Genomic DNA, 72,089 nt, shown 5'->3' with positions numbered 1-72,089 from the left:
CATTCTGGTACTCGGCACAGGAGAGTGGCTAAGTGCCAAGTGTAATGGCACTGACAAAACATAAAAAAATAAAATAAACCATTAAACAAAAATTCCGCTGGGCGCAGATGATCGCGCCCTGTCTGTCGAGACGATGCGAGCGCCATCTAATAACTCTGCTCAACCAATATATAGGGACGCTCAGAGCTTATCGCCTATCCTCGCTGGAAAACTCTTGCGTAAAGATAAAATAATGTAGCTGCCTTAGTTTAATTCTGGTGACTTAGTGGCAGCAGTATCAGCTTGAGAAGTGGAGCTCGGCCAACGTTTATTGCTTCGCACGGTGGCGGTGCGACACAGTATCTTGTATCTTAAGATACACGATACATTCTTCAATGTATCGGAAATACAGATACAGATACTTGTTTCCGCGAGACGTATCGCGATACATATACAAGATACACAAAGAGTATCTAAGATAGTATCGAAGATACATGTAGCTTCGATACTGCCCAGCACTGGTCAAGACTCTCTGACGAATTTCTTAAGCTTACCTACTCGTTCAACTTGGTTCAAACTGTTAATAATAATATTATTATTATGTGGGCTTTAACGTCTCCAAACCAAAATATGATTATGAGAGACGCCGTAGTGGAGGGCTCTGGAAATTTCGACCACCTGGGATTCTTTAACGTGCACCTAACTCTAAGTACACGGGCCTCAAACATTTTTGCCTCCATCGAAAATGCAGCCGCCGCGGCCGGGATTCAATCCCGCGACCTTCGGGTCAGCAGTCGAGCGCCATAACCACTAGAACATCGTGGCGGGGCTGGTTCAAACTGTTCACCTACCCTATTGTTGTCCAGGCCCTCAGACTCCCGATTGAGCTAAGTGAACGCAAGGTTATCACATTCCTTCTATCTATACTCATATATTTTTTATTGCGATAGCAGTTATATGAACAGCCTGGGCTGACTTTTGCAGTCCCCGTCGCCGCCGCCGTCATGCACCATATATATATATATATATATATATATATATATATATATATTATATATATATTATATATATATATATATATATATATATATATATATATATATATATATATATATATATATATATATATATATATATATAGATATATATATATATACAATAGCCACAAAGAAATACTTCAGAAAAACTTGCCGACGCGCGGAATCGAACGGGCGACCTCTCGCTTTACAGCGCGCGTCGTTAAACGGTTAGGCCACAACGGCACCATCGTTCAGCCTGCTAACGGCAAGGTATTTATATACGCCATTTACTTCAGCATGCTTTCTTAATCACCACATAGATGGAGCAATGTGCGCGCGTGGCGCGCTTTAAAGATCGTCGCCCCGCTCTTGGGAACGCCGTTGCTCTTCGACCTACAGGGCGTGCTCGCCTTCGTGTTCTTATCTTGAGGAAAGAAGGGGCGGCCGGGGGGGTGGAGCGGGGGGTTGTATGTCTTGTGCTTTCCCCTCGATGTCCGCGCTGAAGTCACAGAGCGTACGAAGGTCACTGCGTTCGCTGCAGCGGCTGCGTTTGCGAAAGGAGCACGCTGTTCAAACAGAAATAAGTAGGTGTGACAGTTAGTTCGCGCTCGTCCTGTGTGTACCTGTTCGTTCGTTTCGTGCGTCCTGCTTTATGTTTGAGCAGTGCGCTTCAAGTGTCCAGCTGTGAGGCGTGATAGTTCGCGCTCATCCTGTGTGCGTTCGTTTCGTGCGTCCTTTGGGCTCGAGCGCCGCGCTGGCCATTTTGAGCTTCTTTCCGTTCTTCGCGTTACATTCCAATTTATTTCTATCGCATTCATTGCTTCGCCGTTGTGGTGAAACTGTGACTTTTTTTGTTTAACCTTCCGGTATTCATTTGCGTTCGCGTCCTGCAACCAACCGCGTGTAATAGTTCTTACACTTTCATAAGTTTCTTTATCTTATTGTTCAACGCTATGTAATGTATATCTGCTTCAATGTTACTCTTTAAGCACTGCATTTGTGTCATCACATGTCCTTATGATATTTTTTTGCTGCCCCCCTTATGTATTGCCTTGTTTAAGGCCTTTAAGGGTTTAATAAATGATAATGATGACGAAGAATGTCATTTCGGTAAAGATGGCGTTTGACTGGATTCTGACAAGGTGACTGGTGTGACACGCTTCACTTGCCGCTTTATCCGCGACTTCGCTCCGTCGCATCACCGCTGCACAAGTTGCTGACAACGGGCACAGGTTTTACTCGGATGAATGACTGCCAAATTGTTTTTGACACCTTGAAGGTGGCGCTGACACCTGACCCCGCCCTCTGTCATTTCTATGAGCGTGCCCCTACTTGCCTGCACACCGACGCTAGCTGCCATGGCATCAGTTCCGCCCTCCAAGCTCGCATGATAGAAATGGTCGACAGAGAGTCGTCGTCTACGCCAGGCACGCCCTCACGAATGCTGAAGAAAACTACCCTATCACAGAACAGGAACGCCCGGCTGTAATTTGGCCCGTACAAGAACTCCGCCCAAATCATTACAGATCCCATTTTACCTAAATACAAACCACGACGCATTATGTTGGCTGTCATCACTAAAGAAATTGTTGGGACGCCTCAGCCTTTGGGTGCTTCGACTGGAAGAGTACGTATTTGACGTTCTTTCCAAATCTAAAAAAACCAAGATGCCAATTCCCTCTCTCGTTGCCCTCTTTCAGTAAAATTTTCTTCTCCGAGCAAGCCGCTTCGTTGCTCGTCTCATCATGACGAGGCTACGCGCCCGCTTACATCATCATAACTAGCAGTTGCTGGCACGCTGTCTTCCAATTGCTACACTCAGCTGGTCTCCTGTCAACAGCATGATCAATACTGCCATCTCGTAGTTCAATGCTTTTACGGAAAGCCTCCGCAACTTAATGCAAGGTCCACCGACAACTCAGGCAATCCAAGCTTCAAAATAACGTGCTCCACCGACACATTTACAATGATGACGGACATTTGGGTTCCCGTTCTTCCACGTTCGCTTCGTAGGCATGTCGACGACGGCCTATCTGCTGGTCACTGGGGATTCCGGCAGACATGCAGCCGCATTAGGAGCCGTTTCTTCTGGCCTGGCCTCTCTAGTCCTGTTGCAAAGTACGTCTCTTCTTGCGCATTACATCAATGGCGCAAGCGGCCGACTCGACCTCCTGCTGACTTGATACAATCCATCCCATGTCCCGAAGAACCTTTTACCATTGTTGGAATGGACCTAGTCGGACCTCTTCCCATAACGTCCGCAGGATATCGATGGATCGTCATAGCGATTGACCTCCTCACGCGGTACACAGAGACCACTCCTCTACGCTCTCGTTCTGCATCTGTCGTGGCAACCTTCTTGGACGCTACGTAATTATTGAACAAACATCCCCCATAAACAATCACGTCGCCCCCGTTGAACTTTCTCGGGCCTGTCGCTGTCGTGGTTCAAAAATAGTCCACGTTTTGCACCTGAAACGGTTCCTTCGACGTCTTTCCCCAGTCTAAGGTACGGCAAGGCTGGCCGCTTCGATACGCGGGGGCATTAGTGTGAGCATTATATATACGTTTCACCTTCTCACCTGTAAATACTAATGACTCAATGACTCCCGGTTGGGCCTGAGTAGCGGGGCTCAGGGACCAGAGAACATAGAGAAGAGGCTTAAGCGGTCTCTCTCGCTCTCTCTCTCTTTATATATATATATATATATATATATATATATATATATATATATATAATATATATATATATATATATATATATATATATATATATATATATGATGGTATTTGTGGTAATTAGGATACAGATGTGCTCCGGCAGGGACCGAACATGCGACCTTCGAATAACGCGCCCGATGCTCTACCACTGAGCTAAGGCGGCGGTCATCATCCCGTCCACTTTATGGGGTGTATATGTGCCCTTATACCTGGGAGTGTTAGTCAGCGCCTATCGCAGCCATGGCGGCGAGTGTGGAACACTTTTTTCTCCCTGTTGGCGTCACTTGGGAAGTTATCTTTTCGCGAGCTCGAAGCTGACCAGTAATCCCTCGCATACTACCTGAAGGCATCAAGTCTGCCAGAACGAGACCGACCTACCGGCGGCATGTTATCTTATCGTCCACTTTACTTTCTTCACATTTACATCCTTATTCCTACAAATAACATCCCCTATACTTTCCCTGTCATTACTGTCTAATGTTTTGTTTAACAGACAAAAACGATCCCTTAAGACTCATCTTCCTTCCCATACATATATATATATATATATCTATACATACATATATGTGTCTGTGTGCGTGTGTGTGTGTTTATATATGTAGTTGCACTGTCTGAAGTCAGTGGTTCTGTGCTCTTCACGAGGCGCACCAGCAGAAGCAGGCATGAAGCAGAATCAGGTGTAATTGCGATAGCAATTATATGGGCACTCTCGGCGGGTTTATATATATATATATATATATATATATATATATATATATATATATATATATATATATATATATATATATATATATATATATATATATATATATATATATATTACCCACAAACAAAAACAATTCAGACAATGTATTTTCCGTGGCACGCAACCGGGAATTTGTCCATGCCTCCCCTTCGCGCAGCGCGCCGCGTTAAACGACTTTGCCACGGAGCATACGTCCTTCAGCATACTAACGGCGAGTTATTTATATAGACCAGTTAGTGCTGGCTGTACGCAGTGCTCGGAGGCGCTTCAGCATGTTCTCTTTAACATCTGCAAGATCGCGCGAAGGGCGTGCTTTGAAGGTTGTCGCCCCTCCCGTTTTTCGCCGTAATTGCCACGCGCGCGCGCCTCCTTCCTGTACCGCCTCTACTTTGCCCTACAGGGCGGGATCGCCCTTGCTCGCGCACTTATCTCGATAGGGACGGGGCAGTGGCGGGGGCGGTTTGTGCGCAGTCTTGTGCTTTCACGGCAAAGTTTGCGTTGAAGTAACACAACGCACGACGGTCACTTCGCTCGCTGTAGCTGCCACGTTCGCGAAAGGAGTGATCTGCTCTGCTAGCTAGACGAGCCATTAGTAGGGGCTAGTTGGTTGTGCATAGTCGACACTTGCAGCGCGCGCGTTGCTCAAACACAAAGAAATAAGAACTGAGACAGTTACTAGCTCGCGTTGATACTGTGTACAGCTCTGCGTTCTTTTCGTGCGTCCTTCGTGTTTGAGCAGCGCATTGCAAGCGTCGAGTTGTGACATCTCTTAGGTGGCACTAGTCCTGTGTATGTTATTTTAGTGCGTCATTTGTGCTTGAGCAGCGCGCTGCAAGTTTCGAGCTGCTTGCCGTTCTTGTGACATTCTACATTGTTGCTATCGCATCCATTGCTTCGCACTTGCGGCAGAACTGTGACTATTTTGTTGATTTTTCTTTTTTTCCGTCTCGCTCACAAATATCTTCGTGGGCGAAAGGGGTGCATACGAAGCAAGTTTGGCGGTATTTGAACAGAAACCTTGACGAACGTACGAGCCCTCATGAAAGTGTTGGCAAATAAATATTTCTTCCTTCGCTGAAGACAACGCCTACGTTGTGCCATAGCCCATTTATTGGGAGCAGGACTGTTGCATATATCGTTGCTTTCATGTGGAGAGGTAAGCAGTAAACAACTGACAGTCACTGTGAAATATTCACAATGAAATGACAAATCCTATTTAATAGTCAATGCTACTGAAATCCGCATGCACCTAGCTAGCCTAAGCATTATATCGAGTATTGCTTATCATTGCAAAGCATTTTGTATGTCCACCTAAAGAAAAGAAGTTTCCTTTCGTGTAGCAATTTACAGATATGTGAACTCTTTCATTAGGTTGGAAATGCCTCAACGTACTGTTTTTATTGCGAACGTTCACTATGACAGGTGTATAAAAAGTAGAGGACGCTTGAGCTTCGCTTTCAAGTGTAGAACGCAATAGCATAATCGGGCCACGTGCGCATAGCCTTCTCAATCGCTAGCCTATCTTCAGTTTCTGGAGAATAGCTCAACCGCGCCGCAAGGAAACGAACGTCTGTGCACGTAACACTGGCCGTTTCAAACTGTTCTAGAATGCCTGCTGCAAGTACAGTTGCGAAGTGACCACTACGCCACAATTGCTCTTTTTACGAATCAGGAAAGGGCCCACTACGCGCCCGTAAGCCAACATGATAACCCACGTAGCTGCTCACTTTGTTGATCTTTTTGCTGCTGAGGATGACGATGGAATATGCCCGAGCGCTTTTTAATGGGTGGGCCTTTAGAACACCCATTCACTGCGCAATTCACATGTTTTAACGCTTGGCGCGATTCTACGCTTCTGCCACGCCATATCGCATACGTTAAGGAGACTCCTTCCGCGACAGACATTAGTATAGCGTTTTTTTTTTTCTGCGGAAGTTTCAAGCAGTGGCGCGGCTTCGTGGATGAACACCTGCTTGCCACGCAGGTGGCCTGGGTATGATTCTCACTAAAGCAGAAATTTTGTTATTGAATTTTATTTGCATCATTGTCGATTTTTCGGTCATGACATGAGCATTTTTCGCTCACCACCAGCGACGCCTACGCCTAGACCGCAATGTTTGCGAAATGAGCGCTGTAACGCTGTCGCGTTAAAATGGAAACGCTAGTCAGTTTATGTACTGTAGTTATCCTTTAAGGGCTCTATTATATGCAATTTTGAGATCACTGGTCCATAAATAACAGAAAACAATGACGTCTGAATTGATTTTCTACATTTTGGTCTAATTATAGAACACTAACAGACACGCGCACTGCATTTCGAACAACTGGTGTTTCGGCATGACTATCACAACGCCAACGCCGGCTGTAAATACTAGCTTCGTATGAAAATTAAAAGAACCTGAGGCCTCACGCTCCCCGTGTTTACTACCCTACGCATCCATGCTGCAGAAATGAACACATGCTACCTACGTGAATGCGCTGTATCCACGGCGCCACAAAAAAGAATAACATAGGTGACCCCTCTGTCATAGGAATCGGTGTCACACGAAAGTGAAACGTGTCTTCACAGAAGTTGTGCTTATTGTGTAGCGATATATGAGAGGTTGTACAATGTGTATTCGTGTTTTGCAGCTATAGCACTGTATGACGTGGATGCCCCCATGTTCACGCCTAGTGGCATGTCTCGATCGCGACGACTAACGCCCATGATCATGATTAAACCGTTCTGGTAGCTGAAGTGAACATATATTTGGACACAGCGAATCGTGAATCCCGCGTAAGGATGACATCAGCAAGCTCATAATCAACACTGGTGCCCGATATCCACTTCTTGAAAACGTCGTCAATTGAGAAGAGAAACGGCACGGTGTGCGCTTTCTAGTAGTGGGTAACCGACGCCTGTGCTTATGCATACACTACCACACTGCGCTTCAGCAACACGGGTGGCAGGGATTCGTAGCTTCAGCCGGAAACGCGCGCATCCCGCTGGCCTCTGTCTCGCTGCACCAAGGCACGACATTCGCCCGTCGAAATGATGTGCTTTCCAGAATGATGTAATGCAGCAGTTTTCTTAGTCGGTGCTCTCGCAATCGAAGCAGTCGCAGGCGGAGAAATCCCGTTGGTGCATGTGGAAGCTACACTGCTCAGGTGAGCCGGCGCACGCTAACACGAAGCGAAAGGCAACGAACGTAACTGCGTCTATGGGTGCCTCGGCGACACCAGCGCGGCTAGTGTCCCTCGCTAGTATCGAGGACGCTTTAACCATGGCCACCGATATCGCGCGCAATCTCGGAAAAAGCGCTAGTAAGTGTCGATCGTGACGAATTACTCCTTTTCACCTCTGACAGACGCCGGCACCGCCCCGCTTCGCCCCGCCTACTAACACCGCCAACAGAGAGCACCGTGCGAGATAGAATGTGTGAAAGATATAAGGCGCGTTCGTGAAGTGTCCTGCACCTCCCAAGGTATCTTAGTCGGTTGATCGTCGGGTGCTTAGCGTCGCGGCCGCAAGGTTGTGGGTTCGATTCTAAGCGGCGATTTTTTTCTTGTTTTTTGCTTTCTCACCCGCCCCATCCTACTGAAAATCCTTTGTTGGTGGATGCTGGAATTGTTGGTGGATATGGTGGAAACAATAGTGGATGTGGTGGCAAGAATGGTGGATGTGGTAGCAGCTGTGTTGGTCATAATGGCTGATGATGGTGAGAGTGGAAAAATGGTGGGAGGTGGTGGTGGTCGTGGTGGTGGTGGTGGCGAGCTTCTTTTGGTGTTAAGTGGAAAATGCTGGCTGATGGTGGCGATGCAAGACATGTTGTGGTGGATGGGCTGGGATGGAAGCATGGCTAATGATGGTGGCATGATGGAAGTGCGCGTGACATTGTGTGAAATCACTGTCATTTCTAATGTTTTCCTGATGAATGTACAGAATAATATGTTTGCAGTTCAGTGAAGTTAACCCCGATCATTACACTTTCTAGCACGCTTTTTTTGTATTCGTATGGCGTTGATAATCGCCTCAAGTTTTGTGGAGCACAGCAGCCGTGAATGTTTGACATCCGTGATGTGTTGCTGTACTGTGACGTTTACAAGTCTAAATGTGTCAATGTGAACAGCGACAGTAATTGTGTTACATCGCCGGGCAGTTGTCGAGAATTAAATGAGCTCTGGCTGCGCAATCGGCCCATCGAGCGGGTAGACTAAAAAACAGCCGCCGCTTGATACCGCCACGCTAGAAACGCAACTCTAATTCTTGCACACTCACGTGCCTCAGCGGCACTTTAATGTAACAGCGAAAATTCATGCCAAGCTAAAATGCACAACCGTTCACCTTCGGCCTGCGTCGAGATAAGCCCCATGAAGTATGACTTATACCATCACATTCTACCACCATGATTTCTACCAAAGGCTAGGCGTAGCGTACCGACTGAGTCCGTCTACGTGTCATCGGCATTTCTGCGTTTCAGAATACACGATTCCGATGAGTACGAATGACTTTACTTCACAGGTGTGGTATCGGCTAACCTAAATGAAGCATTTTTATTGCGTAACGTTTCCGCACAAGAAGCAATAAGCATTGGTGCGAGGCGCTTCCAGCAAACAAGTCCGGTCACCAACCGCCGCCGATCGCACTCGCCGACACTACTCTGACTCGTATACGAGAACATAGACTTTACCATTCGTATGCCTTACTGAATCAATGTGATGGCTTATTTTTGCACCCACCGCACTCGTTTTCGGTCCAGCTGTTATGTAGTTGTAGCTAATCATACAGCGTCAGATCAGTGATCTGGCACGGTCGCGCTGTGTGTTGAGTGGAAAGACATCACAATACTCAGTGAATTATACGCGCGTATTTGTCGAATGAGATTAGTGTCGACATAAAGCCTCTGCATATGTCGCCATTTGGAAAGAGCGAGAAACGGCTAATAAACTTGGCAGTGACAGCCAGTAAACTACACTTGCTCTCGGTCCACTTGATATTTTGGGAGTTACGCTGTGAATTATAAAAGAACGTTAGCGCTGTTGCCATTGTCGACGTGCCATTGGTTCCCGGCAGCAGTTTGTTTGCGTTTAATAAATATGCAAAATTCACCAGGAGGTGAAGATCGCGTCGGTCTCGAGTATGAGACATACAAAGCTAAAGCCAACTGTGTATTAGTGTGTTGACTAGTCATTCTACAGAAAGCAACATATATGTCATCGTGGCGTAGCTGTAGAGGATCAGGACCCGAAGGTGGCCCGTTGTACTCCTAATGGCGGAAGTTTTCGTTTTTTTTGTCATACGGCTTTCTTTTTTTGTGTACTAGTGTTTGCTACATCGCCCTCTATACAAATATTTATGTGTGACAGTTAAGCACGATGATCTTAATGCTGTATAGATGTTTTACGCTCCGATATTCTCCAGCATCCATCAGACGCCTGCATCCAGCATACACCATATGCCACCATCTTCCAGCACCATGATCCACTATAATGATGCATGGTGGAATCCACCATTTCACATGGTCAATAAATTTTTAATAGGGCGTTCGTCCTATCAGTAAGGGATGTACTTTCGTGTTTAAAAAATGTAGCAAAAATGTAACACCCTTCCTGTAGGCTTCGTTAGGGTCTCATGATCCACTATGATGATGCATGGTAGAATCCACCATTTCACATGGTGCATGAATTTTGAATCGGACATTCGCGTCCATTTTATCAACGTCATATCAGTAAGCTATGTACTTTCGTGTTAAAAAATGGAGCAAAAATGTAACAACCTTCCTTTAGGCTTCGTTAGTGTCTCGTGAAGCGGACTAACTCTTCCGTTAGCACGCCTATTCTAATCGATGACCGGTGATCGATGCTTTGAATCGTCGATATTTTCATGTTGAAATTGCTTCTCGTGCACCTAGCACCTCCTTTTAGTTAGTCCGGCCACTGAACATTCAGAATGAGTTTGAATTTGCCCGTTTTGGCAACATAGTGATTATTGACAGACCTTTGCGCGAACCAATGTGCTTGTGTTGCTGGGAAAAATGCGCTTGGCTGACGAACTTGAGAGAAATGCGTGCCGCTTTTGGTTATGCTTCATTAACGTCAAAGTTCTGTAGTCAAAAGAACTTTTGCAAGTCAAACATCAAATTATGGTGTCAGCTTCGCAATCTGATAGTGTTGACGGTAATAATGCCTAAAATTTATGCCAGCTATTCACTAGCGAGTTGTTGTTTGTAGTCGAGGAAGAACTATTTTACCGAAAAATTATTTCCGAAGGTCCGCCGCATGTAGGACGTGCGGACGTGGCCTTTTCAGCCAGTTTCCAGCTGCTTCGCTTTCGCTTCTGCTGTTATATCAGACACAAGGCCGCATCCCGTGTCACTAGTCGCTCTTATGGCGTCGTCGTCACGCGCGCATGGGTGCGCACCGGTGCGGCGATAAACGCCCGCCGCTCGAAACTATCTTGCAGCCACACTCGAATTTAGCAACGACGGTCTTTGAGTCCGAAGATGACAACACATCAGCGTCAAACTCTGATGGCGACGATATTTTGCGTCAGCGTGGGACATCAGCAGCCGTTCAGGGGTTGGTTTCGTTTACGTCCTCAAGTGGTCTCCTCCGGCGCGTGCGTAGCTGCTGACCTTTGTGCACAATCTTAGAGCTACTCTGGTTACCTGCTAGGTCCGCACGTCACTGGGGCGCGATGTGCTGGCGCCGGCTGCAAACCTTCTCCTCACGACACGAAGGCCACCTGGGCAGATCTCGGTCCCGCACTACAGAGCGGCGCGAAACGTTTTACAACTGCGCGTAATGTTCTTTTATAATGGTGCCTGTAAAAATACAAATAAATATGTTTTTTTTTTGGGGGGGGGTTAACGTCTCAAAACCACGATATGATTATGAGAGACGCCGTAGTGGAGGGCTCCGGAAATTTCGACCACCTGGGGTTCTTTAACGTGCACCTAAATCTAAGTACACGGGCCTCAAACATTTTCGCCTCCCTCGAAAATGCAGCCGCCGCGGCAAATAAATATGCTTAGATGCATGCTTTGGAACGCCAACCTATGCGGAGAGAGGTGGCTCATGTAATGAGGTGACACCAGACGAACTCGTGACGTTCATTGCACATCTGACTTATATAGGTGTTGTGCACATCACGGACATTCATCAGGCTATTATCGTAAAAAAAAAAATTACGCGAAAATCGAAATTATCCGAAATTATGCGAATTATGCGAAAAAATATGCGAAATTATATGAAAACTAGAATATGCTTCACCGCATTGCACGAGTAGTGAAGCAGCACCTCTGTTAAGATTTTTTTGTACATTTTATTAGAAACATTGTACAGAGCGTTTATTATTCTTTATACTATTCCTAGGTCATGTATCTTCAAACTGTCTATTCTTATTTTTTTTTGTTCTGAGTGTTTTTGCATATATAGTGTTTTTATTGCTCTGTTTATGAGCTGGCAACAAAAAGTTACACACAATCAAATTTTTACACATTCCACAATAGTTTTGTTGCTTTATAACCTAGATTTTTTTGGAAAGACCATTTGAATATGCATAATTTGGTCTGCTTCAATGCAAGCGCGAGTACATTTTAAACTGGCAAAAACTTTGTTCCCGAGACATATGAAATATAACCACTTTCTCGCGGTAACGAAAGAGATCAAAGCCCTTTGAGGACGAGATGCAAGCTCGGCAGGGTATAGTGTACAAAACAGGAAAATTTAAACTTTGCGAAGCTTTGACACGAAACGCGCCTTTCAGTGGCCGTGGGATGAGCGTGCCAAGGGAAAGAGTTTATTTTTTTTTATTTCTTCATTTTTGCAAACAATACAATACATGGTGCTTGTGGCAAAATGTGACGTTAAAAAAACGTCACCTGACTAGGCCTCTAGCACCATACACGCATTCATTGCACAGAGTAATGGCATGATTGTCGTACATAATAGTGCCACACGCGCTTCTTTTGTTAATTTATGTAACTAGTCTGTTGCACGCGTAGCCGCTGCCTTGCGCAAGGCGGACCCTGTTGTCTGGGAACCTCCCAGGTTATTTTGGAAGCTTCTGATAGGATTAAGCGCGCAAACACGAACTATTGAACTTATTCTGGAGCTCACGCGCCCACCAGCAATAGGGCTCGAATGGTCGATGCCGCATATATAAATGCTGACACGCCTTATCGCAGGTCTGATTATCGGCGGCCGACGCTCAGCTCGCCGCTATCAATGTCAGTGCACAGTGTGTACTCACGTAAGTTGACTTTCCGTTTCCCGGCCACACGTTCGGCCAAACAAAGAGTTAAGTCTAACCCGCCCTCTGCTCCCTTCGTCGACGTCACGATCCTGTGGCATCTTGTCGAGGTGCTGTTTGTTCATCTTCAGGACGCCCCCGTCAAGCCGTGAACCTAGCCCACGTTGCGAATAAGACATGTACAGTGCTCGTCAAATGAAACCCGAAAAAAATTGCACCATTTCCCGCTAACGGGGACCATGAGGCGATGCGAAGCCGGAGCACTTGCACGATCGCGTTCCGTTGGCGTTCGTTGGGCATGCTACCGACCTCGCGTCGTGCAACGCGAAGAGGAACGCTACGCGCGTCTTGTCTTCTCTCTAGCCTGGCCGTTAATTCTCACAGGGCGAGCGGGGAACGCGGTCGACAGGCGCGCGAGACGGCGGCAGCGTAGGAGAGGAGAGAGAGAGGGGGAGGTGACGCGCATGCCCTGGTGCTCATCGCGGCGTTGCGCAGGAGAGAATTTTGGCATCTCTAGCCTGCGTTTCAGAGTAAGATTGGAGAGGGGAGAGGGAAAGGGGAGTGGAGGTGGGGAGAGGGGGAGTGGAGAGGGGAAGTGGAGAGGGAGTGGATATGGGGAAAGGGGGGAGGGGAGGTGTGCGAAGAGGGTGTGCCCATGCGCAGTAAGGGTGGTCACGCCGCACACCACCACCACCACCGGATTGAACTCCGCTATAAGATGCTTCACATCAAATAACGGCAAGCCTTCGCATGGTATATTGCGCGCCGTCCGGTTATCGCCATGGACAGGTGCGCATATGCGCAGTGCGGTCAAACCGGATACGCGCGCCTGTCAATGGTGATGAGCGGACGGCGCGCACTATACCGTGTGAAGGCTTGCCGCTGTTCCGGTTTCATGTGACTAGCGCTGTACACCATCAGCGACAGTCGAGCCAACTGCAGACTGATAGAAGTACCCCCCCCCCCCCCGAAATACGGACCCCTACCGGACAAGTGAAGCAGTCGCCAATGGGGGGGGGGGCGCTTCTTAAAAGGAAGAAGGAAATGAAAATGAAAATTGGGTGTAGAGTGCACGATAACTGTCTCTCAAGTGAGGACACTTCAACCGATACACTCACGGGGGACTGGGGATTGAAGGGACAGTGAGAGTGAAAAGAGATGGTAGAAGAAGAAAAAAGAAAGGTATGAGTGGAAAAAAGAAAAAAAAAGGTGAGGGGGGGGGGGGGGCAGGAGAACGGGCGTCCGAGTCTCCGTGGTGAGCGGCTAGAAAATTCGTTCGACTAGGCCGGCATCCTCGAGAAAAGCGAGTAGGGCCGCAAGGGCTGATCGGCGACGGTGCACGTGGCCGGTGGGATGGAGCAAGTCCTGTAGGGTCGCACACGGCAGTCCGACGAGTCGGTACTTCATGACGAGCCGCTTCCGCGCGGTGTTGAGAGAAGAGCAGTCAAACAATAGGTGGCACAGGGTTTCGATCGCGCCGCAATTGGTGCAGTTCGGTGCAGCGGCGCCGCGAAGACGATGCCTGCGTTCCGCGGGCCACACTGAACCGGTCCTCAGGGCAAGAAGAAGCGCGCGCTCGCGGCGAGTGAAACCAGTGGCTGGAATGGGAGGAGGGGGGTGTCCGGCGGCGACCCGTGCGTCCGGATGCTCGCGCACCAGCTCCCGGCGAAGGTTGTTGCGTGCCGAGTCGAACGAGCTGGCGTAATCTGTCAGCGAAGTCTCGGCGGAGTGTGCTCGTTTTGCGAGCTCGTCTGCAGCCTCGTTGCCCGCGATGCCGACGTGTGAAGGGAGCCACTGAAGGACCACGTCACAGCCTCGTTCTTGGAGGGCCAGCAGGCTGAGAGCGGCGCGCTGAGCAAGAAGGGGGCCTCGTTCCTCCCTCGCGAGCTGGCGCAGGGCAGGTTTCGAGTCGCAGAAGATAGCTGCGCTAGAGACGGCCGGCGAATTGCGCAGGAGGTCTGCAGCCAGCTGGAGCCCGACTAGCTCAGCTGTTGTTGAGGATGCACAGTATCGCAAGCGGCACTGTCGTTCCGAGCTGAGCTGAGGGGCTATGCAGGCGGCCGCGGCTGAGCGATCCTGCAGGACGGACCCATCGGTGAACACTTGCATCCTCCCGGCCAGCAGGTCCTCATACATCCGTGCCGCGGCCTCCTGAGCAATGGCACTGAGGGGGGTGTGGCGTTTGGATCGAATGCCCGGCAGGTGCAAGTTCACTCGAAGGGGCACTCGACGGTGAGGGGGTGGCCAGCGCGAAAGGCGTGCGGGATCGTCAGCCACAACACCGTCGTACACGTCGATAAGTTGACCGACACGTGAGTTTGGCACAGCACGTAACCGCGAGAGGAGGGGACCTGCATCAGGCGCTCGGTGGAGACGCTGCAAGTGGCACAATGCGCGCAGGTCCGCCGTGAGCGACGCAGGCCACGCACGAGCCTCCGCGAGGGTCTCGGCCACACGAGAGCCACGCGGCATTCCGTGACACATGCGGATGACTCGGCGGTGGTCCTGGTCGATCAGTCGCCACTGTGGCGCCTGGAGTTTGCAGATCGGCAGTACGTAGTGGATGGCAGACAGAGGCATCGCCTCGTAGATCGCCAAGGGAGCCGCGCCAAGGGAGCCGCGACATTCCGTGGTTTACCATGTGAAGAATCCGAAACCAGACTGGAGACGTTTGAAAGGGTCGCTACATTTAACGACTGGATCCCCGAGGACAAGCTAGCCACGTATACTTCTACCTGGAGGAAACGGCAAGGACATGGCTCGAGAATCGGCAGTCCACATTTTGAACATGGGACCTATTTCGTAGTGCTTTCTCGGAGGCGTTCACGAGCGTCGTCCGAAAGGAAAGAGCCGAGGCCTTGCTGCAGACATGGGTGCAGCTCCCGAACGAAAGCGTGACTATCTTCGGGGAAGAAATGACCCAGCTGTTCCACCACGCTCACACCGGCATGCTTGAAGAGAAGAAAGTTGGTTTACTCATGCGAGGAGTCAAGCAGGAGCTCTTCGCTGGACTTATAAGGAACCCACCGAACACCGTCAAGGAATTTCTCTTCGAGACTACAATAGAAAAGACGCGGAAAATGCGCATACGGCAATTCAATCGCCGATCAACGCCAGGCTACGCAAAAAACAACTCTGCTCCGACGATCTGCGTGAGACCTTAGAGCCGTAGAGCGCGAAAAACTTCGTGGAATGTTCCTGTCGTGCCAGCCTCCAGCTGCCTCGATCGCTGACATCGTCCGAGAGGAAATCCAGCAGTTGCTGGCATCCCCGATTCAGCGCAGCCGCAGCTGCAAGCTATGAGCTAAGCTGCTGCAGTCCGCCATCCCATTTCCCCTGCGCGACATCGTCAAGAAACCGCAACTCCTGGCGGATTAAACACGCTCCTTACCCGCAGTGGTCAAAAACGCTGTGTTCGCGTAGTGAAAGGCACTCTCTCAATCGAATAAAATATGGCAGATCCCACGCACTGTGGGACTCGATGTAATGCGAAGCAGCCAGCAAGGAGTTGCATACATCGCTTCGTTTGTCCTTGAGGCAAATGAAGTCGTTCATGTCATGGCATCTAGTCCACTATATATCACATGTGTACCATGCACGCATGCGGGCATTTACAATATGGTATGCACCATGATAATCAAACGTATTTTCTGGTATATCTCATGTATAAGTTATCATTTATATTTGTCACGCATTATTGTCATGCCATACCAATTTTGGTATATATTGATTAAAAAAAGAGCCGGAAGCGCACCAAGACAGTGTTGTGTATATAATCCCGAACATGACATGCATATCATGATTTTCACGTTATTAACTGTCATATATGTTCGTCATAGGTAGGTAGGTAGGTAAACAACTTTATTGATTCGTGAAAGAATCATGTGAGGGGGGGGGGGGAAGCGGAAGCAGGACGACGATGAGCCCTCGGGCCGCTCTAGGTGGCCGGACACTTCTGTGCTTCGGCGACCCCTCTGGCCCAGCCCACTGTCCGGAGCTGTAACTCCGGTTGTGAGCTGCGCAGAGCAGCCTCCCATCGCTCCTGGTGTTCTGACCCTTGCCACGGGGGCTTGGGTTTGTTTGGGCAATTCACAAAGACGTGATTGAAGTCGGCTCTGGTGCTCGGACACAAGTTGCACTGAGGAGAAGTTTCGCCATGCGTAATAAGGGAGAGAAGGAAAGGAGTCGTGACTGTGGCCGTTTGAAGTCTGCGCCACAAAACCTGGTCACTTCTGGAGAGAGATTTATGTGGTGGGGGATACGTTAGGCGGGAATTTCGGTAAAAGAGTGTGATGTCGTGGTAGCTGAGGAGTCGATCCCTGGCACCACGAAGCGAAGGCAGGTCGCTTTGAGCCCGGTTGACGAGTGCTCGGGCTTGGGTGTGAGCGGCCGTGTTGCCTGGGTGTCCACTGTGCGCAGGGACCCAGAGGAGGGTGATGAGGCGATCAGGCGGAGGAGATAACTCAAGGATTCTAGCGGCCGGAGAGTGGATTTGGAAAGTGGCGAAATTACGAATTGCAGTTTTAGAATCAGAGAAAATATACTCAGCGGAGGAGTGAACAATTGCTAACGCAATTGCCGCCTCCTCTGCTTCCAGGGATTCTGTCGAATTTGGAATGGACGCACTAGCGACCAGGTTTTGAAATCCGTATACAACGGCTATTGCGAAAGCTGGGTGAACTGCATATTCGGCCGCATCTACGTATATTGCTGGAGAATGAGGAGGGAAGCGCTTGTGAAGAGCCTTGGCTCTAGCTTCCCGTCTCGCTCGATTATGTTCTGGGTGAGTGTTTTTGGGAAGTGGCGGAATGCATAGGTTGCTGCTAACAGCGATTGGAAGTGTGTGCGTGGCCGTGGTATGACCAGGAACGTTGATTCCAAGTCGGCGCAGCAGTACTTGACCAGTTTCTGTAAGCGACAGCCTTTGATATTGACTGAAGAGATGCGCTTCTACGAGCTCTCCCAGAGTGTTGTGCACCCCTAACTGAAGTAATTTATCCGTGGCTGTTGATTTAGGGAGATGGAGAGCAGTTTTATAGGCAGTGCGGATGAGTCTGTTGAGTTGCTCGGTCTCCGTGGGTGTGAGATAAAGGTAGGGGATGGAATAGGTGATTCTGCATAGGCAAAAGGCCTGAATGAGGCGGCGTGTGTCTGCTTCCCTCATGTTCGTCATAGAGTCAGGTTGCGCAGTACCAGTTTTGGTGTATGTCAAGCTAGCGAACCGGCCGCGAGCGCACCAGGACAATGGCATGTAAATCAAGCCCTGCACGACATGGATGTCGTGATTTTCATGTTACCACCTGTCACTTATGTTCGTCATACAGGTACGACACGCAATGCCACTTTTGCTGTATGTCTAGCTAGCGAAATGGCCGCGAGCGCACCATGAGTGCCGCATGTAAATCATGCCCTACACGACATGCATATCGCGATTTTCGTGTTATCACCTGTCATTTATGTTCCCCATAGAATCACGTCACGCAGTACCAGTTTTGGTGTATGTCAAGCTAGCGAACCGGCCGCGAGCGCACCATGAGTGCCGCATGTAAACCATGCCCTACATGACATGCATGTCGTGGTCGTCATGTTACCACCTATCATTTGTGTTCGTCATAGAGTCTCGTCACGCAGTACCAGTTTTGGTGTATGTCAGGCTACCGAACCGGGCTCGAGCACGCCATAAGTGTGGCGTGTAAACCAGGTCCTGCATGACATGCATGCCATGATTATCATGTTGCCACCTGTCCTTTACGTTCGTCATACAGTCACGTCACGCAATATACAGTTTTCCTGTATGTCAAGCTAGCGAACCAGGCGCGAGCGCACCATGAGTGCGGCATGTAAATCATTCCCTACAAGACATGCCTTTCTTGTTTGTCATATTACCACGGGTCATTTATGTTCATCATACAGTCACGTCGCAAAATACCAGTTTTGGTGTATATTAAGCCAGGGAACACACTACGAGAGCAGCATGTGCGTGGCCTGTAAATCATGCCTTACATGACATGCATGTCATGATCGTCATGTTACCACCTGCCATTTATATTCTTCATACTCACGTCACGCAATACAGTTTTGTTGTATCTCAGGCTACCGAACCCGGGGCGAGCGCGCCATAAGTGTGGCATGTAAACTATGCCCTACATGACATTCATGTTATGATTGTCATGTGGCCACCTGTAATTTATGTTCGTCATACAGGCACGTCGCGCAATGCCAGTTTTGCTGTGTGTCAAGCTAGCGAACCGGCCACGAACGCACCTTAGTGTAGCATGTCAATTATGCCCAACATGACGTGCATGTCATGAGTGTCATGTTACCACCTGTCATTTATGTTCGTCATACAGTAACGTCACGCAATACTAGTTTCGGTGTATGTAAAGCTAACGAACCGGCCGCGAACGCACCATGACTGTAGCATGTAAATCACATCCTACATGACAAGCATGCCTTGATTGTCATGTTACCACCTGCCATTTATGTTCGTCATAGAATCGCATCCCGCAATACCAGTTTAGGCGTCCGTCAAGCTATCAAACCGGATGCGAGCGCACCATGAGTTCGGCATGTAAATCATGCCCTACATGACATGCATTTCTTGATTGTCACATTACCACGGCTCATTTATGTTCGTCATACAGTCACGTCACGAAATACCAGTTTTGGTCTATGTCAAGCCAGGGAACCGAGTGCGAGCGCACCATGTGTGTGGCCTGTAAATCATTCCCTACATGACATCCATGTCATGATCGTCATGTTACCACCTGATATTTATATTCTTCATATACTCACGTCACGCAATACGAGCGTTGGTGTGTCTCAGGCTACCGAACACGGCGCGAGCACGCCATAAGTGTGGCATGTAAACCATGTGCTACATGGCATTCATGCCATGATTGTCATGTGGCCACCTGTCATTTATGTTCGCCATACTATCACGTCGCGCAATACCAGTTTCGGTGTATGTCAAGCTAGCGAACGGGCCGCGAATGCACCATGAGTGTAGCATGTAAATCATGCCCTATATGACATGCATATCACGATATTTATGTTACCACCTGTCATTTATGTTCGTCATACAGTCACATCACGCAATACCAGTTTTGGTGTATGTCAAGCTAGCGAACCGGCCGCGAGCACACCATGCATGTGGCACGCAGATCATACCATGCCCTACATGACATGCATTTCATGATCGTCATGTTACCTCCTGTCATTTATGTTCGTCATACAGGTACGTCACGCAATACCAGTTTTCTTGTATGTCAAGCTAGCGAACCGGCCGCGTGCGCACCGTGAGTGTGGTATCTAAATGATGCCCTACATGGCATGCATGCCTTGATTGTCATGTTACCACGCGTCATTTATGTTCGTCATAGCCTCCGCGGTCCTGGAATACCCAAATGGCTACCTTTGTTATAAAGGCTACAGATCGCTGCAATTCGGCATTCACGTGTTCAAATTCGCCTTGCCACAATTGACATATGTTGTTTGCCCAAAAGACCGAGAAGTGGCGCCGCGTGTCCCGTCGTCTTCGAAAATCGAGTAAACAAAGATGGCTGCCCGCTACACGAGCGCTCGGCTGCGTCCTCGTGGTAAATAAAAGCGTTCAATCGTAGTTGTAGGCTAAACGACACCGTCTATAGTACATTCCTTTAACTATAGACGCCCTAAACAACATATTGGAAGTCGTTACGGTCTTATGGTTTTGTTGTACGCGGTCATACAGACTTAGAAAATTCAGGATACCCATTTGGGTACTGTGACCATGAGCCTGGCATGAAAATCATGCCCTACATGATATGCATGTCATGATTGTCATGTTACCACCTTTCTTTTATGTGCGTCATGCAGTCACCTCACGCAGTACCAAATTTGGTACATGTCAAGCTAGCGAAACGGCAGCGAGTGCACCATGATCATGGCAGGTTTGTCATGCCGGACAAGACATGCATGTCATGATATTCATGTCACCACCCCTACTGTATGTTCGTCATACAAAAATCTTTTGTCATACCAGTTTTGTTATATATCCATTTAATTAAACAGCCGCGAGCTCCCCGTGCCCATTGTCGTAGGCGGATAGATAGATAGATAGATAGATAGATAGATAGATAGATAGATAGATAGATAGATAGATAGATAGATAGATAGATAGATAGATAGATAGATAGATAGATAGATAGATAGACGGACGGACGGACGGACGGACCGATGCATGGATGGATGGATGGATGGATTATTGGATGGATACGCTCAAAGTCGCACAATTTTGCTAAGATGTGCTTCGCCTTTAATCGATATCAATTTTTATCTTCGTAAATCGCTCTCCTTGTAAAGAGTCAAAAACAACTCTGGCCGCAGACGCCGACGGTCGTGGTGTTAAAGGACGCGATCTTTAGCGTAATTGTATCAGGAATAGTAGGAAAGCGAAAGACTGAGCATGTATGCAATGCAATTGATGAAATGGTTCACATCTTTTACGTACTGTTTCCACCCGCAGTTTGGCTTCCATTCAGCTGGTCTTGCTTAAGACTGGCAGGTCGCTAGTGTCACCTTCTAGGTGGCTATCGCAATGAAAAGACCCAATTGCGCTCGTGGTAGCACTTGCACACTACTTCTTTCCCGGTGATTTAATGCGGGCAACACAATATTCCACAGCGCACCGTTGTCTTCGTTTATTTTTGTTCGATGCATGCACATCACCGAACGAAAACGAGCTCATGCTCGCTTAGAAGCTTCGATTGGCACTTGCCGCAGCGGAGTGACGCGAACGTTGTTACAGGGGCAGGAAAACGTGAAATCGAGACCAGAAAACTAGAAACAGCAAACAAAAACGAATATCTTTCGGGGGATAAGTTTTCTTACTTACAATGCAAACAATCTTGAACATATCTATTTCTTTTTTATGGATGACGCAAGCAGCGTAGGACCGACTCGGCGCAGTCCTTGTGCAGAGGACTGATGAACTGGAAAAGGTCTTCAGTTATGCTAGCCGGTCGCTATCTAACGCGGGAGCCAACTATTCCAAAAGACATGGCTGATCCATCTGTCATAGGAATCGGTATAACACGAAAGTGAAACGTGTCTTCACAGACGTAGTTGAGCGCTTGTTGCGCATTCTTTCGCCCCAAGGGCGAAGGAATGAATGCATGAATGCTACAGCAGCAAATTGTAATGTCACGCGAAGAACGGCAAGTAACTCGAAACTTGCAACGCGCTGATCAAGCAGAAAGGACGCACGGAACGAACATACACAGGATGAGATCGAACTAACTGTTGCATTTGTAACTTATGCCTACGTGAGCACCGCGCTCGTTTAGCAAAAGCGTCCGTTGGAGTGAGTCAAGTGACCTTCGTGCTCTCAACGTGACACGTACAAACCAGCGCGATCACGAGATAAGCGCACGCACGAGCGACCACGCCCAGTAGACACGGGCGGTCGTCGCAACGGCAGCGATCTTTCAAGCGCGCTCTTTGAGCCCTTCGCGCCACCTCGCTAGTGATAACCATAGCACGCTGCAATACAGATCTCTGAGTACAGCCGCCTGCAAATGGTGTATCTAAATAGCTCGCGGTTAGCACTGCGAAGAACGTGCCGTCCGTGGCGGAATTGTTTCGCGCTTCACCTGTGGAGCAAAGGGTCGTAAATTCGATTCCCGGTGACGGAACTTTTTCTTCTGGTTTTTTAGATGCGTAGCAGCTCTTTGACTAGCCTGTGTAACGCTGTCCGTTCGCACAAACGCGAGGCAACGCGCTTCCCTCGGCGCAGGTGTTGGAGCGCTGCCAAGTAGGTCACGCCGCAGCTGGGCGTTGACGTCACGCACCCCTCGCACGCATCCCTCGCAGGTGCGCGCGTACGTCACTCTCTCCCTCACCCGCCAGAGCTGCCGGCTCCGACGCCCGCTCGCCTCCCGTGTCCGCGTTTTAAACAAACGTTTACACCAGTAAACGCTACAACGAGTTTCGCTTCAAACGAATCTTTCAGCGCTCACCGCAGCACCCGCGTTAGCGCCGTTCAACCCGTGACGCCACCCGTGCGCAACGCTACTGCTTCGCATCCCATCAGTGTTCCCTTCAGGGAGATGGTCCAATTTTTTTTCTTGGCCCACTGTTAGTCTTTATATTTTACAACGTCATATCCGTTACGGAAATACGTCAGTGGATCCGTGGTGGACCCCGGCATAAAACACTTTCGTGTTATAAAAGGAAAAGTAGTGCCTTGCCATCTGCTGGGCTATATTAAAGTTTCGCCCCTACCTCTGCGTCAGGCCCTTCAATGTTTTGAGCGACCGCCATGCTTGTGTTGGCTAGCTAACTTGAAGGACCCATCAGGTCGCCTCGCACGACGGAGTTTGAGACTTCAAAAATTTGACATTACCGTCGTTTACAAGTCCGGAAGAAAGCACTCTGACGCCGAGTGCTTGTCTCACGCCCCCGTCGACCCACCGTCGCAGGATGATCAGGACGATGACTGCTCCTTGGGAACCACAGCTGCCGACGAATTCGCTGAACGACAGCAAGCCGATCGGGAACTCAGGGGCCTTGTGGAGTATCTCGAAGGCAGGAGCATTGTTCCGATGATAATCAAGCGAGGACTGGAGTCGTTATTCTTGTGAAACGATGTGCTCCTAAAAAAATAACTTGTCGCCCCTTCGAGCCAACTACCGTCAGTATTGCGTCAAGAAGTCCTCCAGGCAATACACGACGACCCGACGGCAGGACATCTCGGTGTTTCCCTCACACTCACAAGAATACAAGACAGCTACTACTAGCCACGCCTTGTAACCGAACTCGCTCGTCACGTAAGGACATGCCCAGACTGCCAGCGACGCAAGACCCCGCCAACAAGACCAGCAGGCTTTCTTCAGGCGATCGAACCAACACGCCAACCGTTCCAGCAAATCGGGATGGACCTACTGGGGCCGTTCTCAACGTCAACTTTCTGTACAAAGTGGATCGTCGTAGCTACCGACTACCTCACCCGTTACGCCGAAACAAGTGCCCTGCCCAGAGGCAGTGCGACTGAGGTAACCAAGTTCTTCGTTGAGAACATTGCCCGCCGTCATGGCGCCCCAGAGGTTTATTTTACCGACAGATACACGGCCTTTACTGCGGACCTCAGGCGATCTTTGTCATACAGCCAGACAAGCCACCGCCGGACCGACGCCTACCACCCACAGACCAACGGCCTTATCAAGCGCCTAAATAGGACCATCGCCGACATGCTGGCCATCTACACAGCGGTCCACTGTTAACGAGACCATCGAAGAGTGTGGCGGCGGCTCGGCGCCACCGCTGGCCGGTGGCTGCAAGGAGTTTCGCGCCGGTGCAGTGAGCCCCGTGCCTGGGGATCTTTAGTCGTGTGAACGGGTACCTTCGGGACGATTCGAAGCGCGGAAGCTGACGGCACTGGACCACGAAAGAGCACAGCTCACAGCGCGGAATGCGCCTGCGCGAAACACGTTGCAGCCGGCGGCCCGCGGTGGCGCCGAGCTGCCGCCACACGCTCTGATGCTCCCTTTAACAGTGGACTGCTGTGTACGTCGGCGTCGAACACGAGACGCGGGGTGCCATCCTCCCGTGCGTGACATTCGCATAAAACCCGGTTGTGCAAGGAACCACGCAGGTGACGCCATACAAGCTGGCCTACGGGAGGAACCCGGCAACGACGCTCGACGCCATGCTATATGCCCAACGTCACCGACGAAGAAAACTTCAACGCAACTCTCTACTTTCAGCGCGCCGAAGAAGCCCGACAACTCACCCGCATACACATCAAGAATCAGCAGAAGACCGAGAGCCGCCGTTACAATTTTCTACGACGCTTCGTGGCATACCAGCCCGGTGACCGTGTTTGGGCCTGGACACCAATACGACGCCGTTGACCTAATGAAAAACGTCTTCGGCGATACTTCAGGCCATACAAGGTGTTTCGAGGTCTCGCCGCTCTAGACTACGAGGTCATTTTGGACAGTATCGCGAACTCTCAGCGGCGCTGCGCAAGACCTGAAGTAGTTCATGTCGTCCGCCTTAAGCAGTTTTATACGCGTTTGCGAACCTTAGGACTTTTGGCTTTATTATTCTACTTTATTTATTTATGCACTTTGGTCCCTTTTCCATGTTCTGTTAAAGGCATCGGGACGATGCTTTGCAACCGAATTCAAATCAAGTCAAATCAAAATCAAAATGAGTTTATTAAGGCATGTATGCAAAAAATGCGTACATAATATTTGGACCAATAGCCTACGTGGCTAGTAGCTGGTCCAATAGAGAAAATACATAAAAGTTAGCAACGCACATGATTGGTCATGAAAAATGATTGGTTTTATACATATGGAAGTTTCAGTGATGTACAATCTACGTACGGAAGGTGATTACAATTCATTAGACAAGAAAAAGCGTTTGCAGAAAGGTTGAAGTTACGCGTAGTTTTTATTTCCAGAGGCACAGTGTTCCAGGTTACAGCTCCGAAGAATTCTAGCAATCGTTCGCCATAAACGTTGTTACAGGGAGGAAGATTTAAATTTAACTGACTTGTTTGTCTGGTGTTTGCACGCGGGAAGTTGAATATGGTGTTGGGTAGTGGAAAGTTTGTGTGCAGTATTTTGTGAACTAGGCAAGCTACCTTATAATTTCTTAGCGTCGTAAATGAGAGAATATGAAGATCATTGAATAGGGTGCCACTGGGATATTGAACGGGGGAGAATGTTATTATTCTTAAAGCACGTTTTTGTAACTGGAGTATAGGTCCTAAATAAGTTTTGTATGTTAGGCCCCAGGCCTCACAGCAGTAGCCGAGGTGTGAATGAAACAGAGAAAAATATATGCAACGAAGTAGAGAACGAGGAAAATATTGGCGGGAACGGACCAGTGCACAACAGCTGAAAGCTAGTTTTCTACACACAGCATTGATCTGGTCTCTCCAGTGCAAGTGATGGTCAAAAAGAATACCCAAGTATTTGAATGAGTCGACCCTATTCAGAGTTTGGTTGGCCAGAGAAATATTAAGGCTGCTGTAGTTCACTATTTTTCTGCTTGAGTGAAATACGACGTATTGAGTTTTCTCAGCATTTATGGCTAGCCTGTTTTCTGTAAACCACTTATTTATTATTGTCATTTCTTTCGATATAATGTCTTGCAGTGAAGGAAGTGAGTTACCTGAGTAAAGTAATGCTGTGTCATCAGCATACATTAGGACTTTTGTGAACTTAAGAGCTAGCGGTAGATCATTGATGTATAAAGAGAAGAAAATGGGACCCAACACCGACCCCTGTGGTACTCCGCATGTGACATCAGCAAAAGTAGAGCAATGTTTGTTAATTACTACTTGCTGTCTACGTGCGGGGAAATAGCTCTGGATGAATTGAAGCGCTTGCTATATACTTGCTATAGCGCTTGCTATATACTTGCTATAGCGCGTTTAGGAAGGCGCGAATGATTAGACGAGATGCGCAACCGCAGGGTTTATTCCGATCCATCTCACTCCATGACGACACGCGGGGCAGCCCCGGTGATGCGTGCCCAAACTCACTCTTTGATGACACCCCACATTCAACGCTACCTACAAGGCAAGGACGGGTCTCCTGCCTGCGTGGCATGCGGTGGCTACCCGGATAACACCAGGTTCTGTGGGATTGTCCGGGTGGCCCTGCAGCCATGGGCGAGAGCCTTAAATACATGCCTACCAATCTAAGACCTGCGACCCTGGAGGAGTGGCTGGCAGACTCCTACCCAGACATCATGAAGGCACTACTCGGACATTTGAAAGTTTTAGGCCTGTCTGATGGCTAAACCTTGTCTTTTTTATTAGTGGACCCGGACTGAGGTTCGCTTATTTTGAATAAAGTTGTTCTCTCTCTCTCTGTTAGAGGGGGCAGTGGCACGCCCGTTTCTTTTGTGATTTTATGTAACTAGTCCATTGCTCGCGCAGCCGCTGCCGCAAGCCGCACCCTATTGTCTGAGAACCTTCAAGATTATTTTGGAATCTTCTGAGAGGCTTGATCGCGCAACGACGAACTGTTGAGCGTATTCTGGAACTCATGCGGCCACCAGCGATAAGGGGTCGAACGTTCGATGCTGCATGTATAAATGCCGGCGCGCCTAACCGCAGATCGTATTATCGACGGCCGACGCTCTGTTCGCCGCTATCAGTGCAGAGTGTATATTGCTGTAGTTTGACTTTCCGTTTCCCGGCCACAAGTTCGGCCGAATAAAGAGTTTAGTCTAACACGCTGACTGCGGCCTTCGTCGACGTCACGATCCTGTGACTATATACAAAACGCAGTAGCACTGATAAACAAACAGTAGAAATGACATGTAGACTGTGACATGACATATAGACATAGACCATCAAACAGTTACATAGAGCAGGGGTTCTCGAACTTTCTCTCATTGGGCGAACCCCAATGGCTTTTCCAGAGTGCCGCGGATCCCCTGACATGATCTTGAGCGTGAAGGCAATCGAAAGTGGAATGGGGGAGAGATTATAACGCCTCTCGATACGCGATACCACACTATTAACGCTACCCGCGTTGACCTGTTCTCTCGTCCTTAATATCGAAGGCCATCGCCGTTGATGTAGAACTCCGGATATAACAGAGACTTGGGATACCCCTTCCTCTCAACTCCACCCCCCCCCCCCCTCTGACGAGTCGAGTAAAGCACCCGCCGGCCCTACACTGCTTGCTTCAGGCACAGCGCACCGGAAGCAATGTGTTCACGTAAACGAAGCGCCGGACGTACAGAGGCCTGTTTTATTTCATGCAAAACAAAAAAAGGAGGCATGCCAGTCGCGTAACGAAACGGCCGTGGACCGATTAAATGGCCATAAAGGTCAGGCTAAATGCTCGTGTAGCCGGCATGAAGCGACGTCTCTTAAGCATATCAAAGCGCTCGTTGCGCGTTTTGATTACAAAGCCCACATTCGAGGAGTGGCAAAACACCGTGTATAAAAACTGCGACGTGAACGCCGACGTGCCTTGAGCCACGAATAAAGCGCCGGGTGCCCAATAATATCGTTTGAATCGGTTGGAACGCTCATAAGCATGAATTACCACATCTGCGCGAGTTCTGTCACAATGGGTCCGCAAATCGTCAAAGTTTTACGGCGCGCACTAGACGACGAGCCTTAATGCTGCTACCACGTGCACGGGGGTGTCTCCCTACCCGCAGACATCCGACGTGCAGATGCGGCGTGCGATAGCTTCGTTAAGTGCAAATTGCAATGCAAATTTGCTGTCTAAACAAAAGATTTTCCATTTCGGGTAAAGCGGGAGTGGGTTGCATTCCTTCTGGCCGATCGCGGAACCATAAGATGTCCTTCACGGAACCCAGTTTGAGAACCCATGCCCTAGAGGGTAAACTGGCGTTGCCAGGCATTTGTACGCATGTGAATGCTGGGATGCGTTGGATTCGGATTGTCATCGTTCTCGAAAGCACCCGACACCTCGGAGACTCGTCTGGCTTCGACGCGTTACTCGCATCAAAATGGTTGATTTCGTACTGCAGCACACGTAGTTTCAGCTATTTATTTTTAAGGGTTACGGAGAAACGAGTTTTCCTCAACTTCGAAAACTTCCGCGTCGATGTACGATTCTACGAAATGTAAAAGGCAGCGAGCAATCGCTACATTTCGCGGTCAGCTGTCACTCTCCTTCTGTTTATCGTCTGTTTCTTTCGCCGTTAGGTTATGCCGTAGAGGAGAGTGGACTTTTATCCTAAAATATCTGTTTTAAAGGTTTTCTTCACGAGAAGCCTTATTTGTGTAGTCGTATCCACGTTGAAGCCAGGCCTCGCTCAACGCCAGCCAACGCACACCTCGCAGACACCTATCCCGTAATTTCCTTCACGGCACAGCGCCCCTTCAAAAAATCGCATTGATGGTGGCAAAAGATTTGCCTATAGCTTTCATTGTGAACAACTGCATGGTTAGAGACGCTGACGAGCGCTAGGGAGAATATGAAAGAGACAACGCCGTGGCCGCCCAGAAAACAGCGTTGTTGGGTAACAGGTGTCTCAGCTTGCGACTGCTTCTGCGCAGAGCTGATAGACGGAGCGATCAAGGCGACGGTGAGTTAAGGCAAATTTATATACATATGTACAGATGCGTTACATATTCGGCGCTGGGGCCGACAGCTTATGGGGCTCGCACAGCGGTGCGACGACGACCCGGGATTTCTTCGTTCGCTGTCTCGCTGTCTCGTTGTCTCTCTCCGCGCAGCTTGGTTCTTTTATAGCCCTGGCCGACCTCTTGCATCAGCCAGTAGTTCGAAGCCTCCAATCAGGAACCGCCGTTGGTCGCTGGCTCGAACCGGATCCGCGGGGGGAGAGAGCTTGCCGCACGTTGCGGGAGAGATTTCCGTCGGTTGCGTCAGGCGCAGCGCCGGAGTTGCCGGGGATTGCGTAAGGCTCCCGCCTCGTTGCATCAGCTGGTGTTGGCGCTGGTTGCGTCAGCCGCATCGCCGGAGTTGCCGAGGATTGCGTAAGACTCCCGCCTCGTTGCATCAGCTGGTTGACGCTGGTTGCGTCAGACGTTTTACCAGCTTGAATTCCTTGCCGAAGCAAGGAAGTTTGGGTTGGGAGCCCTGGCATAACAGCACCCCCGCCGCCAGACAATGCGCCGGAAAGACGAGCTGCTTCCACGTGGCTCGGATGCCGGGCGCGCTCGTTCGCCAGGTCCATCCAGGTTCACCTCCAGGGCCATGGGGACATTTGGCTCCACGCTTCGTTCCGTGAACAGATCCCAGTCGCCAGGCCGGATCCCGGTTCCAGTGGCTTGTCGCAAAGATGTGTCGACTTGCTTTGCTCGTCTCTTCTGACGATCTTTGGTAGCAGCACTTGTTGATCGTTCTGCAACTTGTCAAGAACGGTCTGACAACAGACAACACACGACACAAGCAAGTGCCCTCGGTCACCCGACAGAACACCAGACCTAAATAGAATAATACATTCCTAACTATGTTTCTGTCGAAATTTTGTTCCCTCTATATCAAGAGGCACATGTGAGACACAAAACTCTTACAAGCAGAACTTAAAATATTACACGTGTAACAAACGCAATGAAACAGAATTCAAAATAATATTGGGCCCTTGAGATCACTCAGGACGGAAGCGCTCAGCTGAGGCCGCAATGAGGACAAAATTTTGCCCCACTTTGCCAGCGAAAAACCGAAAGGATAGCCGAAGACGGCACTGATTAGAACGCGCGACTCAGTGCGTCTGCGTTCGCGTTTAGCTTTCCTTTCTTGTAACGAACGTTCAAGTTGTGCTGTTGGAGTATCATGCTCCACCTTAATAACCGGCCGCTTTTGGAGGACATGTTATTCAACCAGGTTAGAGGACAGTGGTCCGTTTCGACCACAAACTTGGAACCGGAGACATAACAGGCCAGCTTCTGAACGGCCCACACGAGGCAGGCACATTCCTTTTCAGAGGTACTATATGCCTCTTCCTTGCAACTCAGTTTTCGGCTTAAATACAAAACTGGTCTCTCATGACCCGTGTCATCTTCCTGGCACAATATAGCTCCCATTCCGCGATCACTTGCGTCGCACTGCATGATAAAGCCCTTGGAAAAGTCGGGTGCCATGAGAACGGGTTTTTCGCTTAAGGCTTGCTTAAGCTTGCAAAACGCATTCTCTTCCTTCGAGTCCCATGTCACTTTAACTGGCTCCGACTTTCGAAGTGCGTCAGTTAGAGGGCTGGCAATGGTAGAGCCGTTTTGCACATAATGCTAATAGTATCCCGCTAGCCCTAAGAAAGCCCTTATCTCAGACTTGGTGGTTGGTCGTGGATAGTTCACGACGGCGGCTACCTTGATCTCTGAAGGTCGACGCCGGCCCCGCCCCACCACGTGCCCCAGGTAAGACACCTCGCCGCATCCTAGGTGACATTTAGCAGGTTTCGCTGTAAGACCCGCTTCTTTCAACTTGTTCAGCACGACTCGTAAATGTTCGACATGTTCTTCCCAGCTGTTCGAGAAGATGGCGACATCGTCGAGATACGGCAGTGCGAACTCGGACAGGCCGTTAAGAACGCGGTCCATTAGACCCGAAAAGCAATAAGGCGCATTTTTCAGTCCAAAACTCAGCATAAGGGGCCGATACGTTCCGAATGGAGAAACGAACGCGGCGTATCGGCTAGCACGCTCAGTAAGAGGGACCTGCCAATAACCTCGCACGAGGTCTAGCGTGGAAATGTAGTTTGACTGTGACACTGTTTCCAACCTTTCCTCTAGATTTGGTATCGGATAGGTCTGGTCTCGAGTTATGGCGTTAAGGCGCCGATAATCGATGCATGGCCTAGGATCCTTTCCCGGCACTTGAACCAATATTAGAGGAGATGTATAGTCACTCTCACCCGGTACTATGACTCCCAACTCAAGCATTCTATCGATTTCCTCTTTCATGATCTGCTTCTGCACAGGGGAACATCGATATGGCTTACTACGGATTGGTTCCTCACATGTTAGCTCGATGTCATGCTTAATAACCGTCGTTTTTCCGGGACGGCTGGAAAACACGTCTTTAATCTCAGAAACAATCCTTCTCAAGTCCTCCTTCTGGACTTGACTTAACCTTGGCTCCAGGTTCAACTGTTCCAACATCACCTCTGAACCCCTTTCGCTTACATCGCTAGAAGTCAGAATTTCTGCTCCTTCCTCCTCTGAAGCATTCAAAAGCAGATTTACGACCGCCTGACGTTGAACGTACGGTTTCATCAAGTTGCTGTGATAAATTTTGTTAGACCGCTTTCCTAACTTCACTTCGTAGTTAGTATCGGAAAGCTTAGATATTACTTTAGCGGGCCCCTCTCAATGAACCTCCAGCTTGTTCTTCTTGGAAGGCCGCTGCAACATTACCTGACTTCCCACTTCGAAGGTACGTTTTTTTGCTGATTTTTCGTAATATTCTTTCGACATTACTTGCGCTGCCTTCATGTGGCTCTCCACAAGATGTTTTGTTTTTCCGAGCCTCTGAAGGAGGTCGAGAACATAAGCAACTACATTCGGGTCCTCATCATATCCCTCCCAGGATTCGCGTAGCATTCGCAAAGGTGTTCTTAAGCTCCGGCCATATACAAGCTCTGCGGGACTAAAGCCAGTGCTCTCATGAGGAGCAGACCTCAAAGCAAACATAGCGGGAGGAATACATGCTCCCCAGTCGCATTTGTGCTCATAACAAAGAGCTCTCAGTATACGTTTCAGAACTGAATGCATACGCTCTACCAGATTAGATTGTGGGTGATGGATCGAACTGTGCACCACCTTGATTCCACATTTATCCAAAAAGGTAGAGGTAAGGCAACTGGTGTAAACGCTGCCATTGTCGCATTGAATTTCAGAAGGAAATCCGACACGCGCGAATATCGAGAGCAGAGCATCCACGACGTGAGGAGAATTGAGCTCCCTAAGAGGTACCGCTTCTGGAAATTTCGTTGCTACACAGAGGGCAGTCAGGATGTATCGACAACCTTGCCTTGACTCCGGCAATGGCCCAACAATGTCGATAACTAGGCGCCGAAAAGGTTCTGTTATAACTGGCACAAGCTTCATGGGAGCCTTCCACTTGTCTGTGGTTTTCCCCACCCTCTGACAAGTGTCGCAAGAGCGCACAAAGTCTTCGGTATCTTTCCGGCATTTCGGCCAGTAAATCTCAAGGGAAATCCTAGCCTTGGTCTTCTTCAAACCGAGATGCCCTGCCCACGCGTTTTCGTGCGCAAGTTCCAACAGCTGGCGACGACACTTTTGCGGTGTCAAGAGTTGCTCATACCTGCGACCTTGTACATCTGTGTAGCTACGATACAATAGCCCAGATTTCTCATAAAAAGAAACATTCTTTTTCTTTACTCCCAATTTTACGCTTTCCATTAGCGCTTTTATCGAGATGTCTTCACGCTGCTCTCGAATGAGCGTCGCTCGATCAGCCCTCGACAGCTCACACCAACTTTCAGCTACAGGCTTGAGCGTATTGCCCGCCTCGCCCAACGGCGCCACTTCGGTTTCTCCGCCGACGGAGGAGGATACAACTTTATTCAAAAGAAATTTCATGGGTTTGGAGCTGGCCGCTTGTCTGCGGCGACCTCTTCTGCCCATGCAATGACTGCTTTCTGCAGTTTTCTCCGCCGACGGAGACGACGCTACCCGCTTAAGCTTCAGACGGCTCGAGTAACCCACCCCGAGAGTTTTCTGTCCGAGGCTCGCTCGACTCGCTGCCAAGGTCACGCAGCTCGGCCGCATTTGCCGGTGGTGGTGTACTACAAGGAACGAGATCAAGTTCCTGCGAAAGCTTCCGCGCTTGCGATCGCATGAGGGCCATGTACGCAACGCTGGGAAAGAACGATTTACCCTGCTCTTTGAGAAGCTGCTCCGAGTTGTTCGAAAAAAGATAAGGAAAACAATCTGGGAGAGCAGCAGACACAGCCGATTCGGTGTGAAGCTTACCGAAAGAGCCTTCAATGATCACCGTAGCAATCGGTAAGCAAGTGCTCTGCTCCTCGGCGACCTGCCTGATCCATGCGCATTCTCCTGTCAAGTCGTTCGGAGACACAAACGAAGGATGGACAACGTCCATAGTTGCCGCTGAGTCTCGAAGTGCTCGACACGTTTTCCCATTGACGCTAATCTCCTGAATATACGGTTCTAACAACCGCATGTTCTTTTCTGATTCACGGATCGTTGCGAAAGCAACCTTTTCTTTACAATTTACCGCGATGTGCCCTTCTTTTTTGCAATTGTAACAGATTAGCGGCTTCCGTGACTCAAACGTCCGTGTAGTATCAGTGCGCTGTTTGGGAAGCTCACTCGACTTCTGCGCTTCCGTCTGCCCTTCCCTCACAGTCTCCTTCGTAAAAGACGGGTCTTTTCTGAAATTACGGTGCGGAGCAGGTTTCCGGTCATCGGGTTTTTTTGAAAAGCCCTCTTTTCTCTCAGCTTTTTCAACACGCACGGCCCTACTGTGCAAGTTTCTACGAGTGTAGTACTCTTCAGCTAACTCTGCTGCCTTGTTTAGCTGTACTTCTCCAAGCTTATCCTGCAGCCAAAGCTTGACATCATCCTCGATACAGCGGTAGAATTGCTCCAATGCTATGCACTCTACCACTTTATCGCGATCGTCATAGACATCTTCGCCCTTGAGCCATTCAATTAAATCGGCTTTAAGACGAAACGCGAAGTCAACGTGCGACTCATTCCCCCTTTTTGCATACCGGAACCTTTGCCGGAAAGCCTCGGGTGACAATTTATATCTTCTCAACAGAGCCTCCTTAACCTCGTCATAGCTCTCAAACGCCTCCCTCGACAAACACGTTATCACGTCGGATACTTCCCCGGGAAGCAGAGCTAACAGGTTCTGTGCCCAAAGAGACCGCTCGATGCCATTTCTATCGCAGACGTGTTCGAACTTTACGAGATACTTCGCCATGTCCTCGCCCACTACGAACGGTGGCAGTTGGTCCCGAATTCTATGTCCACTAGCCTGAACCGTCGCAGAAGCTACGCTAGGCGCTTGCGAACACTGACGGAGTGCCAATTCTATTCTTTTCATCTCGAGGCGCTCTTCGCGTTCCTCACGCTCGCGGCGTTCTCGCCTTTCCGCCTCTTCACGCTCACGAAGTTCTAGTCTTTCGGCCTCCTCGCGGCGTTCTTTGATATCCGCCCAGGCCTCATCGACTTCCTCAGCCGTTACTCCCTCCTTCTGCATGATCTCAAGGATCGCTTGCTTTCGTTTCGCACGGCCCAGAGTAAGGCCGAGTTCTCCACAAATTTCGATGAGTTCCTTCACTTTAAGGTTCTCCATCGTTCACACTAGCCTCTTGCTATTTGCCCTCGTTAGAATCTACTTGCCGTACCCCCTATAAGTCTACTAGAACGACACGCAAGCAATTCTCAACCTGCTGTGTTTACACCCTCCGCATTAACTTAGTTTCAAAGCGCTCCGACTTGGCTCGAAACAATCAAAGCTCACTCCAATGATTCACACAACCTTCTCTAAACTACGATAACCTGTGCTAGAGAAGTCTGGTGAACTGAAGGGAAAACATCAGGCACTCACCGCATCGAGGTAGCTGACGCCGGCCGATCCCGCAGCTGCCATCCACTGTTGGGTAGCAGGTGTCTCAGCTTGCGACTGCTTCTGCGCAGAGCTGATAGACGGAGCGATCAAGGCGACGGTGAGTTAAGGCAAATTTATATACATATGTACAGAGGCGTTACATATTCGGCGCTGGGGCCGACAGCTTATGGGGCTCGCACAGCGGTGCGACTACGACCTGGGATTTCTTCGTTCGCTGTCTCGCTGTCTCCCTCTCTCCGCGCAGCTTGGTTCTTTTATAGCCCTGGCCGACCTCTTGCATCAGCCAGTAGTTCGAAGCCTCCAATCAGGAACCGCCGTTGGTCGCTGGCTCGAACCGGATCTGCGGGGGGAGAGGGCTTGCCGCACGTTGCGGGAGAGATTTCCGTCGGTTGCGTCAGGCGCAGCGCCGGAGTTGCCGGGGATTGCGAAAGGCTCCCGCCTCGTTGCATCAGCTGGTGTTGGCGCTGGTTGCGTCAGCCTCATCGCCGGAGTTGCCGAGGATTGCGTAAGACTCCCGCCTCGTTGCATCAGCGGGTGTTGACGCTGGTTGCGTCAGACGTTTTACCAGCTTGAATTCCTTGTCGAAGCAAGGAAGTTTGGGTTGGGAGCCCTGGCATAACAGCGTTTCAGGGACGGCCGCTATCTGCAATAGGCCGCAACGCTTACGCATCACTTATACAACTTCCAACGGAGATTCTGCGTGAATTTTTTTATTCATCCCTTCTAATTCGGACACTTCGGCGGTGAATGTTTAAGTTTTGCTGGCCAGATAGTCCCGCAGCTTGCGCTCCCTGTCGAAGCTCGGACTGCACGTCCACGGGGTGTCCGAGAAGTGCGTGTTGTACAGGAGCCAGGCGATATTCTTTCGCAGGTTGAGCTTCAGCAAGCGGTCAACCTGCCACAAGAAGTGTTGTCAAACATGTAGTCAAGCATTCTGTATCTTTCTTAACTCCTACCCAAGCTCCCTGAACAGCACAATGATCCCAGCACAGCTATAGAAGGCTGTCTTGTTGGGCGAGTTGGTACGATATCATCATTTGAGGAATCACAAAAAACGACACAGAAGAGGAGCACACGTGCACAGCGCTAGCTAACACAGATTTATTGAAGAGCGCACACGTATATATGGCCATGTAATGAAACACGTGATCCCAAACAACAAGAAAAGAAGCGATCTAGTGATTGGCAATGAGGAAATCTAACTCGATAGAATGCAACATTATTGACGCCCTCAAAACAAGCTTCACCAAATCGGTTGATAAAAAATATTCATTTCAATCTCTCGCTCCATCGAGAGCTCTGCGCCTCGATGGATAGATGGACGCTATGAGCGTCCCCTTTATAACGGGGTGGTGATAAGTCTGCCACTAAACTCGACAAACAAAAAATAGTTTTCCCTTTTCTCTTCTTTTTTTTATTGTTGGCCTAATGTCTCTAACCCAATAAATCTATCTTGCTACAGGAAAAAAAATGCCAGGTCTGCGCGGAAAGCGCTGCACAGTCACAGCGAAAGCTGGAAGAGCACGCGCGCTCGCTACGTGGAGGCTTCTGGACGCTACCGGCCAGTGTGTCCTGCTCGTCTTATTGAAACATAAGTAGGCAAGTTCATAAAACTATTTTAACTGAATGTTCAAGCAAAATGCCGAGCGAAATCGGGCGGTGTTGCCGTCATGAGCACGTTCAATGTCGATTGCTCGTGGTGTCGTCTGCTAGCCATCAATCTGTACATCTGCATGTAGGGCGACGATTTCTTTTCGCGACTGTTCTATGGCCGTGTCGCACTTAAAATGACTGTTCGGGCTTGGGCTTCCGCGTCTGCGTTAACGCGCAATATATGTGTACCGCGTACTCCACGTGTTCGGCTGCCAAGCATGCTCCTTTGGTTCAATTCCTTTGTTCTGAGTTTTCAGTGCATGACAAACGACGTCTGATGTCGTTCAAATAAATTAGGTGGTCGTTACAGGCAACAATCTTTGATTAAATCCAAGTTTGCAGCAGCTCCTGTGTAGGCGCGTCGTAAGTGCTTGAAATTTAAACCTGAAATAAAAAGGTTGCAAGCACAAGTTAAGATGGCATGCACGACGGTGATATGAAATATTGATAGGTTGTGCGTTCTTTTTTTGCAACAAATTTTAATTCTACATTATTGAATCAACGTTTGCTGACTCGTTCACGGTCGTCTGACATTATGGTAAACATAATTAGTGCAATCATGCTAACATATATAAATACAAAGCGTTCGCATCGAAAGTCGTAATAAGATGACTTTGCAATAAAATAGTATAAACCTCTCTCTGCAGTCGACGCTTGATAGGGCGTGGTGCGATCACTGTACCAAAGAGACTCTCAGGGTCCCTAATTCATTTGCCTAAGATGACTCGAAGGCCAAAGCCTTCTTTTTCTTTAGTCGATGTATTGTTCGTTCCTGGCGCCCCTCTGAATGCTTTCTGGGCGTAACGTGGTTTTGCACTGCCTCCAGGATCGGAGGCATCGCAAGCTTTCGACGCAGCACCTGATCTTGCATTGCCTCCGGGATCGGCTCACCGATCGCGGAGGCGATGCGCAAAGCGATGATGTCATGTGATCACGTCGTCATGTGACGTGACGTTATGACGTCACGAATATTGGCGGTTTTTATGTCATGAGGACGTCATAACGTGACGTCATCTTGTGATGATTTTTTGCATCACTCTTGTTGATGCTGGCGAAGCGGGACGCCGACGGTCAATTAGGCAGCGCTGCACGATGGAAAGCATCAATGCGGCTCACAAGCGGCAAACCGCATGAGTGTATCTATCTCTAATCAAGGGTGCGAACTGTACCACGCGCACCAGTGCTGGCGTTTCACTCGGAGCCGATAGTACGTGTAACAAGTATTAACGTGCATCCAACACACCCAATCAACGCTAGTTGTCCTCAATAACCCTCTGGTCGATGAAGTTATCAATTTTATTTTGTCGGCAAATGTTTTGTGTACATGACAACCATTGGGAGTGGAGTGTGACTTTTCGTTCTACTCAAGTCTGTTTACTATACGCTGCTGGCCTTTGTGAATAAGCCGTAAAATTGATCGCGCTTTGCTTCCAAAGCAGGGTAGGCTATCTTTAACTCGCTTGGCGGCAGGGGCGTAGCCAGAAATTTTTTTCGGGGGGGGGGGTTCAACCATACCTTATGTATGTTCGTGCGTGCGTTTGTTTGTGTGCGTGCATATATACGCAAGGAAAACAGAAACATTTCGGGGCGGGGGGTTTGAACCCCCCAGCCCCCCCCCCCTTGGCTACGCCCCTGCTTGGCGGGTCGTTCAAGGCCATGAAGCTATTCAAGGCCATGAAGCCCAGTGAGGGACGCTACGAACTGGGGGGCATGATCCTGACGCGATGGCTGTGCGTATATAGAAGATATGGTAAATGTAAACGTTTCTTAACCTCCTGTAATGCTATCTGCCATCTAAAAAGCAATCGTTATAAGAAAATACAGATAGTAGTTGAGGAACACTGTGCTACGCGAGTGAACTACAACGAAAATGCTTCTGTGTTAGCCAGAGCCTAGCAGGCGACAAAAGCCGAATCCCCGCCTTTGCGTCACTGGAGCGCAGTTCGCAGCGCCGCCATCGGTGGCGCACGAGGCTAATAGAGTGGACAATATAAAACAAATAAATAAAAGAGGAAAGAAGCCAGAGGAAGCCCGTAGCGCAAACCTGCTCGCCATTAAAAAATGCCGGTAAATAACAAATGTAGTTCTACATGTGTTATTCTACATGTATCAGCACTACATTGTACTGCCCTGCCGCGACATAATGAATAAAGCACAAAAACATAATAATATAGCATTATTAACTGTTGGGCTTTAATGTCCGAAAATCACGATATACGATTGTGAAACACACCGTAGTGGAGGGCTGGCGAAATTTCGACCGCCGCAAAATCCAAGTTCACGGGCCTCGGGCATTTTCACCTCCATCGAAAACGCGGCCGCCGCGGCCGGGTTTTAAACAAATTTCACCATCTCCCACTAAAGGGTACCATGTGGGGATGCGAAGAAGCCCATGGGTCGATTTAATGTTCCGTTCATCACGGGCACCTTGCCCGATGGTAACGCGTCCTTGCATGTGGAGCACACCATGAATTCACTGTAGTTGATGTTGCTGTTACTCGTCCCGAACTCTTGTTGGAGCACGCCACGCGGGCTCAGTGCGTCCGCAGAATCTCGTTCTCCGACGTCATCACACGATTGCTGAGACAGTCTAAGGGAAAGAGGGCACAGCGTCTTACCCAGGCCCTTACACAGGCCCGAAATCGCCAGCGCGTGCCAGCACACGTGGTTTTGTCTGCGTTACGCTAAGCTAGGACAGCACACGGCAGCCCGGGTTCCTAAAGTGCTCTGCACGTATCATCATCCAGGCGGTCGAAGAACAAGGCGAGGAAGACATTTCCTTGGCGCGAGCGCGCGCTCAATATGTTACAGATGGCTATGGTAAGTTTTAGAAAGCGGACGGTCGCCAATGGAACTACGGACAAAGCCCAGCACAAAAGCCGCTTCCCAATGTCCCATCTAAAAAAATCACAGTTTCGCCGAAAGCGCGAAGCAATGAATGCGATAGCAAGAAGCTGTAATGCTGTACGAAGTGAGGCTCGCAGCTTCAGGAGTTGTGCAGATGTTGTGCAGCAAGAAGTTCATGATGTCTTTCCGCGATGTTGCTGGGGAAATGTACACTGCTGCGACGACGAAGCCGTGTGATGTTTTCACGGCACATGCATCACCACAACTCATCTGGGGCAGCGAGATGAGTTGGTATGGAACGCTGCGCGGTAAAAGTGTGGTCTCGTCGAAGCGTTCGTAAAGGGCGACTCCAGCAGCTGGTTGATTTTGTCGTTTTGCGAGGCTCACGCACTTGTGTCCTTGCAGTTCGACGGCACTGTCCATCCAGGTTTCCGTGAAGCACAGTAGATGTACCTCGCGGATGACGTGATCGTGCGAGACATCGACGGCGTGAGCGGGCAACGAGCGTACGTTCATATCGCAAATTGCAAATATGTGCGGTGACTGGAGGACGGCGGGGCACTTGGCGGCAGGGTATCGGAACGAAATGTTTTTCGTTTCGGTTTTAGTTTCGTTCCACCGCCAAAAGTTCCGTTCCGTTTCTGTTCCGGAACGAAAAAAAATATGTTCCGTAACGGTTCGTAACGGTTTTTTGCGCAAAAATTTGAAGTTAAGGTAATCATAAAGAATATTGGATTTGTGATGTAGTGACTTGGAAAGTGGGACAAGGGTAAAACACGTTCTTCAGAGGAGCGGGAGCAACTCTACCACGAATTCCTACAAACTTGCACAAAGCCGTATTAATATCAAAGTCATAGTATTTATTTTCTCAAAAGACAAATACGATTGTTTAGTGGGGTCAGTGCTTAGTGTCAAGCGAGTGAGCACGACCTCAGAAGCAGCACGTCACTGAGTGTACTCTCTGATGTCCGAGACTGCTGTTCTGATAAAAGGATCGCCAGGCCTGCGGGGAACACGCAGCACAGTCACAGCGAAAGCTAGAAGAACGGACTTTGTAGAGCCCGTTGTAGATTCTCTTGGGGCACCTAATACAAGTACACATGCAAGGTACCCACTACGCCATAAATCATCGTAATTTTTCTCAAGTAGCGTAGTTCCTACTATGCAATTTTTCGTTACTTTTTTGGAGAAACGTGGTACCCGCTACACATCTGTATAAGTCAGTGCACTTTGTGATGTGGCTGATGACGATGAGGAATTACGGCTGAGCACTTTGCAGTTGGTGGGAACTTGCAGTGTTGCGGAATGGGAGCCTCCTTACCATTCCAATTCCATTCCGCGGAATTAGAACTTGCCGCAATTCCATTCCTTTCAATTCCTCGCAATGAAAAAAACTTAGCCCATTCCCACTCCGGGAATGGCCGGGCAGTTCAATTCCATTCCTGTTTTCCTCAAAGTAGGAAAGGCATCTTGATAGTTTTATCGAGTCAAGAATGAACGCCCCATAAAGGTAATGTCATCAGAGGCATTAAGAACTGCAAAAGTACGCAAAACACGTGACCAAGGTCGAGGGATTGTAGCATGGTGACATATCTCGTGCAGTACAGCGACCCTACTAATACCCATAGGGGCAGTTATCCCGCTACCTATAGTGTTTGCATGGTCAGCATGTTTGAACGAATGGTACGATGTTTTAATATTGTTTAACCTTAAATGTCTTAATGCTAAAATGCCGACATAGCGTATTTTTATGCTGAAAAAGTATTCAAGAAGACTAAGTCGTTTTGCCACGCTACTGGAGCGGTCGTGAATATGAAGAAAACTAAGATTTGGTTAATATGGGGAACAAATCCCTTTAGATCTGCTGGTATTAGTTGGAACAGTGCACCTGTCGGCCACCTTGTGCCTTTGCATCGAATACGGAACACTGGGCCGCACTGCTCGTCAGCACTCATGGTTGTCAAGCGCGCCTCGCAAGCATGGATGTGGTGAGGAGAACTTTCTGTGTTCGCCTGTGCGCAGGTATGCAGTGTCTTCGTTGTCGCAAAGGTTATTCACGTGTGTCAGGTACTAAACTGCTCGTGAGATAAAGATCAGGCTGTGCATAGAGTATTCGCCACTTTCGTGTGGGGGTATCAATGCGAACAAACGCGCAGGGGTAGCTTGTTTCTCCCTTCAGTACCTGCTGGGATAATGAATTTGTTTGTACGCTAACTTATGCCTCTGTTTGTAGTAGGCGCGTTGCTTATAAATGTACCGTGCTTATATTGAGCCTAGCCATTTTAAAAATACAACTTTATTGTTAAATTCAAGGCTATGACTTACTAATGTTTGAAGTTTGAAAAACAGCACGTAGACGAAAACGTACTCTATTTTCGGAAAAAGATGTAATTCCATTCCCCTTCTATTGCGTGAAAAGGGCGCTTAATTCCATTCTCATTCCATTCCTCCAAGCGTTGCCCCCATTCCATTCCGCGCTTGCGAAAATGTGGAATGATTTCGGAGTCATTTCACTTCGGGAGTGGCAACTCCGCAACACTGGTGGGAAGCATTAAACCCCACACTTTGTGCTATTAATAGCCTTGTGTGATGACTGGTTGTTATTTTACTCTTCTGCCACGCTATATTACATATGTTAACTCGATTCCCCACCCGACATGACGCCCCGATAGAGTATTTTTGCGAAGGAGTTACAAGCACCAGCGTGGCACTGTGGTAAAAGACCCGACTGCCACGCCGGGGGCGCGGGTTAAAATCCCATCCAACCCTAGAAATATGTTTCTTATTCATTTTTTTTTATTAGCAGTCATGGCACCGGCATGGATAGCAGTCATGGATATCAGTCATGGATAGCAGTCACGGACACCGGCAGCGGCGGACAACTATGGCCCCAAAATCAGCTGTTGTGATCTCATAACAGCTTTCGCTGTAACAAACTTCAGCGCTGACAATGCCATTTTCACTTTGGCCTGCGTGGCAGGCGCGCAAAAGTAGACATGCGTTATTATAAACATCTCTGGTTGTCACTGTTTTCGTTTTTCGCACAATTTCAACATATCTTTGCTTTGGAATTCCTGCCTGAGGTACGCGCTAGTACTGTACCCTGAGATATGCTCACATTGCACGAGCTCAGTTGTTCCGAATCGCGAAGTTTTCTCGTGAACCGAAAAACGATTGAAAAAATTTCGGTTTCATGCCGGAACGAAATAATATATAAAGTTTCGGTTACGTTTTCGTTCCGGTCAAAAATATCGTTTTTTTCTTTTTTTCTTTTTCGGTTTTCGTTCCGTTCCGACACCCTGCTTGGCGGCGATTGTATTAAAGGGGCCCTGCAACACTTTTCGAGCATGCTCAAAAAGCGCTGCCGATCGGTAGTCGAGGCTCCCGAGAACACGCGAGCCAAATATTATAGCGATGCGCACGGCCTGAAATTTACAATAAATTCTCAAAGTCAGCTGAAAATCGCTCCCTCTTCTCTCGACAAATGATGCATTAGTCCGCAAAATATGACGCGATTGTCGGCAGTTCCACCAATGGCTGATGTTATAATCACGATAACACCCTCATTATTACTTTCGTTGTTAATTTTGAGTTCAATAAGTAGATAATATGTATGTTTATATTCTGTTATCGCGTTAAAAACACCGAACAAACATTAATATTAGCACTTCCGGTCTCACCGACAGCTCGTTTGCTCGTAGTTGCGTGGTTCCGTTTTCTTCGCCATGCGCAGTGCCGAAAACGTGAATATTTCTGTGCTTTTGACCATCGCCGGTTGCCGTTGAGAGTGGCAGCCATTCGAGTGTTGCCTCGTGAGCTGAGAACTGCATCGTCGGCATGTTCTCACGACCGAGCGAGGCAGGGGCGCAGCGTGTCTCCGATAACAATAGAGAGTTTTAGCACTGGGGACCCTAAGCCACCTGCGTACGCACGCTCTTGCGTTCCTTTGTACTCCCAGCCGCATCCACCGAGAATACAAAAGAGCGCAAGGGACCGCGCGCCCCCAAGCCCGCGGGAACCCAGCACTAAAACTCTCTAATGCTGGCGTCCGGTAATGGCGGCGCTTCGGGGTCGTCTGCCAGTGCCGTCTTACGAGGCGGTGTATCGGAGTATGGGCCGAAACCGATCTCAGCTGTCATTCGATCCAAACGAGCGCGCAGGTTTGCTTCCATGGTTGGCAGAGCGATGAAAACACTACGGCGTTCGAGGTGCACACCCAACATTACCAAACCGACGCGCAGTTTTCAAGCACGCGCGATACACAGTGCGATCGGCTCCGCTCGACGAGAACGACGCAAGCCGACCGGAAGTGGCGGCACAGACCACGTGGTTACGCCCAGACGTCAGAGAGAAGAAAATGAAGAAAAAAACTCCGCCGGCGCTCTTGGGCGGAGCCTCGCTCCACTGCGCTCCCTTCCTCGACTCGCTGCCTAGCTTTCCGCGCGCTCGCGGCGTTGAGTTGAGGGAGAAAGCTGCGTAACGTGATCTCTATAATTTGATAACACCACTTAGACTTGACGGATTCGAAAACTTTTTGCGGCATATGACTCGTGAAGAGTCATACGTTAATAATGAGACTGTTCCAATATAACTAAGAAAGGTGTTGCAGGGCCCCTTTAAGTCGATGACTTTCCAATTGACGAAATTCGTCCGACAAGGCCCGATCGGGATTTTCTCTACCATGGTAAAATGTGAAGTCCTGTTCTGCGTTTGTTAAGGAAAGTCAGTTCAGTGTGGTGGCTCGACTCAAAGCAACGTAGACAAGCATCTGAGGATGGCGCTTGTGGTACTCGTACACCACCTGGCTGTATGTTCCCCCCTGAGATTTGTGTATGATGAGAGCACTCGCTTGCATTACGGGGAATTGCTTGCGACGGCAAGAAACACCCGTTTTTTTGTCCAAAGTGATGGTGGCGGTGCACAGTTCGATGGGCACGGAGTCGACAGGCACGACAGGACCCGTAACTTCGCGAATAGTCTTCGACTTGACTCGAGCAATGTTGCCTGTTGCTTTAGAAGGAAAGTGGGGCCAAAGGCGTTTGGGGAGGCGCAACTCATCCAACTGCACGTGCGTGAGTTGACCCACCGCTCCATTAACCAAGCCGTGGGACACGTCAATGTTGAGGGTAAGCATGTATGGCTATTCTGAACATACCACAAGTTTTCGCGGCAGGTTGCCAACCTCAGAAGTGGTAAGGGAATGTAACCGACGCTTCGTACTCTCACAGTCGGCGTCACTGCGGTAGCCGACAATGGTGTCGTCTGCATTAGCCTCGTAAATAGCGTCCACGTCCTGGACGGCGTCCTGCGCGTTGTACGCCTCGGCTTCCTTGTTGGAATAGAACAGCCTGACGCCGTGAGGACAGTGAAGCTTCGCGTCGTCCTTGGAGACAAAACGGGCTTGAAGCATGTCGACTTCCTCCTTTTCGAGCGCACGACCATCGCCAATCTTAGACAAGGCGGTGGAAAACTTGGCGTCGCTCTGGCGGACGACTTGCGTAAGTGGAAAGTAGGAGAGGTGATGCCAGTGACGTGGGTGTTAAAGATGTTGTCCCGTGTCCTACTGCGTTTGTGCCCCTCGCTTGCGCGAACCGGGGGCAACTGGCGCAAGTCACCGCACAGGATGAAGTCCAAGCAGCCGAAAGGTTCATTGTAGTTTGCAGTTATCTGTCGCAGACGGTCGTCCACACGCGCGAGAGTGTCGCTGCTCATCATGCTGCATTCGTCAACAATGACGCACTTGATGTTGGTGAACGCTTAACGGAAGGAGTTAAGGTCTCCATTACGCAAGCCCCCGTCGGTGCGCATACTCAGCTTGAACGCGGCGTGCACGGTGAGTCCGCCGATGGCAACCGCTGCCTTGCCTGTTGTGGCGCACGAGACCTACGCGGTGTGCGTGGACGTGGAGGCGGTGTTGGTGTAGCGGTTGTAGGCGTCTATAATAAGCCGCAGAACGAAGGTCTTGCCACAACCTGCCGCGCCAGTCAGGAAAATTCTGAGCGGGTCGGAGGCAGGGCACGTTAGGCGGCGGATGACTTCCCCAATAAATTCGAACTGCTCCTTGTTGGTGAGCCGCACCATTTCCCTGTAGGCGTCACCGGTCATGACGTCCTGACGCGTGCAGACGGCAGTGCAACGACCTTTTGCCGCTACTAAGTTGGCATCAGGGGCTCCAACTAAATCACAAGTCGTCGTTCTGGTCGAACGAACGAGCGTGCCGTGGGTGAATTTTACTGCGCGATTCGGTATCATGAGCGTCGTCTGCGCACATCTGGAGGCATATGTCACGCAGCTGGTGCATGTCGAGCTTGCGGTCATATTCAGATCGCTTCAGAAGCAAGGCATCCACGTTTTCGGCGTAAATATGTTCAAAAGCAATACCATCAAGAATGTCCACTTCCCGGCGGAAATGAAGAAACAGCGTAACCGCTTCTCGCTTGTAGTTTAGTGAGTCGTCGATGGAGTAGCAGGGGTAACGAATGATGGCTAGATCGCGGCGCTTTTGGTAGGAGTGGACATTGTAAAGCGCTGCAAAGTCTGCCAAGCACACGTGTTCCAAGCTATCGGGGCGGTCTTCGTATCTCCCCAACACCCCAAATTTCCACACATCCGCTGACGCCGCGTCGACTCCAGCTGCTTCCATCTGCGCGCGCGTTTTGCGAACGCGTGTGCGCTCTTCCGTGAGGCATGTGGCAATATACAAGATCCGTGTACTTGACTCTGACATATCCTGTCGGAGCAGTGTCCAAGCAGCTTCCTGAGCACTCATCTCCACAGCTTTGAGCATCTTAACGCCAAGTACACGAAGTGCCTGGCCATAAGGTATGTTCGCAGTGTTTTGCCAAAATGTCCGAGACAGCATTGTGCTGATTTGAGACTCCGCGATTCGACTTATTTCACGTAATCTACGACATACGTCGCACACGAGTACGCGTCCAGGATCACCTGAAGGTCCATGTTTGAGTCTAGCATAGAGGCGACCCACGGGTTGAATGCGTTGATCCACTTTTGCTGCACTGTTCGTTGGATAAACAAGGTCGGGCGCGTACTGCCAGCGCGGAGCACGGAGACGTACTCTTCATGGGATGTGACTGCGTGGTGTTGAAGGAATTGACTGATATTGTCGTAGTATGTACTTTCTAGAGCGGCGTGCATCTGCAAAAAGCGTTCTTTAAGTGTCACGCGCCGCGCGGCTTCGGCATCGTATTCTGTGGGGGGATAGGGAAGCAGCACCATGGACTTTTCGGTGGGCCAAAAAGGAGCGCCAAAACGGCAGCGAGCGCGCTTGTAACAAGTGTGCGTGTGTTGGTGCACTTGAGTACGAAGGCGCGGCAACAAAGATGTATCGAGTGACACGAGGTGCGTTGCGAGGCGCATCGTTTCTGGCATGTCAGGGCAGACGGTTTCGTCAGGTGCGTTCTCCAGCCAAAGCAAGATGTGAGCGTGTGGACTGCTTCGGTGCTGGAACTCAATTCGCTTGAAGTAGTCCACGACGCGGTAAGGCTTGAAAGAGAGTGAGTGCGGCTACACAGGATGTTTAGGATGACGCACACGAGCCTGTGAAAGTAAATGGCGCACACTACGGGGTCACTGTTGACGAGCTGGGCACGGTAGATTGATGTCATTTCCGACACGTGCACTTCTAAGCCAGAATCTTGATGGCGCAACCGCTCAAGCAGAGTGAGTAATCGCGGCCAGTGCATCTCTGAGGCTGACAGGGTGAGAAACGCAGTCGGCTTGCCAAGCGGGCGTTTCATAGCGAAAACATCTTTCTTTCGCTGCTGCCAGTAGTGGACAGTGTTGGAAACGCCCTTCATAAATGCCATGTCTTGGTCAATAGAATTCTGAATGAAGTGTTCGTCTTCAAGCATTTGGCGCGTGATTTTCTCGGTGTTGTCGTTGACACGAAAAGTGACGGCCAGGCTGCGACTGACTCTAAATCGGAGCATCTTCATTGCCATGAACAGGATGTGGTGAGGCGAAACACCGCGACAATCTTTGCGACGTATCTCATAGGTAGTATACGTAAAGGGTGGGGGATGCGCTTCTGGTTTAACTCGCCGGGGCTTCCCAAGGTATATCTGAGGGAAGGAGATTTCTTCCGCTCTTTCGTCGTACAATATGCTGAGAGGCTGTTTGTGTTAACCAGGAGCTATGGCCAAGTAGCGCTCTTCGTCCCATACAACAGACTGTTCGAATGCATTAAGCGCCACACATGCATCAACAGGATTTTCTACGTCCGGTCACTGGGGCAAGCTTTCGACGGAATCCTCAAGCAGTTGAAATGCATCGTCGTCGGGAAGAGCATCTAAAGCAGAAGCGTCCAGAGTGATACCAAAGTACTTGTACAATGTACTCCGACACAACACATCGAGCCAGGGTTTCAACTCGGATGTTTTCACAAGACCAGAGAGGTATGTTGTCTTGTTTAGAAGCTTTCGCTTAATGTGAACATTGATGGCATGATCTGCGTGGACGTTTCGCGGTAACGATTTAACCATTGTATCTACTTCGACGGGAACGTTAACGACGGGGCCGACGATGCCATACTGTCCTCAACCGTACATAAGGCGACGAATTTGCATGAATGGTAGACGGGGAGCGATCAAACGTTCACTCACCAAGTTCAGTGGAGGCAGCTCAGCGGGAATGGCCGGGTAAACGTAGCCGTTACTGCGAGAGAGGGCTGGTATTGCATTCCTTTGCAGTGCCCCGCGGCATGTTGAACACAGCATGAAGGAATGGACGTCTTCGTTCGGACACTCGGTAGCGAGCAGGGGCACATGACCTACGCGGATGGGCAAGAGGTGAGCTTAAACCAAAGGCGATCACAAACATCACATGCATATCCAAATGGGTTATTGAAGAACTGTTTTTCGAAATGTGCGGTGACTGCTGTCAAATCTGATGCCTCTGGGCAAGACGCGGTTACTTGGGGCAAGCGCCGCTGTCGCCTTGACTCGGTTTCGCGTTCTCGCACATCTGCATCGTCACGCCGAGCTCGATGCGCAGCCGCTTCCTGCGCTCGAATTGCAGGGTCCTGTCGGCGTTGTTTCCTCGCCTCGGCCTCGCGTTCCCGCACTGAGGCATCTTGACGACGGGCACGATGTGCTTCCGCTTCGTGATCTTGAACTGCTGGGTCTTGTCGACGCTGTCGCCTCGCCTCAGCCTCGTACTCTCGCACTGCGGCATCCTCAAGACCGGCACGATGTGCCTCTGCTTTGTGCTCTCGAACTGTGGCATCCCTACGGCGGGCACGAGGTTCGTCCGCTTCGTGCTCTCGAACTGCCGGGTCTTGTCGACGCTGTCGCCTCACCTGACCCTCCTGTTCTCGCAGGACCGCGTCTTGGCGCCTTCGGCGTTGAGCTGCTGCGTTAGACGCACGTGCGGCAGCACGTTGTTCCTGCGTCTGAGCACGTATGCGAGCCCGCCTTTCTTCAGCACGACTAGCATTTCATTGAAGCTATTCGGCCGGTATTCGGACGACACGCGGGGGCATGACAGCGCGAAGCGGCCCGTGATGGACGCGCTGCTACGCTGTAGGAACCCCCGGCAGCAACTACTGTGGCTAGTAAGAGTTGGGAAACGCTAGCTGACCAGGCGGGCAGGGGGAGCATAGGCGACCTTCACTTCACGAATATTCCCTATACCATGACGGTGACGAGAGCGCGGTGGCGCTGCCATGAAAGGTGACTTATCAGGGGAATGCACTGCAGCGGCTCTCCGTATGTCGGTACCACATCCGGTGCGGTGGTTACCTCAGCGGGTCTGCAACTCGTTTAAGCTGCTGGGCTTTTCGTTTCATTGAAAACAGCTAAGCAATGAATCTGATAGCAACAAAGGGGACCGAAACGCGAAGAGCGGGAAGCAGCTTGAAATTTCCAGCGCGTCCCTCGAGCTCAAAGGATGTCGCTAAATGAACAAACAGAAGATGAGCGCGAACTATCAAGTGAAGCACGCACGAAACGAACGCACAGATATACACCGAACGAGCGCGAATAAGCTGTGACAATGGATACTCTCAGTGTGAACAGCGCTCCTGTTGCAAAGGCGGCCGAAGCAGCGAAGGAAACTAGCGTGCTTCAAGTGTCGAGCTCTGACACTTGATAGTTCGCGCTCATCTTCTGTTTGTTCGTTTAGCGGCGTGCCTTGAGCTCGAGTGACTTTCGTACGCTCCGTAACATGAGCGCGGACATCACGGTGAATGCTCGAAACATTCCTCTTCCCCTCACCACGAGAAAAGCGCGCGAGCAGACAGCGGAAAGGCAAGGTTCTCCCTGCGCAAATATAAGAAGCGAGCGAGCTCGCCGACGACTTTTAAGTCCGCCCGTCGCGCTCCTAGCGCCATCTCGCTGGTAATGAAGAAACGCATGTATGCGCCTGCCGTCTCTGCGTCCGTCAAGCGGTAAAGCGTCCGTCAAGCATCCGTCAAGCGGCACCCAAATGCTTAGATCGATGAAAGTAAATTCTTTGAGTATGTTCAAGATTTGCAAGTGTCAGAAATGCGTCGAGTTTCCCTCTGTTTGCGCTAATGTAGGATTGTAGTAACCTGAATTTGTATATGTCGTTAGCCATAGCAATTTTATGTTTAACAAAAAGTTGTCCTGTGTGTTCAAGGTATGGTATGTTTTCTATTGCCCTGATCGCTCTTTTTTGAAGTATTTTTAGCTTATTTAAATTTGTGGACGCAGTGTTTGCCCAAACTAAAGCGCAGTAGTTCAAGTGGGCATGGAAAAGAGCCTGATATATCATTCGCTTTATAGTAACGGGCAAAAGACGTCGACAACGATTTAAAGTGCCAACCACCCGTCTCAACTTTAAGCTAATATGGTCTGTATGCTCATTCCAGGATATATGTTCATTAAAAACCACTCCAAGCGTCTTAATTGATTTGGTCACTGCAATTTTGTATGGGCCTAGGGTAACATAATTTGGTACCTGCAGGGATATGTCGAGAGCTCGGAAAAGGACACATTTTGTTTTTGATTCATTTAACATTAAATTGTTCTTGGTAGACCAATCACGAAGCTTATAACAGGTGTTGGCCGCTAAAGCCTCGCGAGTACTAAAATCTTTTCCAGTAAAAAATAATGTGCAGTCATCGGCATATATTATGAAGTTGCAATTTTCACCAATTCTGGCTATATCATTTATGTAGTTTAAAAACAATACAGGCCCCAGAATACTACCTTGTGGTACCCCGGTTTTAATTGGTTGTGTGCTCGATTTGAAGCCATTTATCTCAACATACTGAGACCGCGCACTCAGATATGACTGCATAAGTTTGAGTGGTATTCCCCTAAATCCATAGCATTCTAATTTATTTAATAACAGTTCATGAGATACGCGATCAAAGGCTTTACTAAAGTCCAAATATATCAAAAGTCCAATATCAAAAGTTTCTTTTCGATATTGCAAAGTATGATTTCTTTCTGTGCTAGTAAGGCCCTTTCTGTTGAAAGTTTCTTTCTGAAACCATATTGGCATTCGGTTATTAGATTGTGTTTTCTCGAGAAACTGTCAATTCTACGGTTTATTAATTTTTCAAGGCATTTTGAGAAAACTGGTAGTATAGATATTGGGCGATAATTGCTTAAGTTGTTTTTATCTCCAGCCTTATATATTGCAGTAACTTTCGCTAGTTGCATGTTGGTTGCGAAAATACCTGTTGATAACACTAAGTTGTACATATGTGCTAGCACTTCCGCTATGAGGTCTAATACATACTTTATTGGTCGCATTTGTATGCCGTCAGGATCACAGCTCCGACTATTTTTTATTCTACCGAATAGCGTAATTACTTCAGATGCGGAAATCGGTTTAAGAAAAAGCGTGTTTGATAACCTAGTAATGTCAGTTGTTGTTTGCGCGCTCTGACTGGCATTTCCTATTTTCACAAAGAAGTCATTAAATTTTTCTGCAAGGTCGATGCCGTTTAATATCCTTCCATCTATTTCAAGATTATCTATCTTGGCGGCAGGGGCTCCTTTGTTCAGTACTTCATTTAACTTTTTCCACATGGTATTACGTTGCTCTGGACGTTCTAGGTCAAAAATACGACTGTAGTAGTCTCTTTTCGCCCTTTCTTTTTCTTTATTTAACCGATTTCTAAGAGCCTTGTATTCAGCCCATAAGTTCGCATTACGTGTTTTGACGAACTGGTGGTAAAGTTTATTTTTATGGTTTATCGGACGCTTAAGGTAGTTTGTTATCCATGGCTTCCGCGATCTGCTTGACCTGTGATGTGCCTTAAGAGGAAATGCTTCGAAGTAAAGTTCCTTGAATGTTGCAATAAAGTTGTTATATGAGTCGTTTGCATCTTCATCAGCCATTATATTATTCCAATTTGTCTGCATGATGCGGCACCTAAAGTGCTCCAATGTGTTTGGTGTTATTGAGCGGTACATGAATTTTTCTGGTTTTACATAGGCCAAATTGGTATGCATTTTTAGGAAAATGAATATAGGCAAGTGATCGCTTATGTCAGAACTGATCATCCCTGAAATTGTTTCTTCTGCGGTAGAATTTGTAACAAACATGTCCAGCAATGACGCTGTAGATTCAGTAATACGCGTAGGCATAGTAATGACATTTTTAAATGAGTTGCACTCAAGCACGGAAAAAAATTCAGTACTTGTGACTGAGTTCTTCGAGGCATCTATGTTGAAATCGCCACCTACGGTAAGCATATAATTCATAGCACTTGCATGTGACAAAAGTCGATCAAGAAATGTTAGGAAGTCAGCCGTAGAACCACCAGGAGGGCGATAGAGAACAGCAAATACATTTGTGCCCTTCTTTAGACATAGTGATTCGTAGTTTTTTGTGACAAGACTATATTCTTCGATTACTTCACAACAACTCAAGTGTTGTTAGAATGGCAACGCCACCCCCTCTACTCTCCGTGCGATTTAAAAAGAAGTGATTGAACCCTGGCAGCATCAAATGTTCTGACTCATCAGTATACCACATTTCTGTGAACATTAAAAGGTCAAAGTTTGTGCCACACGATTCCAAAAGCGAAGTGACATCATCCTTTTTTGGTTGAAGTGATCGGGCGTTTAAATGCATCACTTTGAACAGGCCACGGGCGTTTTTTCTAGAATTCACAATGCGCTGAATGTCCTCAGCGGTGATATAACTAGCCAACAACATGGTAAAAAAGAAGCCATCACCCAATACTTCAAAAGCTTCACTTGTTAAGCGCTGCTAATTTTTTCAACGTCACTTTCTCGACAGATTGCCACGATAGGTGACGTCTCCATTTGACGGGCAAAAATGTTTCCGTTTCTTGTCCAAACAAACTTCCAACCATGTTCACGCTTTCGTGAAATTGCCATGCCCAGTAGTCTCTTCATTTCCGGACACAAGTGCTCATTGACATAGATGGGGGCGTCACTTTGCAAGCCGATAGTAGCGTTCGTTATCTTCTTTTTTCGAGCGACATTGAGAACCCTGTCACGCTTTTCACGGCGTTGGAACTGAACAATAATGTTTGGTTTATCTTTATCTTTACTTGGCACCCGGTGACACACATCGACGTCACAGGCTGATATGGGTTCTCCGATAGCTTGTCCAACTTTCATCAGAACATGTGCAAGGTTCTCATCGGCTGCCTTTACAGTTCCCTTGATTTCAATATTTCGATTTCGCGAGTATTGCTCAGATTTTAACATGTTCGTTTGACAGGTAGCAAGACCCTTTTCGAGGGTGAGGATCCTGAGTTTGAGAGCGTCATTTTCTTTATTGATTTGTTTGTTCTCGTTCAGAACAAAGTCAAGTCGGCGATTCACATCATCGAGACTGTCGCCAACATGACTTAAGCTCAATTTGATTTCCTCAAATTCCGCACGCATCTTGCGCTCGTCTGTGCGCATGCCTCGTTCGAAAGCTTCTTTCGTGCTTTTCCACTCAGTTCTCATTTCCTCTTTAAAATCTTGCAATAGTTTGGCAATTTCTTTTGACATGATAAGTACAGAGACTCACAGCAAACACAAAGAAAAATAAATCACAGGGCAGCAGCGACAGCAGCTAAAAATATTGCACAAACCTATCATAGATCAATGCAAGAACCTGTGCACCAACCTGGAAAATGCAGTAGATGCTTGTAAAAAGACGTGCGCACACCACTGTCACTGCTGCCAAAATGCCGGTCCGTGGGGGCGGTTCCGGAAATATATGGACCAGTGGCTGTGTCTGGTTGAAGGCTCGTACACCAGTCGTCGCTTGCAGTCAGTCGTCGTGCTCGCTGGCGGGCGTCGATGAGATAGTAGTTCCCGCACGCAGCTGTTTAGCAGTGTTCAGAAGTGCTCGATATCGACCGGTGTCGAGATCTGGAAAATGCAGTAGATGCTTGTAAAAAGACGTGCGCACACCACTGTCACTGCTCCCAAAATGCCGGTCCGTGGGGGCGGTTCCGGAAATATATGGACCAGTGGCTGTGTCTGGTTGAAGGCTCGTACACCAGTCGTCGCTTGCAGTCAGTCGCCGTGCTCGCTGGCAGGCGTCGATGAGATAGTAGTTCCCGCACGCAGCTGTTTAGCAGTGTTCAGAAGTGCTCGATATCGACCGGTGTCGAGATCGGGAAAATGCAGTAGATGCTTGTAAAAAGACGTGCGCACACCACTGTCACTGCTGCCAAAATCGATATAAACCCCCGTGGAAAATTCCGTTATCTCGCACCAATTACGGCACCCAAAGGCTTAGCCATATGTTGACAACTATACTCAATTCATATGAGCAGCAAGACATAAATATCGACAAATTAAACACTATCGATGTACAAACACTATTTTTGTAGGTTTGTATTGTTTACATAAGTCACTCTGTGTTGCTTCGCATCATTCTTTTTGTCTTCTTTTTTTTATCATTCCTGTGTACCTCATTGTGTACCTTTCTTATGTGCAAAAGCAATGATACACACTCTACGAATTATTGTGCTCATGTGTTTATGAAATATTCCTTTTTGTTTGTATACCTTGGCCTGTCATTTACTTCGCCTTTTACTTGTATTATTACTTGCTTTATTTTATTTATTTTTTCATTCTATTCTTGTATTTTGTTTTTACCCTGTCATTGCTGACGCAGGGTGGACGGTGCTTAGTCAAGCTGCAATAACTGCAGCTTTTTTGCCGTCCCCCCATTTTTCGCCATTGTATCTGTTTTGGTGAAAAATAAACACTGATGATGATGATGAAGGGTGTGTGTATATAACGCTCGCCGTTAGCTACGTGGAGGATCTGCGTTTCGTGGCCTAGCGGTTAGCGCCACTCGCTGTGGAACAAGAGGTCCCTGGTTCGATTCCGCGCTTCGGAAGCATTTTTGTGAATTATTTTTCTTTAGGTCTTTTCTATATATACGCATACTTATACATATACGGTGCATGACGGCGGTAACGGCAACCGCAAAAACCAGCTGAGATTGTCCATATAATTGCTATCGCAAAAAAGGAATTTGGCCAGCTGCACTTCCTGAACACTGCCGAAACAGCGAAGTTTATGTCGGTCGTTCATCAGGCTATATCATACTTCTATTTTTCAAGTCTTACGTTCGTTGGCGCTTAGCTTCGGCGTCTCTTGCGCGAACGTCGCGGTTTTTTCGGCGACGACATGCTCCTTCTCGCGCCGGGCGGCTTCTTCATCGGGAGAACGAGAAATGTGCGCCATCTCGAAAGCTCAAACTCTTGAACACTGCCAGTGACGCGCTATTTTACACTCCACTGCGCCTCACCGTGACCCCATCTTGGCGCGTTTCTCGAAGGTTCACCCCTCGACGACCTCCGCCCTCGCTTCTCGCAGCACACGCAGCCCGCCACTTCCTACCGAGCCTCGCTGTCGCCACACTGCGAGGCCGCGTGATCACCGCTACCACGAACCCAGACATTAAAGCCTCGACTAAGAGCTTCGCTGTTCACAGAAGCGCGAATACGAGGATATTCATTGTGACATACCGAGTCGCCCAACGATCCATTCTTATAAGTTACCTGCCTTGGCGTTGTCTCATTCTAGCTGAAACCTGTATGGCTGGCCCTTCACTGCTAGCAGGCTTTGCAAATTAAATGGGAGAATAATGACAGCACATTAGCTTTAAGGTATGCGGCCAAGTGTTGCAAAAAATTTTAAAGTGATATGCAGTAGATATGATAAGTTTAAATGATAAGCACGCTATTTTAGGCACATGTGTGCGTTTTAAAGCACGTCTTATATTTGCAAATTTTTCATAAATAAAAATTTTATTTAAAATGGCCTGATACGTACCACTCCTAAATTCTACTCAATAGAAAAACTAAAGTTTGTGTATGTACACAAAGGAACCATCGGCTTGTGCAATGAAAAAACAAAAACAAATGAGATGAAAGGAGTATTAAAGACACGGTATTTAAGTAACCAAAAAGTTATGCACTAACTCTAGAGGCACCTTCGTATAATGGCCAGCCATAATAACTTTTATGGCACGATTTTGCTTATTGAGGTTTATTGTACACGCACTAATGTCATTAGGAAGTGTGCCAAGTTCTAACGAAAAATTTTATTAATGAGTGTTCGCGTATGAAAAACTACCAAAAATATATGTTCTCAAAAAATCGACAAAAAAGATTTGAAACAAATGCAGCGGTTACGCAAACTTATCAGGAGCGCTAAAAGCCTCGATATTTGTAACTAGTTCCATCCTGGACCTTACTCTTGTGTGCCTTTGCTCGAGCGGCAATTCGCCAGTTTTATTTCTGGCTTCCTTTGCGGCACCAATGCATTCACGGTGCGGTGCTGATCAATTCTGAGGCAAGCTCGACGCCAACATGCTTCAAAATATCAAATGTCCTGCTGTTGCCATTATCGAAATGACAGACAGCGTCAAAGAAAGGAATTTTAAGGTTTTTATGATTAAAAATGATGTGCCAACAATGCTATTTGAGCATTATTACATGTGCGGACTTGATATGATTGTTCAATAACTAAAAAAATACTACATATCAAGATAATCTAATGTACACAAAACTCCCTTTCAGTTTCGGCTTCGTAAATGAAGGGGGGTCTAACATTTTTACTTGTATCTTTCGGAAGAAACAGCGTAGACAGAAACTTTATGCAGCAAAATGATGGGCGATAAATTGCACCTTTAAGTGCCATAATCCTAGAAATTATATTTTCAAATAAATTCGCTTTTTCCACTTTGCCGCATACCTTAAACAATGCTGGTATGAAAGTTGACGCAGCCAACGAAATGCACTTGTGCTTAACTTCGTTTTCTATTCGCCTCGTGCGCCATCGATGGCGGCGCTGCGAACGACGCTCCGGAGACGCAAAGGCGGAGATTCGGATTTTGTCGCCTTCTAGGCTGTGCCTAGAACAGCAGCATTTTCGTCATAGTTCGCTGACGTGGCACGGCGTTCCTCGACTACTACCTGTATTTTCTTGTAATGATGGTGCTTTAGGTGGCTGCTAGCATTACAGGAGGTTAAGAAACGTTAACATATTTAACGCATCTTCTATGTACACAGAGCCATCGCGGTCAAGATCATGCCACCGAATTCGTAGCGTCATTCACTGGGCTGGATGGCGTTGAAATAGCTGACGTGAAGGCGCCAACGTCGCGCCAAGCGGGTTAGAGAGTCTTTGCAATTTCCAAAACCTGCTACCAGTGAGGAGCCAGCCATACAGGTTTCAGCTTGAATGCGGCAACGTAAAGGCACGTATCTTATAAGAATGGATGGTTGGCCGAGTCGGTATGTCACATTGAATAAAGCGCAGAAATGAGGACACGCGCTGCCTTCCTTTCTGTATCCTCGTTTTCGCGCTTCTTTTAACAGCGAAGCTCTTAGTCGAGGCTTTCATGTCTGGGTTAGTGGTAGTGGTGATCACGTGACCTCGCAGCGTGGCGAGAGCGAGGCTCGGTAGGAAGTGGAGGGCTGCGTGTGCTGCGAGAGGCGAGGGCGGAGGTCGTCGAGGGGTGAACCTTCGAGAAACGCGCCAAGACGGGGTCACGGTGAGGCGCAGTGGAGTGTAAAATAGCGTGTCAGTGGCAGTGTTCAGCAGTTTGCGCTTTCAAGATGGCGCACATTTCTCGTTCTCCCGATGAAGAAGCCGCCCGATGCGAGAAGGGCCATGTCCTCGCCGAACCAACCGCGATGTTCGCGCAAGAGACGCCGAAGCCAAGCGCCAACGAACGTAAGACTTGAAAAACATAGAAGTGCGATACAGCCTGATGAAGCACGGGCATAAGCTACGCTGTTTTGACAGTGTTCGTGAAGGGGAGCACGCTGAAGTCCTTTTGTAACCCGGCAGCGGTGGCCGCATTTTCGATGGAGGCGAAAATGCTCGAGGCCCGTGAACTTAGATTTAGGGGTGGTCGAAATTTCCGAAGCCCTCCGCTACGGTGTCTCTCACAATCGCATATCGTCATTTTGGGACGTTAAAGCCTAACAGTTAATAATGCCATATTATGTTTTTGCGCTTAATTCATAATATCAGGGCAGGGCAGTACAATTTAATGCTGGTAGGTGAGTAAATAAGCGAATTAGATTTGTTATTTATCGGCATTTTTTTAAGGCGAGCAGGTTTGCGCTATGGGCTTGCTCTGGCTGCTTTCCTTTAATGTATTTGTTTTAAAATGGCTAATCTATTCGCCTCGTGCGCCAACGATGGCGGCGCTGCGAACATACGCTCCGGTGACGCAAAATGTGGGGATTCGGCTTTCGTCGTCTGCTAGGCTCTGGCTAAAACAGAAGCATTTTCGGTATAGTTCGCTCGCGTAGCACGGCGTTCCTCGACTGCTATTAGTATTAAATGCGAATCATTTCTTTGCGAACCTTTTGCACTTTGAGCGTTTCTATCTACGTATCTATCTATCTAGCCACCTACGTGTGGGTGCTCTCATGATCGCCTCTATAACTTGGTGTAGACCAAAATTGGCATGAGAGGGTAAGATGATTTGACGAATATGACTGTCCGGTTATGACATGAATAACGTGAAAATCCTGTCGCGTACCTTGTCAAACCATTTCCTCCAGACACGTGTGGCACATACCCGTTTACCACGGGCCTCGGTGTAGGCGTATGCGCCACAGGTGATTGACAGTTTAGATCTACCCAGGAACGGTGAGAACAAACATTGGTAATTTAAATGAGAGAGCGTTAAGAAAAACCGACATCGGCAGCTTTGACCCGACGAATGGAAAGAATAACCATAACAATTAGGATCCCAACAGTAATCGAACCAAAGCATTCTGCGTGGGAATCAGGTATTCTACCACTGAGCCACGCCAGGTCTATAAACTGGTTTGGAAAAACACCCTATGCATGCGTAATGTCGGTGCAACGTCAATTGTGTTTGTGGTGCTGGCTATCTAATTTTACAAGAAAGCAAGAAACTCTACATATGCACTCCTACGATACAGGCCAGTGTTGGCTCCACTATTATTGCAGTTTACTAAACATTACATCTGTATTCCTACGATTTAAAAAGCTATATTGAAGCTTTCCTCGACCCCTGTGGAATACAATAACGAAAGTTACGTGTGGTATTCACATGATTCCACCATAAAGTGCACTTAGTTTCGATAATACTGACATATGTACTCTAACTTGAGGACTGACGTTACGTCGCACCATAGCTACGCCGTTACGTCGCACCCTTAAAACGCCAGTGTTGTCGACGTGCCTGGTAAGCCCACGATGTGCAGATAGCTGCTACACTTACAAAAACACGTCAATCCACCTCGTATTCGTTGGCTCAGTCATAGAGTACAGTATAAAAGTACTCGCTGACTGCTTCGCATGAAAGCGATTCCCAGAACGCGTGGGATTTGCCGAATTTTTTTTTGTAATGATTGTTCTTTAGATGACTGATAGCATTACAGCAGGTTAAGAAACGTTTAAATTTTTCTTATCCTCTATATACCCACAGCCATCATGGTCAGGATCATGCCCCCCAGTTCGTAGCGTCCCTCACTGGGCTCCTTGGCGTTGAATAGCTTACGTGAAAGCGCGAACGTCCCGCCAGGCGAGTTAAAGATAGCCTACGCTGCTTTGGAAGCGAAGCTCGATAAATTTTACGGCTTATTCGCAACAATTAGCGTAGTGTAAACAGACTTGAGTGGAACGAAAACTCACACTCCACTCCCAATGGTAGTCGTGTACACAAAACGTTTGCCTACGAAATAAAATTGATAACTTCATCGACAAGAGGGTTATTGATGATAATTAGCGTATATTAGGCGAGTTGGGTGCACATTAAAACTTGTTACACGTACTATTGGTACAGTTCGCATTCTTATGGTTAGAGATAGATACGCTCTTGCGGTTTGCCGCTCTTGAGCCAGATTCAGGATTTCGATTGCGCAGTGTGGCCTAATCGGGTGTGTGCATGTCAATGGTGATACCAGGACGGCGCGCATTATACAGTTGCTAATGCTGTGGGACGCGCTTCGCTGTTCGTGTTTCGTTTGTCACCGACAATAGAGCTTGGTAAACAGTAGGAAAAATCGGCGCAGGGGTCCAGGAAGAGGAGAAAGAGCTCTTTCCCATCATTATTTTGGCCCCTTTGGCTGGTCATTGCTATTCTTTACCGCGCTGGAACATGATTTAATCGTTTATGGGTTACAGCTTTGGATTCCTGATCAAACGCTAAAATTCACCGTCTGCGTCCCAAGTCGGCACCGCCAACACGAGTGATGCAAAAATTCATCACAAGATGACGTCACGTTATGACGTCCTCATGTGCATCACAGGCCGCCAATATTCGTGACGTCATAACGTTACGTCACATGAAGACGTCATCACATAACATCGTCGGTTTGCATTGCCTCCGTGATCGGTGGGTCGATCACGGAGGCAATGCAAAACCAGGCGACGTGTAAAAAGCTTGCAGTGCCTCCGATCCTGGAGGCAGTGCCAAACCACGTTATGTCCAAGAAGCATTCGGAAGGAGGCGGGAAACGTCGACTGAACATCGATGAACTGAAAGAACATGGATTTCGCCTTCGAGTCATCTTAGGCAAATGCATAAGAGACCCTGCGAGCATTTTTAGTACAATGGCCGCATCACGCCCTATTAGGAATCGACCGTTGAGAGTGATTTACGCTGTTTTATTGCAAATACACCTTACTACGTTTTTCGATGCGAAAGCTTTGTGTTGATCTACATTAATATGATTACACTAATCTGTTCAGCCTACTTTCAAACGGCCGCGACCTAGTCAGCAAACTTTGGTTTAATAACGTATGGGTTAAAATCAGGGTATCGGAACGAAATGTTTTTCGTTTCGGTTTTAGTTTCGTTCCGCCGCAAAAGGTACCGTTCCGTTTCTGTTCCGGAACGAAAAAAAATGTTCCGTAACGGTTCGTAACAGTTTTTTATGGAAAAACTTGAAGTTAAGGTAATCATAGAGAACAGTGGATTTGTGATGTAGTTACTTGCCCTCTTCTTAGGAAAGTGGGAAAAGGGTTAAAACACGTTCTTTAGAGGAACGGAAGTAACTGTACCACGAAATCATAGTATTATTTTCATAGTCATAGTATTTATTTTCTCGAAAGACAAATACGAATTTTTTTAGTGGGCTCAATCCTTTGTGTCACGGGAGTGAGCACGACCTCAGAAGCATAACGTCATTTAGTGTTCACTGGTTAATATTTTTCTCTTCTGCCACGCTATAATACATATATTAACACGATTCCTTGCCTGACATGACACCTGTAGAGAGTATTTTTGCGAAGGAGTTACAAGCATCAGCGTGGCACTGTGGTGGAAGACCCGACTGCCACGCAGAGGGGGCTGTTTGAAATCCTATCCGATCCTAGAAAGTTGTTTCTTATTTAATGTTTTCTTATATCACGCGATGGCGGTCATGGACACCGGTGGCGGCGGACAACTATGGCGCCAAAATCAGCTGTTGTGACCTCATAACAGCTTTCGCTGTAACAAACGTCCGCGCCGACAATGCCCTCTCTACGCTGGCCTGCGTGACAGGCACGCAAAGTCCACTTGCGTTAATATAAACATCTCTGGTTGCCACTGTTTTTGTTTTTCGCACAATTTCAACACATCTTTGCTTTGGAATTCCTGCTTGAGGTACGCGCTAATACAGTACCCTGAGATATGCTCTCAGTGCATGAGCTCAGCAGCTCCGGATTGGGTAGTTTTCTCGATAAAAAAACGATTGAAACGAAAAAACGATTGAAAAAATATCGGTTTCACTCCGGAACGAAATAATAGATAATGTTTCGGTTACGTTTTCGTTCCGATCGAAACTATCGTTTGTTTCGTTTTTCGTTTTTGGTTTTCCTTCCGTTCCGACACCCTGGTTAAAATATCTGCACAAAAAAACATACCCCGCGCAAGCTACGAAATATTTCATATCACCATCGCGCATGCCATTTTGACAAATGCTCTCAAGCTTTTTATTTCTAGTTTAAACTTCAAGTACTTACGACGCTCTTACAGGGAAGTTGCTGAAATCTTGAATTTATTCACAGGTTGTTGCTTGTAAGGACAATTTCATTTATTTGAAAGACATCACACGTCGCTTGTGATGCGCCTTAAACTCCGCACAAAGGAACCGAATCGAAGGAGCAGGCTTCGCAACCGAACACGCGCAGGACGCGGCATACGTATGTTGCGCTTTGACGCAGATACGGTAGCCGAAGCCCGAACGCTGAAATCAGTGACACATAATGGGCCCGCAAGTCATTTTGAGTGCGCCACAGCCATAAGACAGTCGCGAAAAGAAATCTTCGCCATACGTGCAGAAGAACACATTGATGGCTAGCAGACAACACCAGGAGCAATCGACACTGAACGTGCTCCTGACGGCAACTCCGCTAGATTTCGCTGGGCATTTTGCTTGAACAATCAGTCATCATCATGAGCCCGTCTACACCCACTGCAGGGCAAAGGCCTCTCCCATTTTCCGCCAATCAACCCGGTCCTGTGCTTTCTGCTGCCACGTTATACCTACAAACTTCCTAATATCATCTACCCACCTAACTTTCTGTCTCCCCCTCACGCGTTTGCCATCTCTTGGAATCCAGTCAGTTACCCTTAATGACCACCGGTTATCCTGCCGACGTGCTACGTGCCCAGCCCATATCCATTTCTTCTTCTTGATTTCAACTATGATATCCTTAACCCCCGTTTGTTCCCTGACCCACTCTGCTCTCTTCCTGTCTCTTAAGGCTACACCTATCATTTTCCTTTCCATCGCTCGCTGCGTCGTCCTCAATTTAAGTTGAACCCTCTTTGTAAGTCTCCAGGTTTCTGCTCCGTAGGTAAGTACCGGTAAGATGCAGCTGTTATATACCTTCCTCTTGAGGGATAGTGGTAGACTACCATTCATGGTTTGATAATGCTTGCCGAATGAGCCCCATCCCATTCTTATTCTTCTAGTTATTTTACTATCATGGTTCGGCTCCGCGGTTACTACTTGTCCCAAGTATACATACTGCTTTACAACTTATATTGTCTCGCCAGCTATCGCAAAGCGCTGTTCTCTGCCAAGATTGTTCCACATTACTTTAGTTTTATGCATATTAACTTTGAGACCTACTCTTCTGCTTTCCGTATCCAGTTCAGTAATCATGAGCTGTAATTCGTCTCCCGCATTACTAATCAATGCAATGTCATCACTGAATCGCAGGTTACTGAGATACTCTCCATTAACTGTTATTCCTAATTTTTCCCAATCTAGGGCCCTGAAAACCTCCTGTAAACACGCGGTGAATAGCATTGGAGAGATCGTGTCTCCCTGCCATACGCCCTTCTTTATTGGGATTCTGTCGCTTTCTTTATGGAGGACTATAGTGGCTGTGGATCCGCTGTAGATTTCTTCCATTATGTTTATATAGGCTTCGTCGATATCCTGATCCTGCAGTGCCTGCATGACTGCTGATGTCTCCACCGAATCAAATGCCTTCTCGCATTCTATGAAGGCTATTTATAGGGGGTTGGTTGTATTCCGCGCATATCTCTATCACCTGATTGATAGTATGAATATGGTCTATTGTTTAGAAGCCTGTACGAAATCCTGCGTGGTCCTTTGGTTGATTGAACTCTAATGTCGTATTAATTCTGTTAGCAGTTACTTTTGTAAATAGCTTGTGAACACTCAGTACAAATTGCTCTATGAATTTGCCCACTAATGTTTCAATAGCTTGAGCAGGAGAAACTGGCCAGTAGCGTCGGGCAGCCGTCACGTAGCGAACGCGCGCGCGAAGAGCGGCACCCGAGTCCCCTCTCTGACGTCACACGAGACAGGGCGCCACTCAAAGATCTCGAGGCGAATAGTTGGCCGCATTGCCCGTTCTGCAAGACACATTCCATGCAGCACTTGCAGCCTTTCTCCAAATGCTGAGAGTCGTGTCTTCAATGGTCATATCGGCTTATGTCACAAGTGCACGCATAACATGCTCTGACCGTTTGTCCCTTGAACGGAGGACTCAAGTATCCTGGTTGAGAGGCCTCCACTGATCAAAGAGACTTTCATGCACGGGGAGAGGTGCAAACGCCACAGTGATGTTGTGCCCGCGAATTTCTTTATGTATTTGATATTATTGGCGGAAACCCTAAACACACCCACTTATCTAAATCATCGACTGTGTGTTAGAGATAGCTACGACTTTTCCTCTAATTTCACAAAGTTTACGTACCGCGTCCGCAGCGGTTAGGACACCGGACATAATTGCTTTAGAAGCCGCTGGTTTGTGCACAAAAGGCCGTTTGCATGGTGAAAAAAAATATAACAGAATCATTTGTAGCCTACGTGCAACTCTTATTGCGAATCTATAAGTGTTCATAGTTGCATGCTTGTTGCAACACATTGAAGTCTCGGTAGTTTACAAAAAAAAAAACAGACAGATATTTGAGGAAATTCATACATGCAATTCCTTTTCTGTTTCCTCTTACTTTCATCAACTCAGCTGCAATTCGTCGAGAAATATCCGACCAAACAAATTTGTCATTATACTGAGTTAGTAGTTCTCTCGAGTAGAGATATCTCAAGTAAATAAAAAAAAGGTCAGCCAACGCCCTGTCAAACAACCTCTACGCATGTTCGCAGGCTCACCTTTTTTTTCATAGTATCCCAGCTATCGTAGAAGAAGACATAGTCGAGGATGACTCCTGATTCAACGACTACGTTGTCCAATGTTTTCAGTTTCGCGTGTGGGTCGCACACCTGCGTGTAGAGGTAGGAGATATCCGCTCAACGGATCGGTGGCATTACAAAACACAAATATAGGCAGTGTCGATGCCTTTAACGTCAATCCGAATTAGAGCACTGCACGGGCTCGGGCCTAACACAAAACCCAGGCCCGGGACACTAAAGGGACAATAAAAGGGACACTAAAGTGAAACACTGGGTCGGTTTAGACTGACAGTGTACTCTGAGAACTCGAATGCCATTCATTTCACCACCATAAGTTGTGCGAGAGTTGTTTCCTGGCGTCACAGTTGAATAATTCATGAGAACGTCAAGGTCATAGTACCATTTTTAAATTTCACCCTTGAAAATCCTCGCGCGACGTCACGGCTTTCAAACTATTTGTCGCATTTAGAGGACTTTGGGTCAACGAAATTTGCTGTAACTTGGTATGTTAAGTCTATGGTCTCCTCAGAGGTCAGTGTAGCTCCTTTTTACCGATTAGGAACTACGTGTGCCCCAGCAGCCACTGTCACAATCTATGACTTCACGGCGTCTGTTGCGCGAACTTCACGGTGGCGTCGCCACCCGCATTTTCTTTTTGTGCGTTTTAACGCTTACCAAGTCTTGTCGCAGCGACCGTCATTATTTTGGAATTGTAAAAGAGTAATCACTGATAACAGTAAAATCGTTCTTCTCTTCAGTGTCCCTTTATTCCACGTATACGTAGTGAATTCATATATGTTTCCCCTTCTATCTCGAAAAAAATGAACAACGCTTTTTTATGTGGGGGCAAGCTATTTGGAGGATTTTCATGAGGGACACGTACTGAACAATTTTTGCTCCTTGCATTGGGGCTACTGGATTAATCTCAAACAGGCGAGCTAAAAGTTAATACACCGGACGCTAATATATAGGTAGCATATTGCTATAGGCTTCCCAAGCATCGCTTAGTGGCGCTGCTGCACTTGACAGGCAGCGCCATATCTGGCAGAAAAATAGAAACTGGGAGCATGCAACGAGCGTTCTCCGTTCTCGACGCCGCGTCGTCGTTCGCTTCCGCGCAATTGCAGAGCTCTCACGGTAGATTAGCGCCGCCTCACAATCTACCGCCTGCAGCGCGGCTTCAAAAAGGTCTCCGAGCTGGACAGGCACTTCCGAAAAGCGAACTTGATAAAAAGAGAAAGGCTCGTCAATCACGTTTAAGGTGAAGAGCAGACGATCGACGAAAACGACGCCCGACTTGTTGAAGATACGTAACGATGTTGAAGATACGTAATGGTCCATATGAACTTCCATGTGAAGCCGTGTAGGCTATCGATGTTGTGCCTTGTGGAGTATAAAGCATATGATTATTGTTTTGATATGGCAGGCTTGCAGTAGCAGCCGTGTACTTTCGTGAACAAAGGTTTGCGGCGTGCGAAAAAAAGAAATTATACGGCCATGGTACTAGAAAGCCTGAGAAGGTTAGAGTCAAGTCCTCCGTGCCGCTGGAGCATCACCCGCCGTTTTAGACGTGAGGCAGTTAGCTGAGCTTTAAACACTGTTGAACTGCTCGCCTCATTTCTACGGCTCTCGCGTCATGCTTGCACTCTCTTTTTATGAGAATAAATAGGTACAGTATACCACTGCTGATCAAACATTCATTGTATCCAGTATGTTCGCTAAACTGTTTCCACCGTGAGCCCCTTTTTACGAAAAATTACCGTAGGTTAAAACATAATTGTTTGCGATACATGTGCCAGAAAAGCACAGATATTTGCCACCTAAAACAGCTAGCTGTCGATTCCATACTCGGGCAACATCACCTAAAATAATTGTTCGGGCCCCTGTCGGGCCCGATCTTCGGTCGGGACGGCTCAGGCCGGGTAGGCGAAATTTTTTTCTCGGGTTCGGGCCGGATCAGGGTCTCGCTTTCAGTCACCGGGCCGGTTCGGGCGAATAAACTTGAACGATTTCCGGGCCCGGGCCGACAATCACGGCCCGTGCAGTGCTCTAATCAGAACGGGCCGCAATAACGAAATCCCTAAAAAAACACGCAGTCCCTTTCGCATTCTACGCAACAACATTTGAACAAAAAAATGGCACACAGTTGTGGACTATCCTGCGTGTCAATGCGACAGAGAAAAGAACAAGGTGCCTATGCTGTCAGTGGAGTAGCATGGAATACGTTCTTAATACCAAACTACTCGTGGACCCGACATGTATTGCTACGTTGCTGTCAATAATTGATTTGCTTCTTGTCAACAGCACTCTACCTTAACACATGAAATGGAAGGACGTCAGGCTCCCGCTTGCAGCACGAAGCTGCAAAAGAAATTCTCATAAATTTCACAGAGAGAATGCATCCGTCTTCTAAGAAACTATACGTGATACGTCCAAGCGGGCAGATGACAGCACTTCTTTTTCATCGAAGTTGATCCGCATTACCGGCTTTCGCCGAGCTGGTTCGTCGTAGCTAGCATAAACGCGACAACGAATCTTCGCTGCACGAGCAGTACTATGCTGGACTTGGTATAGCGTGACTTCAGTGTAGGAAGAACATAAGAGACAGGTTGCAACATGCAAATCATGATATGCATGTTACGTACGGCAAGATTTATATGGCACGGCATTCATGTGCTTGCCGCCGTTTCAGTAATAACCAGCAGATCACCAGCACAGATCAATACTTTCCGTCCATGAAAAGTGCTCGCTCTCTGCGCAAGCCTTGTCCCGGTCCTGCTCACACGCAGCGTGATAGCCTAGAAAAAGGACGCCACTAAAGCGTACGAGTCTATACTGTTGTGATCCATGTCATATTGCTACATGGTCTAGCATACCTCGCGCCAATTGGCCAAACTACAAAATAAGCGGTGATCGCTTTACTATTCCCGTGCTTCTCATGCACCGTGGATGGCCTGACATTGTCAAGAATGCTGTTTTCCCGTACCTGCTCGTACCCGACCTGCGTGAACTGGTCGCATGGAGCGTATGGAGCGCTCTCTATTGGAGTATCCGTCTCCGTCAGCTGGTACAGATTGACTCCCATCTCGAACGAAACGCCCATGTACAGTTTTTCCGGGTATGTCTGCGAGTCAAGGAGATACCTGGACACACGCTCCTGCAAAGGCGATAATCGAGTTTCCCCTTAGTTGACAGCGGCCTCGGCACCGCAACCCGCGTTGGCGGCAGCACTCGTGAGACTGTGTGTAACGACGGGATTAGCACAAAGAAGAATCACTGAAGAGCGCAAGGGAACCATTTTATCCACGAATATCAAGAGCAAGTCGGGAGCCAAGGACGCTGACCTCGTTCGTTGTTCCTAATTGCTGTTTTACCGCATTTCATTTTGTACACACACACACACACACACACACACACACACACACATACACACACACACATATATATATATATATATATATATATATATATATATATATATATATATATATATATATATATATATATATATATTTCAACAAGGAGCAGGCGGCTGCTTGGTTCTTCTGACAAATGACGACAGCATAAAAGCGTAATAAGAATGGTTCGAGCTTGGAAAGCACCTAATGACAAATACAAATATGGCTCGCAATTTATGTTATGTAGGCGAAATAAATTCACAAGTCTGATTTAGAAGCAAGAACACAAGAGTAATGCTCGAGTGAAAAAAAAACCTTAACAATTGCAACATGTCCGCAGTGGAGGACACCCTAAAATCCTTGTATATTGAAGTTAATATACATGACCATTAGCGTGGCCAGGGGGTGGTTGGAGGGTTCAGACGGCCCGCGATATTTTTTAATACACATCTTGATATATACACGAGTACATCCAACGCACGCATGAACATACAATATAGGCGCGTCAACCCTACGCCCCCCCCCCCCCCCCCAACTCCTGAGAAAAAGGATTCTTGCTACGCCCTTGTACAGGGTCATACCACTGCCACGCAGTAAGTGTTAGTGCCGACACAGGCATACAAACAGGCATGCATAAGTTTTAGTAAGCGCGAAACAAAAGTTTTCACATTATTAAGAAAGCGCGTGTTCGTCAGCGATGGGTCCGCTTGTTATTACTGTTCCAAGTAATCTAGGAAGTTCACGAGAAAAAAAAACGCCAGGCCTGCTGGGAATACGCAGAACAGTCGCAGCGTCAGCTGGAGGAAGCCTTCCAAGAGCCGGGTGTGGCCTCTCATAGGGCGCCTAGGGCAAGTAGCTTTTCGAAAAACGAATCACGGCATAATTCGCTATCAAATTTCGAAGCAGCGAAATACCCACTACGTGCTTGTAAGGTAGTATTGACAACAATGTGACTACAGAGTCTGCTGATGCCGTGACTCATGATGATCTGTTTTGGCGGAGCCATCTCCAATGGACGGGCAGCTCTAAACGACGCACTCGCAATGCATATCCCATGGTCTCACGCTCTGCCAGGATCTGCCACGCTTAGCTTCTGTTAGGCACTATATATCTGCTAACGCGACTCCTAACCGAACATAGCACCTGTGTAGGGTCTTTTCCCGAACCACTTTAAAGCACTGGAAGGGCTGACTGCTTGACAGTCACGCGCTGCGCCTGGACTGAATTCGGGTTCGGAACCTTTTTCTTTTTTCATTGTGCGCCATAGCTGCGACGGACCGGCGGCGGCGGACAACGTCGCCACTAAGAGGCTGTCGTTGTGAGCTCATAACTGCTTCCGGTATAAAATTTTCCGGAATACATGTAAGTACCGTTACATCCCGGATTAATCGAGGTATAAATTACTGTTTAGGTGCGTTGCCATTCTGAAAATATAGCTTAAGAATGTCTTCGTGAGAGCTTTCGTTGTTTGAACCTTCGTCCTACTTTGTGGCAGTGCAGCTGCTTGACTAATACAGCTCCCTCTTCTTGCATTCAAAGGCAGGCGTCTCAAACAAGCGGCCCGCGGAACTCTCGCTAGCGTCCCAGCACGCACTTGACTGTATGTTCATGAGCCACAGAAACGAAGCTCGCTTCAAGTATTTTAACGCGATAGCGTTAGAGAGTTCGTTTCGCAGAAATTCCGCCGTCGGTGACGGCGTCCCTTGTGAGCGAAAAATTGTCCGTCACCGAAAAATAGAGAAGGATGCAAATAAAATAAGCAATAAAATATCTTCGGTCCCATTGAGGATAGAACCCAGGCTGTTTGCGTGGAAAGCAGGTGTCCCACCACAAAGCCTCAACGTTACTTGCAACTGCTTCGGAAAAAAAAAAACGCTAGATAAATGTCATGTAGTGGAAGGAGTCTCCTCAACGCATTTTGTTGGGCAGGTGTCACGACGAAAATGAGCCCAATCGGCGATTTGTAGGCGCATCGGCGAGGCCATAAAACTACGTCTTCTTGCGGCACGCCATGCTTCGAAAAAAGCCTGGATAGTGCACCCATCGCAGCTAAAAACGCACACAAACTTGCAAACAGCCCCAAAAATGGACAACTATGTCCATCTAGCGGAAAACATATTAAGCAAACATGAAATATTGTGCTGCCATCTGTGAGCCATTGTGAGAAACATGTCTCGACTCTAGCACAGGGAAGTGCTTTAGATCGAAAACATGTACCACTACTATACATACATCGCGCGCGTTTGTGTGTGTGTGTGTGTGTGTGTGTGTGTGTGTGTGTGTGTGTGTGTGTGTGTGTGTGTGTGTGTGTGTGTGTGTGTGTGTGTGTGTGTAGGGGCCGGATTTCGCTATCGCGTTCAACTCTTAAAGGCGAAGCTTAAGGGTCCTCCAATTTTTGTTCGCAAAGTACCCCTTGGGTTACCTACGTGTTCAAGCATGACCGTCGATCGAAAGCTCTATATCTTAGAAGCGGTGTTCAGGTTCCAGTCATTCTGGGGATTAGTATTGTGTTTTTCCCCGCCACGGTGGTCTAGTGGCTATGGTGCTCGACGGCTGACCTGAAGGCCGCGGGATCGAATGCCGGCCATGGCGGCTGTATTTTCTGTGGAGGCGAAAATGTTTGAGGCCCGTGTACTTAGATTTGGGTGCTTTTAAGGAACCCCAGGTGGTCGAAATTTCCGGAGCCCTCCACTACGGCGTCTGTCACAAGCATGTGGTGGTTTTGAGACGTTAAACCCCAGATATTATTATTAGTATTGATATGTTTCTCGGAACATGACTTCAAATCGCCTTGAGACATGAACTATGTATGACACCTGGTAATTGGCGTTCTTTCAAGTTGTAATGTTAGCTGATAGTTTGTTCCGCGAACAAGATATCCCGGCCCACGCTGTGCAAGCTGCTGTTTCATTTAAAATTCAGTTATTGTCTTTAATTAACGGAATAAGGCGAGCACAAGCATAGTACTGCCGACGAAACTGCGCGGGTGACCGCGTACCATACGTGTGACAACTGTTTTCCTTGCAATATTTATTCTTGCAAAACTTAGCAGGGACACTCCGTGTTGTAAAGAGGCGTATAAACTACTCCGTAGCACAACAGTTTCTATACGTACCGATATGTTTTTTTGTTCATGGGTGGCATGAAACATTTAGCGGGTACTCACGATCGAGGTGAAGGCGATGTTTGTAGAGTTCCAGACCGTCGGCGGCCCGGCGAAGCACATCTTGTCTGTCTCCATAGTCTCCACACTGGTCATGCATATCAGGATATCCACGTCCCATCTGTTTGGTCATTGCGTTTGTAGTAAACCAGAAAGAAAGAACAGTATCTTTGTCAATTTAAAAGATATGTTCGTGTGAGTTCGCGCGTTTGTGTGTGCATATGCGCTCGTGTGTGTGTTGTATGAGTGTGTTGTGTATGAGTGTGCGTGTGCCTGTGCTTGTGTGTGTTGTGCGTGCGTGTCTTAGTGGGCCTATGTGTGCTGTGTGTGTGTGTGTGTGAGTGCGCCTGTGTGTGTTGTGTGTGCGTGTGTGTGAGTGTGCGTGTGTGTGAGTGTGTGTATGTGTGTGTATGTCCGTGTGTGCGTGTGCGCGCGCTGGTGTGTGTGTGCGTGTGTGTGATAAACACACACACAGTCTTATATGACAGATGACGCGATAAACAAATAATGCAGCTATTGACATATTGAAAACACACTCCGCACTCCCTAGCTACAATACAGGAAGATAAGCCCCATGAAAGAAAGTTCACCCATGAATCTGGATGGCTCTGCGCTACGCTCCTGATTTCAACCGACTTTTTTTTTACCTTCCAGCTTTATAAAGCTTCTAAATTTGTGCCAGAAATCAAATTATTGCCTGATAATTTGGCTGTTTAGCGGTATTCAGTACTAGTAATGAGCAAAATCCGTAAACAGGGGGTAAGTGCTCGAGCCGACGTTTCGACAAGTGGACTTGTCTTCTTCAAGGCTGGAACTGATTTCCTTAGCTATCGTGTGTATATGCTTCGTGCCCTCTCCACCAGAAGGGAGAATGGGTGGGGGAGTGGGGGAGAGGCCACCGTGACGGCTGGCTGAGTCATAAGGGACGCGAAAAGAAAACAGAAAGCGGGGGGCGGGGGGGGGGGGAGAGACGGGGGGTATACGTTTCGCTGAATGATTGTCAGTTGAAGCACTTGACAGTTTAACAATAGTAGGTTCGAAATTCCTAGAAGGACTTAACTCTTATTGGTTTTCGTTGTGTATGTACCATATCAAATAGATTCAAGAGCCCCCTTAGAAACGTTAATACCTGCTGGCTGGAGTGTATTGAACTTGTGAATAAGGTAGGATTCTGTATATC

At 48.1% G+C, this 72,089-nt stretch overlaps 1 protein-coding gene across 1 annotated transcript; it reads right to left on the bottom strand.

Moving 5' to 3' along the window:
- Positions 1 to 35,475: 35,475 nt before the first annotated feature.
- On the bottom strand, positions 35,476 to 71,023 carry LOC119374024 (uncharacterized). The gene is made up of 4 exons (XM_037644076.2): positions 70,913 to 71,023; positions 67,335 to 67,505; positions 64,328 to 64,438; positions 35,476 to 35,668 (listed from the first exon to the last, which is right to left on the bottom strand). The coding sequence occupies exons 1-4, from the start codon at positions 71,003 to 71,005 to the stop codon at positions 35,525 to 35,527; spliced, it is 519 nt and encodes a 172-aa protein (XP_037500004.1). The 5' UTR covers positions 71,006 to 71,023; the 3' UTR covers positions 35,476 to 35,524.
- Between the last annotated feature and the right edge of the window lie 1,066 nt (positions 71,024 to 72,089).

This window comes from Rhipicephalus sanguineus, chromosome 11, assembly GCF_013339695.2.
Source record: "Rhipicephalus sanguineus isolate Rsan-2018 chromosome 11, BIME_Rsan_1.4, whole genome shotgun sequence".
In the NCBI taxonomy this organism is placed as follows: Eukaryota; Metazoa; Arthropoda; class Arachnida; order Ixodida; family Ixodidae; genus Rhipicephalus; species Rhipicephalus sanguineus.
The sequence above is the reverse complement of the archived record's forward strand: the minus strand, read 5'-3'. Positions and strand labels throughout refer to the sequence as shown.

What these genes read in the sequence shown, in the direction of transcription:
- LOC119374024 (XM_037644076.2), bottom strand. Translation starts at nt 71,005, where the DNA reads ATGACCAGTGTGGAGACTATGGAGACAGACAAGATGTGCTTCGCCGGG. An exon ending in CGCAGGTCGGGTACGAGCAG is followed by an intron (nt 64,439 to 67,334) that starts GTACGGGAAAAC and finishes CTCTACACGCAG; the next exon opens with GTGTGCGACCCACACGCGAA. An exon ending in GGGATACTATGAAAAAAAAG is followed by an intron (nt 35,669 to 64,327) that starts GTGAGCCTGCGA and finishes TTCTTGTGGCAG; the next exon opens with GTTGACCGCTTGCTGAAGCT.